The 72,089-nt window shown below is 38.9% G+C and overlaps 4 protein-coding genes across 6 annotated transcripts; 3 read left to right on the top strand and 1 right to left on the bottom strand.

Annotated features, from left to right (window-relative positions):
- The first annotated feature begins 39,251 nt into the window (after positions 1 to 39,251).
- LOC138898602 (uncharacterized) lies at positions 39,252 to 45,382 on the top strand. The gene is made up of 3 exons (XM_070184680.1): positions 39,252 to 40,237; positions 43,330 to 43,558; positions 45,017 to 45,382. Exons 1-3 carry the CDS (start codon positions 39,252 to 39,254, stop codon positions 45,380 to 45,382), a joined length of 1,581 nt encoding a protein of 526 aa, XP_070040781.1.
- Positions 45,383 to 51,032: 5,650 nt separating this feature from the next.
- LOC104102705 (probable protein phosphatase 2C 35) lies at positions 51,033 to 56,864 on the top strand. Of its 3 annotated transcripts, XR_687749.4 has the most exons (5): positions 51,033 to 52,310; positions 55,351 to 55,482; positions 55,878 to 56,065; positions 56,152 to 56,219; positions 56,345 to 56,485. XR_687749.4 is itself a non-coding variant. In XM_009610492.4 (4 exons), the coding sequence occupies exons 1-4, from the start codon at positions 51,396 to 51,398 to the stop codon at positions 56,156 to 56,158; spliced, it is 1,242 nt and encodes a 413-aa protein (XP_009608787.1). In that variant the 5' UTR covers positions 51,033 to 51,395; the 3' UTR covers positions 56,159 to 56,864. The 3 variants fall into 3 exon arrangements, 1 of the variants encoding a protein (XP_009608787.1); XR_687750.4 differs by having other exon boundaries at positions 55,882 to 56,065; positions 56,152 to 56,768; XM_009610492.4 differs by having other exon boundaries at positions 56,152 to 56,864.
- A 1,266-nt stretch (positions 56,865 to 58,130) lies between these two features.
- Positions 58,131 to 61,027, top strand: LOC104102704 (peptide methionine sulfoxide reductase B5-like). Its single transcript, XM_009610491.4, has 3 exons — positions 58,131 to 58,529; positions 60,269 to 60,425; positions 60,706 to 61,027. The coding sequence occupies exons 1-3, from the start codon at positions 58,438 to 58,440 to the stop codon at positions 60,868 to 60,870; spliced, it is 414 nt and encodes a 137-aa protein (XP_009608786.1). The 5' UTR covers positions 58,131 to 58,437; the 3' UTR covers positions 60,871 to 61,027.
- Positions 61,028 to 62,948: 1,921 nt separating this feature from the next.
- Positions 62,949 to 64,975, bottom strand: LOC104102706 (uncharacterized). Its single transcript, XM_009610494.4, has 3 exons — positions 64,784 to 64,975; positions 64,643 to 64,688; positions 62,949 to 63,298 (listed from the first exon to the last, which is right to left on the bottom strand). The coding sequence occupies exons 1-3, from the start codon at positions 64,943 to 64,945 to the stop codon at positions 63,243 to 63,245; spliced, it is 264 nt and encodes an 87-aa protein (XP_009608789.2). The 5' UTR covers positions 64,946 to 64,975; the 3' UTR covers positions 62,949 to 63,242.
- Between the last annotated feature and the right edge of the window lie 7,114 nt (positions 64,976 to 72,089).

Here is a 72,089-nt window from a genome sequence, read left to right as displayed (position 1 = left end):
AAGAGTAAATGGTGTATTGACTGTTTATGATTTTTAATGTGTGTTTCTATTGTTGGTTGGTATGCTTCATTCTTTGGGAAGAAACCATTTGTGTTTGAAGTTTCCATTTCAAATGGATTTGAAGTATATGATTTTTAAAATATCCTATATGTTGATACTTAATGGTGATCTTTGAAATTGAAAGAGGTAAAAATGTGGAATATGAAATACGGCCATTGTGCCAGGAATAAAGAATCTTGTGAATGGCCTAATGAGCTAAGGAAATATTGTCGTTGTGAATGACTGGAAATACTAATGAGAATTCATATAATGTGAACGATGTTGAGGTGAGTACAATTGTATTTATGATATTTTTGTTTGCAAATCAAATCAAAACTATTTTTAGGAGCATCATTAGCAATACCGAGGAATGGTGGGTCATAAAGCCCATACCTGAAACTACACGTACCAGTGTAGGGGTGGATTGTGATATTATTCCCCTTAATTGGGATGAAACTGGAACCTTTGTGGATTGGAAAAGTCAACCCGCATGGCATATGTGGGAAGGCGGCCTAGCTGATCGGGTGGAGATCAGACGCCATATTGCGCATATGGTGATATTACTCTTGGTAACAACTTTCTTTGCTAACAAAGACGGTGGTATATCGGTGCTAATGATCTCCCAACAAAAATTATATATGAAGTTTGTATTTTGAAAATTATTATGTTTTAACTAGATGTTTGGATATTGTTGATTGTGACTTGCTGTTTCTATGTGTTGCCTTTTCTTATATGGGCATTCTATTTTGAAAGAGGATTTTTATCTATACATACTAGTGCTATTCGACAGTACTAACGTCCCTTTTGCCTGGGGTGCTGTATCTTTAATGGATGCACGTGGTTCTTTAGCAGGCGGCATTGATCAGTGATAGCCGTACACCCTTTTCAGCTGATTTGGTGAGCCCCACTTCATTTCGGGGTCATGTATCTTTTGTTTCTCATGTACAGTGTTTTGAGGTATAGTCGGGGCCTTGTTGCCGACATTTCCATATTACTCTTCTATTGTATTTAGAGGCTCCGTAGACAGGTTGTGGGTTATGGTTGATGTTGGGAATTGAACTAGAAATGTTGATACTTGGAAATTATGTTTTTTATTAATTCTATAAACTTGTAATGTTTTGGAAATTATGAATGAAGCTACTAATGGGAATGAAAAGGAAGTTGTCAATAAAATCTTTTCAGTGATTGATTAATGGAGTACATCTCCTCTTTATTCATGGATGAGTTTGGGTAGAAGTAAGTCTAATAGGCTTGCTCGGCCGGATTCTCTCGGTTGAGCGTCGGTCGCGCTCCCTGAGTTTGGGACGTGATATCGAGAGGGTTAAAGAGCTTCATATTCAGTTAGATTTGGCCACTTCCGATAAGGCAATCTTGTCTAATGAACTCGAAATGGTCAAATCTGAGGTGGCCGTAGCTAGATCCGAAGTGGCAGTAGCCAGATCTGAGGTAACCGAGACTAATAAAAGAGCTAATGCTAAAGTGGCTTAGTTTAGGATCGATCTTGAGGTCAACCTGACCAAGGCCAAGAGCATGGTCGAACAAGCTAAATGGCAGGCTCAGAGAGAAGCTCTCGAAGGTGTCAGTGATCAGGGCTTTGATGTTGAGGTCGAAATTGAAATTGCCAAGGCGGAGGACACCAGGGCTCGAAGGCTGGCTTTCCCTGAGAAAGACTCCGATAGCTCGAGCGAATCTGAATGCGGGGATGAACCCGAGGGCGCGGCCTCCGATGAAGACCAAACCACTTAGTACATTAAGTTTCTTATTTTTCTTTTGTATTTATTCTGAGGCCGATTTGGCCTTTTGTAAAAAGAAAATTGAATATAAACATAAGGCTTTTCTTGCCTTTTTGGTTTTTGTGTCTTTCCTTTGCTTTTCTGTACTTTACAAAGGTCGAAAATGCCTTAGCATAAAATTGTGTTCGAGGGTTCGGGCAAACCTTGCCTTAATTTCCCCTCTGCCTTATAAATTTATGTTGTATTCTAATGTCCGAGGTTCAAACAATTTTGATTAAAATCGAACTAGTGTAGCCTTTAGGTCTTTACGATTGAGTGAGTGCTTGCTCGAACTCGAAGTAAGGTAACCCTTAGGTTTTTTAGTTGAGAGAGGATGATCTCTCAAACTTAAAGCAAAAAAACAGCCCTTAGGCTTTTATAGAAAGATTGTTTATGGCTTTGTCCCCTTTTCGGCTTTTATTTGCAAAACTTGTAATGCCTTAGCATAAAATAGGGATTTGTTCGAGAGTTCGAACAGTTTTGTACTCATTAGAGTTTTGAGGCTTGATATTATTGGAGCCTTTTATGATTTTGTTGGGGATAGCCTTTTTAACCGGTTTATGAAAGATTTTGAAGGCCTGTTTCGTTATGTAATTCGTACATCTCCGATCCGTGTTAATTTGAATGTAGCCTCTTTAGTTCGGGATTTGCCTCTTGGGATTATTTTCCCGTATTACTTCGAGCTTGCCCGAAGTGTCAGTCCCTGAGTGGGGTGGTCGTGGCCTATAAAAATCCCTCTTTAGTTCGGGATTAGCCTCTTGGGCTTATTTTTCCGTTTTACTTCGAGTTTGCCCAAAGTGTCAGTCCTCGAGTGGGGTGGTAGTAGCCTATAAAATCGAGGGTTTCCTAAAAGGTCTTATGATCTCGGAGTTTATATAATTCGGTATTGATTATTTTTCAGGCGGCAATCCCCGATTGTAGGGGTAATCATTCGAAACTCCGATCATGGTCGGCCCTTAAGCCTGTTTACATAATAGATCGAGAATATGAAGTAGACAAACTTTTCCAAGGTACGAGATATTGGTAAAGAAGAATACTTCTCTTTATAAATCATTATACATGCGTACATGTTTTGTGCCAGGGCTCGACTAAACTATACGGGCATGGTTCATTTGATCTTTTGGCCCTTACAAACTTTTCCTATCAAGTCCTTGCTGCCATGAAGTAACTTCCTCACATCGAATTTAATATTTCGAGGGCAATGATTTCCTCGCATCAAAGTTGATATTTCGAGGGCAATGCCCCCCAGTATTCGGGGTTGATTGTAAAAAAGCCTCGGATACTACTGAATTGTTCTAAGTTAGCACGATCAATGGCTACCTCGTTAAAAACCTTACCGGAAAACCCATTTGGGACAAAACTGGTCTAAGGAAAAAAGAGTGCAACGCATGCTTTCAGACCTAAGGGCTTCGTGTTGAAGAATCAAACGATTTTTCTAGTCTAACACCTATAAAGGTTAGTTTTGAAAAAAAATAAAAATAAGTGGAGTCGTACCTTAGCAGTAGTATCGTTTTAGGTGTGATACGTTCCAATTGCTCGGTAGTTATTTTCCGTTTATCATGCCGAGCTAGTCGGATCCTTTTCCGATGATTTTGAGAACCTGATACGGTCCTTCCCAGTTCGGACCTAGTTTCCCTTTATTCAGATTTCAGGTGTTGAGGGTGACTTTTCTCAGCACCAAGTCCCCGATGTTAAAATGTCGAAGATTGGTTCTTCGATTGTAGTACATTTTGATTCGCTGTTTTTGGGCTGCCAATCGGATGAGAGCGGTTTCACGTCTTTCGTCCAACAATTCTAAGCTCGTATTCATGGTCTCGTTATTTGACTCCGCTGCTGCATATCGAAGCCTGATGCTAGGTTCTCCGACCTCGACCGGGATCAGTGCTTCGGCGCCATAAACCAATAAGAACGGTGTTGCTCCGGTATTGGATTTCGATGTTGTGTGGTATGCCCATAGGTCCTCGGGCAGTATTTCTCTCCATTTTTCTTTGGCGTCGATCAATCATTTCTTTAAATTTTGGATGATAGTTTTGTTAGTCGATTCGTTTTGTCTGTTCCTGCTAGGATGATAAGGTGTTGATAGGATTCTTTAGATCTTGTGATCCTCAGGAAATTTAGTCACCTTGCTGCCGATGAATTGTTTTCCATTATCACATACGATCTCTGAGGGCATCCCGAATCGACAAATGATGTGGTCCCAAATGAAGTCTTTGACTTCCTTTTCTCTGACTTTCTCAAAGGCATGTGTTTCACCCCATTTAGAGAAATAATCAGTCATAAACAAAATAAACTGAACCTTACCTGGGGCCGATGGAAGAGGGCCAACAATGTCCATTCCCCATTTCATGAAGGACCATAGAGATAGGACCGAGTGGAGTAGTTCCCCGAGTTGGTGAATCATGGGAGCATGCCTTTGGCATTTGTCGTATTTTCGAATGAACTCCCTTGCATCCTTGCCAATATCGGTCCAATAATACCCTGATCTGATCACTTTGTGGACCAGCGAATCGGCACCGGAATGATTTCCACAAGTGCCCTCGTGAATTTCCCGTAGGTTGTAGTTGGTATCTCCCGGTTCCAAATATATTGCCAATGGTCAATCGAACGTCCTTCTAAACAGCATTCCGTCTTCGGATAATGTGAACCGAGCTGCCTTTGTACGCAGAGCTCTCGACTCCTTTAGATCTGATGGAAGCTTCTCGTTCTTTAAGTACTCTATGTATTTGTTTCTCCAGTCCCAGGTTAATCTTGTGGAGTTTATCTCGGCATGACCTTCTTCGATTACCGATCTCATGAGTTGTACGACAGTCCCCTAGATGAGTTCGTTGTCTTCAACCAATGAACCTAAGCTTGGAAAAGCATCGGCCTCGCTGTTTTGTTCTCGAGGTACATGTTGCAAGGTCTATTCCTTAAATCGATGTAGAGTTGACTGTAGTTTATCCAAGTACCTCTACATTCGGTCTTCTCGAACTTCAAAAGTCCCGTTAAGTTGGTTTACCACGAGGAGGGAATCACACTTAGCCTCTATGACCTCTGCTCCCAAGCTTCTAGCTTGTTCGAAACCTGCAATCATGGACTCATACTCGGCCTCGTTGATAGTCAATTTAGTAGTTCTGATAGACTATCTAACTATATTAACTATGGGTGATTTTAGTACGATGCCTTGTCCGGACCCATTCACATTCGAAGCACCATCCGTAAAGAGGGTCCAGACTCCCGAAGATGTACCTGATTTTATTAGTAGTTCCTTTTCAATCTCGGGTACGAAGGCCGGCGTGAAGTCAGCCACGAAGTCCGCTAAGATTTGAGATTTGATGGCGGTTCGGGGTAGATACTCAATATCGTATCCACGGATTTCTATGGCCCATTTGGCCAATCGACCCGAAAGCTCGGGTTTGTGTAAAATATTTCGAACAGGATAAGTCATTACAACACATATCGGATGACACTGGAAATATGATTTTATTTTCCTTGAGGCGCTTATTAAATCAAGCGCTAATTTTTCTAAGTGTGGATATCTAGTTTCGGCCTCACTTAAGGTCCGACTGACATAATAAATAGGTAATTTCGTACCTCGTACTTCTCGGACCAAGACTCCACTTACTGCTATCTCCGATACAGCTAAGTACATGTAAAATTGTTCATTCACTTTCTGGGTATGAAGCAACGACAGGCTCGATAAATACCACTTTAGTTCCTCCAAGGCCTGCTGGCATTCCGGAATCCATGCAAAGTTACTCTTCTTCTTAAGTAGTGAGAAAAATCGATGGCTCCTATCAGAGGATCTCGAAATGAATCTCCCTAGGGCGGCTATCTGTCCCGTTAGCCTCTGCACGACCTTTACATTATCCACTACCGTGATATCCTCTATAGCTTTGATTTTATCGGGTTTGATCTCGATTCCCCGATTGGACACCATGAACCAAAGAAACTTGCCAGAGCCAACCCCGAATGCACACTTTTTGGGGTTGAGCTTCATATTGTACTCCTTTAGTATATCGAAAGTTTTCTGCAAATGCTTTAAATGGTCCTCTGCTCGTAGGGACTTAACTAACATGTCATCAATATAAACTTCCACTGATTTTCCTATTTGTTCTTCGAACATTTGGTTTACTAAGGATTGATAAGTTGCACCATCATTTGTTAGACCGAATGGCATTACGTTATAACAGTAGGTACCGTACTTAGTGATAAATGAGGTCTTTTCTTGATCCTTCGGGTTCATCTGTATCTGGTTGTACCCGGAGTAGGCATCGAGAAAACTGAGAGTCCTGTGGATGGCCGTGGCATTGATCATACGATCGATATTAGGCAAAGGAAAAGAATTTTTGGGGCATGCTTTATTTAGATCTTTATAATCTATGCACCTTCTAAGTTTGTTTCCCTTTTTAAGGACTACCACCACGTTTTCTAACTATTCGAGGTATTTTACTTCTCGAATGGATCCTATTTTGAGAAGTTTGGTTACCTCGTCCTTGATGAAGGCATGTTTGACTTCGGACTGGGGCCTTTTTTGTTTGCTTTACCGGATTTAATTTCGGATCCAAGTTCAGTCTATGGGTGGTGATTCCCTGTGGGATCCCTATCATGTCAAGATGGGACCAAGCAAAACAGTCCATGTTAGCTATAAGAAATTAAATAAGCTTTTTCCTGAGCTCGGGACTTAACCCCGTGCCCAGGTATACCTTTCGTTCGGGCATATGTTTGATTAATATGATTTGTTCCAGTTCTTCGACCGTTGACTTGGTAGCATCGGAATCATCTGGGACCACAAAGGATTGAGGGATCCCATAATCATTATCTTCGTCAGTCTTCTGCTTCTCTCTTTGGGTCGAGGCCGACATTTTTGATTGCTATTTGGTATTCTATTTCTCCTTCGAATTTGATCCCTTTGTCAATGAGAGTGATGATATCAGAATCACCTCATCGACGGCAAATATTTCCTTTACGGCTGGTTGCTCTCTGTAGATTGTTTTGATTCCCTCCGGTGTTGGGAATTTTAGAACCTGGTGAAGGGTCGAGGGTACTGCTTTCATATTGTGGATCCACGGTCTCCCGAACAGGGCGTTATACCTTATGTCTCCCTCGATCACGTAGAACTTCGTTTCTTGGATGGTCCCGGCCACGTTAACTGGCATAATTACCTCACCCTTAGTAGTTTTACATGCCATGTTGAATTCGTTTAGTACCAGGGTTGCGGGCACGACCTGGTCCTATAGACCGAGATTCGAATGATGTTGTCCGAACTACCTGGATTAATTAACACATGCTTAACTTGAGTTTTATTCATAAGTACAGATATTACCAGTGCATCGTTATGGGGCTACATGATTCCTTCCGCGTCTTCGTCATTAAAGGACAAGGTTCCTTTTGGTATGTAATCCTGAGCCCGAGATCGCTTCTCCCTTATAATCGATACCTTAGTGCGTTTAAACACTGGACCTTGGGGAACATGGATCCCTCCGATAATCATGTGAATAATATATTGCAGCTCTCCTTGCTCGTTTTGTCTATTGAGCTCCCTGATTTTGAAGTGATTCTTGGCCAGATCACTTAAAAATTCTCAAATGTGTCCTTCATTGAACAACCGGGCTACCTCTTCTCTCAACTGCCTGCAATCTTCCGTTCTGTGGCCATGGGTGCCATTATACTTGCACATTTGATTGGGATTTCTCTAGGTTGAATCGGTCTGCAGAGGTCGAGGCCATTTAGTATCTTTGATGCGTCCGATAGCTGATACGATGGCGGATGCATCAATGTTGAAGTTATATTCTAATAATCGCGATGCTTCCTTAGGTCCGGTATGCTTGTCGAAACCGTTCTTGTTTATCAGCCCTCGAGACCCTTTCCCTCGATCACTTTTCCTTTCACCTCGTACGGAGTTGCGTCCTGGTTTACTACCCCTACAATCTCCATTATACGGCCGGCATCGGTCCTTGTTCGACCTCGATTCTCAGTCGATGTCTCTTTTAATAACGAACCCAGAAGGGGCTCCTAATTGGTCGTCTTCGACCCTAATCTTCGATTGATATCGATTATGTACATCGGCCCAAGTAACAACCAGGTACTCAATCAAGTTCTGCTTCAACTATTGTGAAGCGGTTGTGCTTCGTTCATTTAGTCCTTGGGTGAAAGGCTGAACGGACCAATCGTCCATGACCGGTAGTAGATACATTCGTTCCATTTGTAAATGTGATACGAACTCTCTTAGCATCTCGTTATCTTTTTGCCTTACCTTGAAAAAGGTCCGACTTTCTGGTCTCGACCTTTATGGTTCCGGCGTGTGCTTTTACAAAAGAATCTGCAAGCATGGCAAAAGAATCAATAGAGTTAGTTGGTAAATTATGATACCGTATCATTGCTCCCTGTGACAGGGTTTCCCCGAATTTCTTTAATAATACGGATTCGATCTCATCGTCTTGTAGATCGTTCCCTTTAATGGCACATGTGTATGAGGTGACATGCTCGTTAGGATCAGTCGCCCCATTGTATTTAGGGATCTCGAGCATGCGGAACTTTTTCGGGATCGGTTTGGGAGATGCGTTTGGGGGGAAAGGCTTTTGTACGAACTTTTTGGAATCCAAACCCTTCAATATTGGTGGTGCCCTGGAGATCTGATCAACCATGGAGTTATAAGTTTCTACCTTTTTGTCGTTTGCTTCAATCCTCTTTTCTCCTGACTCTATTCATTTTGTCAGTTCCTCGAGCATCTTTATTATTTTGAGGTTAGTCCCCGATTCTTGTTCATTTGACCTTACCACAGCTGGCCCCGTTCTAAGGGTGACTTCTCGGGGTGGATCGAGCTCTGGCCTGCTTGGTGCCTGGGTTTGGCTCTGCAACTGAGCTATCATTACCTGTTGAGCTTACAACATTTCAAAAATCATATGCAGGATGACCCCGTCTTCTCCAACATTTTGGGTATTTCGAACTGCATATCTAGTTCCACCATGAATGTTGTTTTCGGGGTCAGAATGTTGGTTTGCTTCGATGGCCACATGCAAATTAACGTCAATTGGATCTACGACCCGAGTTCCAATGGGTTCAACGGGTGGCCTTTCATCCCCAGGCGTCACGTTGTTTTTCTCATCTTGATGGCCAAATTCTTTGTCGATAGGTAGGGACATTAACTGAGAGTTCATCATTTTAGTCTGAAATCAAAGACACTTCCAAGAGCAAGTGTAAAATAGTGTATTTTTGCAGAGATTTGTACCAAATAACCACTATTATCCTTAGCCCCATGATGGGCGCCTAACTGTTTACCCGAAAACAGATATAGTTGAATTTATACGCAGTTCTAAGAATATGTGGTATAAATTTGTACAAATTGGGAAAGATAAATAAATGTGTATTGAAATAATTTATAAAAGAAATGAATATAAACCGAATGAACTAGTTAGCCTAAGCCTTCAAATTGTATCACCTCCAAATTGAATGAAGAACGATTGGTAGAAGAAACTATATGACTAAATACCAAAAGCCAAAAAAGGATAGTATTTGCTCTATTTTTTGTATATATCAGAATGAATGTGTGTATGAATCAATGTCCTTATTACAAATGATAACCACTCTTAATATAGTGGGGGAATCTCATTTTGAGTATAATTAAAAATACATAGTGGGGATCTCATGATAGATTAATTAATTAGTTTTTCCTTGATTTTCGTCGAGATTCTCTCCCCAAATGCGGCTATAACGACTTTTTTGTCCCTTGGCTCGATCTTGATCCCGGCCGACCTCGATCTCGGTCGATCTTGATCGGTCTTAGAGTCTTAGAGCTCGATCTTTGGTCATAAATTTTATCAAAATATATTTAAGTTTTTTGGCAAATATATGTTTGGTCATAGATTTTATCAATATTTTTGCAAATTCCCAAAACCCAAAACTCAAATTCCAAAACCAACTTTGGCCCAAAATATCATTATACATTTTTTTAAAATTGTCCCAATTTTTTATATTTTATAAAAGAGCCCACCATTTATTATTTTGTAACAATGCTGCTTCGTCTTTTCAGTCATCTCATAGTATATTATGTAGTTCATTATAAAAATGATAATTTTGTACCAAATTTATTTATGTTCAGGATTATAGTTTGCGATAATATAATGAATGTTATTGATAAAGGTACTGTTGGGTATTTGTGATAATTTTTAAAACTTGTGTGTATAAGTATGTTTCGTGTTTTTTTCAAAAAAGAAAATGAAATATGTTTTGAAAACTTATGTCCAAACAGATTATCATCTTCAAACCAAACTTCATCCAAATAAAAAAATTTAAAATAAATTTGAGAATCTATGCCAAAACCTAACTTAATCAAACAGACTTCCTTTTTTGACAAAGTGAAAGAGAGTTTCGTTTCCTAGCTAATTTATTATACTTTGCTTGATTCGTATAACTACTCTCCAAAAGTTCAACTACGCTGAAAGAAATGTGTTCTTTATTAACATAAAAATATATATTTCCTCCGGTCCACAACAAGTGACTTTTTGACCTTTTTTTGTGGTCGAAAATATCTAATTTTTTCAGGAGTGTTTATGTGAATAGATAGTAAATATTAATATGATCAATGTTATTGTTAATTAATGTTAAAAAGTAAATTTTTTAATATGTATGAAAACAGTCAAAATATCACTTATTGTGGATCGAATGGAGTATGTTTTATAAACATAGTTTTAGCATGTCTTGTTTTCTATAAACTAATATTATGTGCTTATTTGTTGTCAAAAAATTAAAGATAAAAGATTTTGGTGCCTTTATTGTTTTAACAGAACAAAGATCATGCGTACTTCTAGTCCATCTATATATTATCCAACCCTACACAATTAAAAACCTATAATCTGTCAAAAGTTTTGTAGATTTACTTCAACCTTAAACAACAAAGCCTTACACCCTCCTTTGTCCAATTGCATTAGTATGGCAAAATGACTCGTGTAATCTATCTCACGTGAATATCGCATATTAGACTTTCAATTCGGATTCGGTGGTAAGATGGATAAGATTGCTTCATCTTTTATTAAAAAATTTGGATTTAAACTTTAAATAAATTCTGATAAAAGGACTTTTTATTATTTAATACGCTTTACACGAGACGAATCTAATGACAAAACTACTTCAATAACTTAAGGGGCCGGGCGGTGATAATAATATTTGCCATGAAACACTTGGACCTGCTAGTTGGTTTTGCTTGTCTATTTCAAGCCTATACTAAGAATTAATGGAACAAGACAAGCAGAAGAGAACAAAAGAATGTCGGGCCAGAGCATTAATTGTTTTAACACGTTATTAATGATTAAGTATTAATTGTATTAAGAGCTGAACTTACCTGTTTTGAATGATATGTGCTTGTTTTTACTTCTTCTTTTTTTCGTGTTGAGGAAAATATTGAGATTTTATTTTTTTATTTATCCAAAATAATTTTTTTACTGTTTACCCGAAAAACGGATAGAGTTGAATTTATACATAGTTCTAAGGATACGTGGTATATCTTGGTACAAATCGGAAAAGTAAGTAGAAAAGTATCGAATATTGACTGTATAAAGGAATGAAATAAAACCAAATTGAGCAGAGAATGATTTATAAACAAGCAAGATGGATTAGTGTCTAAGCTCAAAAAGGGATAGTCTCAACTATATATCAATATAATAATCTTTAGAATGTGAGTGTATCAATATTTTCTCCTCTCCATCTGTCGTGCCCTTACAGAAATAATAGCCACTTTTTATATAGTGGAAGAACCTAATTTGTATATTATTAAAAATACATAGTGAAAATCCCATGATATATTAGTTAACTAGCTTTTCCTTAATTCCCGTCGAGATTCTTTCCCTCAGTGCGGCTACAACGGCTATTTGTCTTATAGCTCGATCTTGGTTGGTCTTGGTACTGATCGAGCTCCAGACCTCGAGCTCGATATCGACTTGAACTCTATATTGACTCGAGTTCGGTATTTGACTCGGTCTCAGTATTGATCGGTCACTGGCTCTTGAGCTCGATAACACTACTTCACATCATAACTCGATATCGACTCGAGCTCGATATTGATCGGTCCCCAAATCTTGAGCTCGATAACCTGGCTTCGGATATCATCTCGATATTATGAAGACGACCCTCGGTCCATCATGTTCCAATCTGGACTAATTATACGAAGGGCAAGACTGTTTTGACCATATACAGATAGTCCCCTCGTTTCTCGGGAAGAATTTGGCGAGAAACGACATAATTTTCCAACAATATGGCTAGATATACATTGACGTTTGCATCGAGCCCGACCATGACATATGTGATAAATGTCCCGGCGGTTCAGTTACCGAGACATTAAATGCGTGTCAGATGATGATCGACCATTGCTAATGTTGAACTGTCATCGCCAAATCTATAAATAGCTCCTCTCTTCACCATTCTTTACTTTTAGATCTCCAATCTCCAAATCTTCTAAGTTCTTTTTATGCGTCTTCTGCGTTCTTCATTTGCAAATATGTGATTTTCACTGCAAATTTCTTTTTAGAACACCAAATTTTGTCATCTCCCTCTATTTTTAACTTCAAATCCAAATGGCAAAAACGTAAAAAATTGTTCCTCAAAAAGAAGATATTTCTTCATCGCGGCCTGCCGGCGACAAAACACCGGTAGAGCCATGACCTGAGGAGTGTGTTCCCGGGAGGGGGGGGGGAGATGTTCTCACTTCTGATTTTAAGATCGACAAAGCCTCGTCGAATCCTGGTCTATGTGAGCCAGTCTCGAGGTATATGTGCTCGATAACTGAGGGATACCTTAAATAGGTAAGGAAAGATTGCAACTAGGAGAACAAAGAAGTGGTGATCCCGGCTCCGAAGAAGATATTACCACCCATGTGAAAAGGGTTTTAAAGTGTTTATACTTACCCTTTCACATTGTTCCCCCTCGACCCCGTTGTCATTGATTTTTGCAGCCAGTACCAAATAACCTTAGGCCATATCCATCCTTCTTTTTGGCGAATTGTTATTCTGATTCGCTTCTTCGTAAACAAAGTCGAGTGGATGCCTTTCACCCTTGACCACCTCATCAGGTTGTACAACCCCAGCCTCTATCGAGGCAGGTTAATAAAACTCCAACGCCGAGCTACCAAAGTACTTTTCTCGAGTATAGATGAGGATACGGACCGAGGTTGGATAAGCCGGTTCGTTCGAGTGAGGACTTCTGACCTAATTCCGACCGAGAAGATACCATTTTTCGAGGAATGAAATATGAAGCGTAAGTACAATCCTACTGTTAGCTCTTGTTTAATATTTTGTTCCTTTGTTTCTTTCTCATCGATATCCTCTTCCGTGATATAGCAGTTGCTTGGATGCCCGGTGCAATACCTAACCTTAAGGGCTAGGTTCGGGACCTGGCCTCAACTTCTACGTATGCCGAGCGCTCGTGGCGCAATTTATTAAAGGGCCGATGGGAGGCCAAAACTCATGGTAAGCCCCTTTTCCATGTCTTTGACGATTTTATTTGAAGCATTTCTTACTTAATTTCCTTTCATACATGCCTTGGCAAAGATGCTGTCATGAGGCCCTTATCTAGTGAGGGGGAGATTTTGATCCCGACACCAAAACCGGCGAAGGACATAAAAAGGAAAACAACCTCAACCTCAGAGGATCCCGAACCTAAGAATAGGACAGCTCGTAAGCCGAGGAAGAACATCATCCTCCTGACCAAATTGTCATCGGCCGAAATCAGCTTCGAGGCATGAAGGAAAAAGAGGCCCAATTGGCTTCCGAACTTGCAAAGGCCAAGTCTGAAGCTGAAAAGGCAAAGGCAGAGATGATCATGGCTGTCTACCGGGCCGATGCTGAAGCCGCTCAAGTACAAGCGAGAAAGGCAGCTGAGACTGCTCAAACTCGGGCATATTGGATTGCTGAACTTGTCAAATGCCAATCTTGGAGGGAAACCCTCAAGGAGATCCATGCTCGGGGTCTCAATCTTGCCGAAGAGATAAAAAAGGCTAGAGAGCATGAAACCGAAGCTGCAACGTTGACCTCCGATGACGACGATGATAATGAGAGCAAAAGTAGGTCCGAGAGCGGGGAGGACCTCGATGGAGGAGAAACTGTCCCCGGAGAAAATCAGGAACCTTAGGATTTTTCATTTTTGATCTTTTGTGTAGGGTCCTGATCGGACCATGTAAATATCTTCATATATATATATATAAAGATCTTTTCCTTTTTTGACTTGCCTTTATTTTATTCTGTGCCTTGTGAAAATTTTGTTTCATTCATGCCTTATGAAAATTTTGTTCATAAGTTCGAGGCTTAATAATCAAGTGAACGTCTGCTCGAACTCGAAGTAATGTAGCCCTTAGGCTTTATGGTCGAGTGAGTGTTTACTCAAACCCAAAGTAATGTAGCCCTTGGGCTTCGTAGTTGAGTGAGAATGATTTCTCGAACTCGAATTAATGGCAACCCTTGGGCTCAATAGATAATCCCCGAGTGAGAATTGTTGCTCGAACTCGAGTTAGGGTAGCCCTTAGGCTTTATAGTCGAGTGAGGATTTGCTCAAACTCGAAATAAGAATAGCTCTTAGGCTTAGTGTTCGAGTGAGGACTTGCTCGAACTCGAAATAAAAATATCCCTTAGGCTTAGTGGTCGAGTGAGGACTTGCTCGAACTCGAAATAAGGTAGCCCTTAGGCTTTATGGTCGAGTGAGTGTTTGCTCAAACTCGCATTAATGTAGCCCTTAGGCTTTATGGTCGAGTGAGTGTTTACTCGAACTCGACGTAATATAGACTTTGGGCTTCGTAGTCGAGTGAGAATGATTTCTCGAACTCGAAATAAGAATAGCCCTTAGGCTTAGTGATCGATTGAGGACTTGCTCTAACTCGAAATAAGGTAGCCATTGGGCTTCGTAGTCGAGTGAGAATGATTTCTCAAACTCAAAATAAGAATAACCCTTAGGCTTAGTGGTCGAGTGAGAATGATTTCTCGAACTCGAAATAAGAATAGCCCTTAGTCTTAGTGGTCGAGTGAGGACTTGATCGAACTCGAAATAAGAATAGCCCTTAGGCTAAGTGGTCGAGTGGGAACTTGCTCGAACTCGAAATAAGGTAGCCCTTGGGCTTTGAGGTGCTCGATCTCGTTGATTTTTTGATTGGCAGTCCCCGATTTATGGGGTAATGGTCGGCCCTTAAGCCTATTTGCATAATAGATCACGAAATAGAGGAATTTTTCTGGGATATAAGATATCGGTAAAGAAGAAATTCTTCTTTATAAGTCATTATACATGTGTTCATGTTTTGTGCCAGGGCTCGGGTCAACTAAATGGGCATGACTCGTTTGACCATTTGGCCCTTATAATTTTTCCTATCTAGACCATGTTGCCATGAAGTAACGAAGTAACTTTCTTGTACCGAACTTGATAATCATCGTTGATATATTCGAGGGTAATGCCCCCCAGTATACGAGGTTGATTGTAAGGAGGCCTTAGATACTGTTGAATTGTTCCAAGTTAGCATGATCAATGGTTGTCTCATTAAAAACCTTGCCGAAAAAATCATTTGGGACAAAACCGGTTTAAGGGAAAAAGAGTGCAACGCGTGCTTTCAGGCCTAAAGGCCCCGAATCGAAAAATCCATCCATGTTTCTGGTCGGTCACCTGCAAGGGTTAATTTCGAAATATAAATGAACATGGGAGGGTCGTACCTTAGCAGTAGTACCATTTTATGTGTGATACGTTCTAATTGCTCGGAAGTTGTTTGTCGTATATCATGCCAAGCTTGTAGGATCCTTTTCCGACGATTTCAAGAAACTGATACGGTCCTTCCCAGTTCGGATCCAGTTTCCCTTCATTCGGATTTCAGGTGTTGAGGGTGACTTTCCTTTGCACCATGTCCCCGATTTTAAAATATCGAAGATTGATTCTTCAATTATAGTACCTTTCGATCCGTTATTTTTGGGTGGCCAATCGGACGAGAGCGGCTTCTTGTTTTTCATCCAATAATTCTAGGCTCGTGTTCATGGTCTCATTATTTAACTCATTTGTCACATATTAAAACCTAATGCTAGGTTCTCTTACCTCAACTGGGATAAGAGCTTCGGTGCCATAAACCAACGAGAATGGTGTTGCTCCGGTACTAGATTTCGATGTTGTTGGTCGATTCAGCCTGTCTGTTCCCGCTGGGATGATAAGGTGTTGATAGAATCCTTTTGATTTTGTGATCTTCGAGAAATTTAGTTATTTTGCTGCCGATGAATTATTTTCCATTATCACATACAATCTCGGGTGGCATCCCGAATCGACATATGATGTGGTCCCAAATGAAGCCTATCACTTCTTTTTTTATGACTTTGTCGAAAGCATGTGATTTAACCCATTTAGAGAAATAATCAGTCATAAACAAAATAAACTGAGCTTTACCTGGGGCCGATGGGAGTGGGCAGAAAATGTCCATTCCCCATTTCATGAAAGTCCATGGAGATAGGACCGAGTGGAGAAGTTCCCCAGGTTGATGAATCATGGGCGCATGACTTTGGCACTTGTCTCATTTTCGAACAAACTCCCTCGCATCTTTATCCATATTGACCCAATAATATCCTGCTCTGATTATTTTTTGGACGAACGAATCGGCACCAGAATGATTCCCACAAGTGCCCCCGTGAATCTCACGTAGGATGTAGTCGGTATCTCCCAGTCCCAAACATATTGCCAGTGGTCCATCGAACGTCCTCCTAAATAGCGGTCCGTCTTTGGACAAGGTGAAATGTGCTGCTTTTATGCGCAGAGCTCTCGATTCTTTTGGATCTGATGGAAGCTTCCCATTTTTGAAGTACTCTATATATCTGTTTCTCTAATCCTAGGTTAAACTTGTGGAGTTTATCTCGGCGTGTCCTTCTTCAATCACTGACCTTATGAGTTGTACGACAGTCCCCGAGTTGAGTTCGTCATCTTTGACCGATGAACCTAAGTTTGCAAGAGCATCGGCCTCGCTGTTCTGTTCTCGGGGTACATGTTGCAAAGTCCATTCCTTAAATCGATGTAGAGTCACCTCTAGTTTATCCAAGTACCTCTGCATTCGATCTTCTCGTACTTCGAAAGTCCCATTAGCTTGGTTTACCACTAGAAGGGAATCACACTTGGCCTCTACGACCTTAGCTCCCAAGCTTCTAGCTAGTTCGAGACCTGCAATCATGGCCTCATACTCGGCCACATTGTTAGTCAATTTTGCACTTCTGATGGACTGTCTAACTATATTACCTGTGAGCGATTTTAGTACGATGCGTAGTCCGGACCCCTTTGCGTTCGAGGCACCGTCCGTAAAGAGGGTCTAGACTCCCGAGGAGGTACCCGATTTTATCAATAGCTCTTTCTCAATCTCGGGTATGAGGGCCGGCGTAAAGTCGGCCATGAAATCCACCAAGATTTGAGAATTAATAGCGGTTAGGGGTCGGTACTCAATATCATACCCGCCGATTTCTATGGCCCATTTAGCCAATCGACCTAAAAGCTCGGGTTTGTGCAAAATACTCCAAAGAGAATAAGTTGTTACAACATGTATTGGATGAAATTGAAAATATGGTTTTAGTTTCCTAGAAGAGCTTATTAAAGCAAGCGCTAATTTTTCTAAGTGTGGATACCTAGTTTCGGCCTCGCCCAAGGTCCAACTGACATAATAAATAGGGAATTGCGTACCTTATTCTTCTCGGACCAGGACTCCGCTTAATGCTATATCCGAGATAGTTAAGTACAAGTAAAGTTGTTCGTCCACTTTCGGGGTATGAAGAAGCGGAGGGCTCGATAAATATCGCTTCAGCTCCTCCAAAGCCTGCTGGCATTCCGGAGTCCATGCAAAGCTACTTTTTGTTTCCTGAAGTAGTGAGAAATATCGGTGGCTCCTATCTGAGGATCTCAAAATAAATCGTCCTAGGACGGTTATCCGTCCCGTTAGCCTCTGCACGACCTTTACATTATCAACTACTGTGACTTCCTCGATAGCTTTGATTTTTTCAGGGTTGATCTCGATTCCTCGATTGGATACCATGAAATCAAGAAACTTGCCCGAGCCAACCTCGAATGCACATTTTTCGGGGTTGAGTTTCATATTGTACTCTCTTAGAATGTCGAATATTTCCTGCAAATGCTTTAAATGGTCCTCTGCTCGCATGGACTTAACTAACATGTCATCAATATAAACTTCTATTGATTTTCCTTTTTTCCCCGAACATTCGGTTTATTAGGCGTTGATAAGTTGCACCAATATTTTTTAGACTGAATGGCATCACATTATAACAGTAGGTACCGTACTTAGCGATAAACGAGGTCTTTTCCTGATCCTCAGGGTTCATCTGTATTTGGTTGTACCCGGAATAGGGATAGAGAAAACTGAGAGTCTCGTGGCCGACTGTGACATCGATCATACGATCGATATTAGGCAAAGGAAAAGAATCCTTAGGGCATGCTTTATTCACGTCTTTATAATCTATGCACATTTTAAATTTGTTCCCCCTTTTTAGGGACTACCACCATATTTGCTAGCCATTCGGGGTATTTTACATCCTGAATGGATCCTACTTTAAGAAGTTTGGTTACCTCGTCTTTGATGAAGGCATGTTTGACCTCAGACTGGGGCCTTCTTTTTTGTTTTACTGGATGGGATTTTGGGTCCAAGCTTAGCCCATGAGTGGTGATTCCCGGTGGGATCCCTGTCATGTCAATATGGGACCAAGCGAAACAGTTAATGTTAGCTATAAGAAATTGAATAAGCTTTTTCCTAAGCTCGGGATCTAACCCGTGCCCAGGTATACCTTTCATTCGGGAAGATGTTCGATTAGCGTGATTTTCTCCAGTTTTTCGATCGTTGATTGGGTAGCGTTGGAATAATCGGGGATCACAAAGGATTGAGAAACCCCATACTCATCATCTTTGCCAGGCTTCTGATTCCCTAGTTGGGTCGAGGCTGATATTTGTGATTGCTATTTGGTATTCTGTTCTCCCTTCGAATCCGATCCTTTGGTCGATATTAGTGAAGATATCATAATTACTTCATCAACGGCAAATATTTCTTTTGCGGCTGGTTTCTCTCCGTAGATCGTTTTGACTCCCTCCGATGTTGGGAATTTTAGAACTTGGTGGAGGGTCGAGGGTACAACTCTCATATTGTGGATCCACGGTCTCCCAAAAAGAGTGTTATACCTCATGTCGCCTTCGATCACGTGGAACTTTGTTTCTTGGATGGTCCCACCCACGTTTATTGGCAGAATTATCTCGCCCTTAGTAGTTTCACATGCCATATTGAATCCGTTTAGAACTAGGGTTGCTAGTATGACCTGGTCCTGTAGACCGAGCTGCTCTACGACCTTCGATCTAATAATGTTGGTCGAACTACCTGGATCAATTAACACACACTTAACTTGAGTTTTATTCATAAGTACAGATATTACTAGTGCATCGTTATGGGGTTGCATGATTCCTTCTGTTTCTTCATCACTAAAGGACAAGGTTCCTTTAGGTGTGTAATCCTAAGATCGAGATCGTTTCTCTCTTACAATCGACAACTTAGTGCATTTAAGCTCCGGCCCCTGGGGGATATCGATCCCACCGATTATCATGTGAATGATATGTTGTGGCTCTTCTTGTTTGTTTTGTCTTCTGAAATCCCTATTTTTGAAATGGTTTTTGGCCCGGTCGCTTAAATATTCTCGAAGGTGCCCTTTATTGAATAAGCAGGCTACCTTCTCTCTCAATTGTCTGCAATCTTCCGTCCTATGGCAATGAATACCATGATATTCACACATTTGATTGGGATTCCTCTGGGTTGGATCGATCTGCAGAGGTCGAGGCCACTTAGTATCTTTGATATGTCCGATAGCCGACACGATGGCAGATGCATCGATGTTGAAGTTATACTCTGATAACCATGGTTCTTCCTTAGGTCCGATATGCCTATCGAACCCATTCTTGTTCATTAGCCCTCGAGACCTTTGGCCTCGATCACTTCTTTTATCATCTTGTATGGGGTTATGTCTTGGTTTATTACCCTTATGATCTCTACTATACGACCGATATCAGTCCCTGATCGGCCTTTGTTCTCGGTTGATGTCCCTTTTAATAACGGGCCCAGAACCCAACTGGTCGTCTTCAACTATGATCTTCGATTGATACCGATTGTGTACATCGGCCCAGGTAACATCTGGATACTCGATCAGATTCTACTTCAACCATCGTGAAACCATCGAGCTTCGTTCATTTAGACCTTGAGTGAAAGCTTGAATAGCCCAATCATCTGTGACCGGCGGTAGATCCATTCTTTCCATTTGGAAATGAGATACGAATTCCCTTAGTATCTCGTTATATTTTTGTCTTACCTTGAAAAGGTCAGACTTCCTGGTTTTGACTTTTATAGCCCCAGCATGTGCTTTTACGAAAGAATCTGCAAGCATAGCAAAAGAATAGAGTTGGCCGTAAATTATGATACCATAACATTGCTCCATTTGACAGGGTTTCACCGAAGTTTTTCAGTAATACAGATTCGATCTCGTCGTCTTCTAGATCGTTCCCTTTAATGGCACATGTGTAAGAGGTGGCATGTTCGTTGGGGTCGGTTGTTCCATTATATTTAGGAATTTCGGGCATGCGAAACTTCTTTGGGATCGGTTTTGGAGCTGCACTCGAGGGGAAGGGCTTTTGTACGAATTTTTTGGAATCCAAGCCTTTCAATATCGGTGGTGCCCCTGGGATCTGATCAACCCTGGAGTTATATGTTTCCACCTTTTTATCATTTTCTTTAATCTTTCTTTCTCCCGACTCTATTCATTTTGTCAGTTCCTCGAACATCTTAACAATTTCGGGATTAGTCCCCGATTCTTGCTCATTCAACCTTACTACAGTTGGACCCGTTTTGTGGGTGACTTCTTGGGGTGGACTGGGCTCGAGTCTGGTCGGTGCCTGGGTTTGGCTCTACAATTAGGCTATTGCTACTTGTTGAGCTTGCAACATTTTAAAAATCATACGCAAGTTTATTGCATTTTCTTCAGCGTTTTGGATATTTCGAGCTGCAAATCGAGTTCCACCATGAATGCTATTTTCAGGGTCGGAACGTTGGTTTGTCTCGATGGCCGCATGTGAATTAACGTCTATTGGCTCTTCAACCCGAGTTCCAATGGAATCGACGAGTGGCCTTGCACTCCCAGGGGTTAAGTTGTTATTCTCATCTTGAAGGCCAGCTTCGTTGTCGATAGATAGGGCCATTAATTGAGAATTCATCATTTTCAACCTGAAATTCAAAGACACTTCCAAGAGCAAGCGTAAAATAGTGTGTTTCATAGAGATTCGTACCAAATAACCACTATTATCCTTAGCCCCACGGTGGGCGCCAAACTGTTTACCCGAAAAATGGATAGAGTTGAATTTATACGTAGTTCTAAGGATACGTGGTATAGCTTGGTACAAATCAGAAAAGTAAGTAGAAAAGTATCGAATATTGACTATATAAAGGAATGAAATACAAACCAAATTGAGCAGAGTTTCGAATATTGACTGTATAAAGGAATTAAATACAAACCAAATTGAGTAGAGAATGATTTATAAACAAGCAAGATGGATTAGTGTCTAAGCTCAAAAAGGGATAATCTCAACTATATATCAATATAATAATCTTTAGAATGTGAGTGTATCAATGTTTTCTCCTCTCTATCTGTCGTGCCCTTACTGAAATAATAGCCACTCTTTATATAGTGGAAGAAGCTACTTTGTATATTATTAAAAATACATAGTAGAAATCCCATGATAGATTAGTTAACTAGCTTTTCCTTGATTTCCGCCGAGATTCTCTCCCTCGGTGCGGCTACAATGACTCTTTGTCTCATAGCTCGATCTTGGTTGGGCTCGGTACTAATCGAGCTCCGGACCTCGAGCTCGAATCGACTCGAACTCTGTATTGACTCGAGTTCAGTATTTGACTCGGGCTCGGTATTGATCGGTCTCTGGCTCTTGAGCTCGATAACATTACTTCACATCATAGCTCGATATCGACTCGAGCTCGATATTGACTTGGGCTCGGTATTGATCGGTCTCCGAAACTTGAGCTCGATAACCTGGCTTCAGATATCATCTCGATATTATGAAGACGACCCTCGGTTCATCATATTCCAATCTTGACTAATTATACGAAGGGAAAGACTGTTTTGACCGTATACATCTACCTCATAATGGTACTGTTGGGGTATTTGTGATAGTTTTTTGAACTTGTGGGTATAAGTCATGTTTCATATTTTTCCCAACCAAACTTCACCCAAAACAGATGTCCAAACACATTTTCATCTTCAAACCAAATTTCACCCAAATCAAATTTTTCAAAATAAATTTGGGAATTTATGATCAAACTCAAGCACAGAATTAGTCGTGAAATTCTAGTCAACTAGGGTTGCCACCATACGACTGACCTTCGCCCCATCGCCATAAGAGATGGAATGTCGATTAGTAGGGGGTTTTTTTGTCTACTATTTTTCTTTTTCATGAATTGGAAAAAAAAAATTCTTAAATACCAAGTTGAGATGGAAAAAGTAATTAAGTTTCTTTGCTTTACTCAATTAAATCATTTTGAAGAGTCATTTATTTTCTTTTAACTTTTTTCAGAAAACTGCTTTTTTAACCCATTAAAATTTGTCATAATTAGGAATATCACTTGTATTATGCGAACATATTTTTATATCCATAGAGGAATATAGAAGTAAGATGTTCTACTATCATAATCTTATCATTCATATGTAACATTACTTGAGAGAAATTGTTGGCCTAACCTCCGAAAAACATGATTTAATTAAAAGACTTTCAAATTTATTTTCCTTTTATTTTTTACCCTAGAAATTGCTAACACCCGGTTAGGGACTTAAGACAGGGTCGGAAGTCAATTTAATATTTTTAAAACTTATGGGTAACCTGATCAAGTATAAAAAACTTAACGTAACTGTCACGACCCAGAAATTCCACTCTTGGGACCGTGATTGCACTTAACATTTCACTTGTTAGGCAAACCAAAGTTAGAATAGTTTAAGCCATTTTTAACAAATCATAAAACAAATGCCAATTAAACTAAAACATTGTGATAGAACTAGAGTAAAGTGCGAAAAGTAATAACAACTGAAATATTTAAATACAACTCTAGATCTGGTGTCACAAGTACACAAACTACTAGAATAATACAGATAAAGGTCTGAAATGAAAGTACAGCTGTCTGAAAAAAAACACACAGCTAAGGTATAGTAGAAGGAGACTTCAGGGCTGCGAATGCCGAACAACTATACCTCAAGTCTCCATCTAATAGTCAACCCGAGCAATCTACTGACCGTCGTTGGGACCGACTCCAAAATCTGCATAAGAAGTGCAGACTGTAGTATGAGTACAACCGACCCCATGTACTCTGTAAGTATCGAGCCTAACCTCGACGAAGTAGTGACGAGGCTAAGGCAAGTCACTTATAATAACATGTACGCAGTATAAAATAATGCCAGGAAAGGAAAATACGGAAACGAAATAAGGTAGTTAACTCATGAAAATAACTCAATCCTCAAAGAAAGCCAGTAAATACCAGAAATACCAATCCTTGGAGTCTCGTACGAAAGTACTGAAGCCAATACAATACAATAAGGAAAAGAAACACATAAACTATTACGGTGTGCAAGCCGATCCCACCGTACAACACGATCCTTCCTTATTCCACCTGTTGCGGCGTGCAATCCGATCCATAAATAAATCAATAATTGCAATCAATTTAACAACTCGAATCACAAGAATCTCTAAGATTAACGAATATGAAAGCTACAAATAAAGAAGGACTCTCATACCAAATCATGAAAGTCTACGATTAATGCTGAGCAACAAGGCAAGTCATATATATGACAGTTAAAGGGGTACAAGTAAGACAATTAAGGCAAGTATCAATTAAGCGTGGGAGCATGGAAAGAATTAACATTTATAATGCTAGAATAATAAATGACAAGTAGCAAGTTAAGGCATAGGAAGCAATCAAGGCATGTAACAATCAAAACATGGAATGCTATAATTAATGAAATACGGGTAGACATGGAAACAAGTAATTGACGACGTATAGACACTCGTCACCTCGCATATACGTCGTTACTCATGAAAATTCACATAGCACATAGCTCAAGGGTTCATATTCCCTCAAATCAAAGTTAGACCCAATACTTACCTCACTCCGCAATCAACTCAAAGTTCAACCGCGGCTTTGCCTTTCGAACAAGCCTCCAAACCAACCAAATCTAGCAATTTATCAACCAAACGATTCAAAATAAGCCTTAGAAACTACCCACGAATGAAAGAGGTTCAATTTAGATCATTATTGAAAAATTCAACAAACGTCAACCCCAGGCCCGCTTGGTCAAACCTGAGATTTTGACCAAAACCCAATCATGCATTCACCCCCGAGCCCTATTATGTAATTAGTTTCGAAATCCGACCTCAAATCGAGGTCTAAATCTCAAATTTACAAAAATCTCTAATTCTACCCAAATCCCTAATTTATACCATGAAAATCCTAGATTTGATGTTGAAATCTTATTAAATATAATGGGTAATTGAAAAGAAGTAGATTAAAGTCATTTACCAATGGATTTAGGAAGAAAATGTCTAGGAAAAATCACCTCTAGGGTGTTTAGGGTTGAGAGTTTGAAAGAAATGAACTAATTCCTGTTTTTCCCCTATTTTACCCAGCTGCAGTTATGTGATACATAGTTCGCAATTGCGATACATAGTTCGCAATTGCGATGATCACAAAAGAGATCAACCCCTCGCAAATGCAAAGTAGTCCCCGAGCCTGTTGTCATCTTAAATGCGACAATTGTTTAGCAAATGCGAACTAAAGCAGTTTGCAAATGCGAACTATAGAGTACAAATGTGAAGAAGCATCAAGTAGATAGTGGTCGCAATTGCGACCAAAACCTTCGCAATTACGAATATGCTGAGTCCGCAAATGCGAACTCTCCCCAACCCAGCCCAGGCTCGCAAATATGATAGATTGTTCACAAATGAGAGGCTCGCATTTGCGAGCCAGACCTCGCAATTGCGAGATCTGCAGATAACACCAGAAACAAAAATGCATCAGCTATTCTTCTAAGTTCAAAACCACTCTGTAGCTTATCCGAAACTTACCCGAGCCCCTCGGGCTCCAACCCAAACATGCACATAAGTTTAATAACATCAAACGAACTTGCTCGTACGATCAAAATACCAAAATAACACCTAGAACTACGAATCAGATACCAAAACGAATGAAATTTTTAATAAAATTTAAGAACGTGCAATTTCTAAACCGGACATCCGGATCACGTCAAATCAACTCCGTTTTGCATCAAATTTTGCAAACAAGTCATAAATACTGTAATAACATTATACCAAGTTCCGGAACCAAAATTCGGATCCGGTAGCTACAAAGTCAAACTATGGTCAAACTTGAAATTTCTTTAAACCTTTAAACTTCTAGTTTTCAACAAATTATGATAAATCAAGCTAGGGACTTCTGCATTCGATTCCGGGCATACGCCCAAGTCCAAAATCACGATACAGATCCATCGGGACCGTCAAAAATACTGACCCGGGTCCGTTTGCTCAAAACATTGACCGAAGTCAACTCAAATGAGTTTTAAGGCACGATTTCACATTTTCATCAATTTTTCACATAAAAACCTTCCCAAAAAAAAATACGAACTGTACACAAAAATCGAGGAAGGCTAAAAAGAGCTTATAGAGGTTTCGAAATACATAAATGAAGGTTAAAACTATAAATGACAGATCGGGTCATCACATTCTCCACCTCTAAAACAAACGTTTGTCCTCGAACGGACATAGAAAAGTACCTGGACTGGTGAAAAGGTATGGATATCTACTCCACATGTCCGACTCGGACTCCCACGTGGAGGCCTCAATCGGCTAACGTCTCCACTACACTCGAAATGAAAGATAACTCTTAGACCTCAACTTCCGGACCTGTGGTGCTAGAATAGCCACGAATCCCCCTCATAAGTCAAATTCTTGTCCAATTGGACTGAGCTAAAATCTAACACATGGGACGGATCACCGTGATACATCCAAAGCATGGACTCATGGAACACCGGATAGACTGCTGATAAACTAGTTGGCAATGCGAGCTTCTAGGCCACCTTACCCACTCTCTCAAGAATCTCAAGGGTCCGATGTACCTAGGGCTCAACTTGCCCTTCTTTCTGAACCTCATTACACCCTTCATGGGTAAAACCCAGAGCAATACCCTCTCTCCAACCATGAATGCAACATCACAAACTTTACAGTCGGTATAACTCTTTTGTCTAGATTGAGCGATGCGAAGTCGATCCTGAATAATCTTGACCTTATCCAAGACATGATGTACCAAATATGTACCCAACAACCGAGCCTCCCCCGGTTCAAACCATCCAACTGGCGAAGGACACCGCCTCCTGTATAATGCTTTATAAGGAGCCATTTGAATGCTCGACCAGTAATTGTTGTTGTAGGCAAACTTCACAAGCGAAAAGAATTGATCCAAAGAACCCCGAAATCCATAACACAAGCGCGAAGCATATCCTCCAATATCTGAATAGTGCGCTCGGACTGTCCGTCCGTTTGGGGATGAAATGATGTGCTCAACTCAACCTGCGTGCCCAACTCATATCGTACGACCCTCCAGAAGCATGAGGCGAACTGCGTATCTCGATTAGAAATGATAGACACTGGCACACCGTGAAGATGGACGATCTCACAGATGTAGATCTCAGCTAAGCGCTCTGAAGAATATGTAACTGCCACTTGAATGAAATGTGCCGACTTGATCAACCTGTCCACAATGACCCATACCGTATGGAACTTCTTCTGAGTTTGTGGGAGTCTAACAACAAAATTCATAGTGATACGCTCCGACTTCCACTCTGGAATCTCTAACTTCTGAAGCAAACCACCGGGTATCTGATGCTCGTACTTTACTTGTTGACAATTTAGACACCGAGCTACATATGCAACGATATCCTTCTTCATCCTCCCCTACCAATAATGATGTCACAAGTCCTGATACATCTTGGCGACACCCGGATGAATAGAATACCGGGAACTGTGGGCCTCCTTAAAAATAAACTCACAAAGCCCATCCATATTGGGCACACAAATATGACCTTGCATCCCCAAAACCCCATCATCTCCAACAGTAACCTGCTTGGCACCACCGTGACGCACCGTGTCTTTAAGTACAAGAAAATGGGGATCATCATATTGATGCTCTTTAATGCGCTCAGACAAGGAAGATCGAGTGACTGTGCAAGCTAGCACACGACTAGGCTCTGAAACATCTAACCTCACAAACTGATTGGCCAAAGCTTGAACATCTGCTGCAAGAAGTCTCTCACTAACTGGAATATACGCAAGGCTACCTATACTCATTGCATTTCTAATCAAGGCATCTGCCACCATATTGGCCTTCCCGGGATGACACAAAATGGTGATATCATAGTTTTTCAACAGCTCCAACCATCTCATATGCCTCAAGTTTAGATCCTTTTGTTTGAACAAATACTGTAGACTCCAATGATCCATGAATACCTCACACACCATGCCGTAAAGATAGTGCCTCCAAATTCACAGGAATGTATAATTGCCATATCGAGTCCGAAAAGTCATCTTAGGGACATCGGATGCCCTAATATTCAACTGATGGTAGCCAGACCTCAAATCAATCTTCGAAAACACTTTGGCACCTTGAAGATGATCAAATAAGTCATCAATTCTCAGCAACGGATACTTGTTCTTGATAGTGACTTTGTTCAGCTGTTGATAGTCTATACACATCCTCATTGATCCATCTTTCTTTTTCACGAACAACACGGGCGCACCCCAAGGCGAGACTTTATGTCAAATGAAGCCCTTATCAAGCAAGTCTTGCAATTGCTTCTTCAACTCCGGCGGGGCCAAACGGTGTGGAGGAATAGAAATGGGCTGAGTGCAAGAGGCCAAATCAATGTAGAAGTAAATATCAGTGCCGGGTGGCATTCCCGGCTAGTCTACAGAAAATCCCTATAGAAACTCACGAACAACTAGCACTGAATCTATGGAATGAACCTCCGCAGTAGAATCATGGACATAGGCCAAATAATCTAGACATCTTTTCTCGACTATGCGTCGAGCTTTCACATAAGAAATAACTCTGGTGGTAGAGTGGCCAGGAGTCCCTCTCCACTCTTGACGAAGCAACCCCGGCATGGCTAAGGTCACCGTCTTGGTGTGACAGTCCAATATAGCATGATAAGGTGACAGCCAATCCATACCCAAGATAATATCAAAATCTACCATATCAAGAAGTAAAAGATCTACGCTAGTCCCAAGACTCCCAAAAGTAATCACCCAAGAGAGATAGACGCAATCTATAACAATAGAATATCCCACAGGCGTGGACACATACACATGAGTACTCAAAGAATCACGAGGCACAACCAGACATGAATCAAAATAGAATGACACGTAGGAATAAATAGATCCCGGATCAAATAGAACTGAAGCATCTCTATGGAAAACTCGGTATCAGAAAACTCGGCCTCAGGCCTAGCTGGGAAAGCATAACATCGGGGTTGGTCCCCACCACTCTGAACTACATCTCTGGGATGACCTCTAGTTGGCTGGCCTCTACCTCTAACGGCCTAACCTCCACCTCTAATAGCCTGACCCCTGCCTCTAGCTATCTGAGTAGGAGGTGGAGCAACCGGTGTCGAAACCATGGCACGAGAACTCTGTTGTGGCATGCCACCTAATAATCTTAGACATGACGTCCTGATGTGCCCGATAGCACCACACTCAAAACACCCATCCTGTTGCTCTGGATGCTGAAGCTGAAGCTGACCCGAACAGGCCGGATAACCACGGTGATAGCTCTGAATCGGAGGCGCACTTATAGGGCTGATGGTGCACTATAGGCTGGTTGCCCAAAGTAAGGCACATAAGGAGCATGACTCCCTGAAGCACTGTGAGATGCCTGAAGTGCTGAATGAAATGGCCTGAGATGATTGCCCATACCATAAGTACCTCTACCTCCAAATGAGGCACCACTGAAACTACCACAATGACGAGGCCTCTTATATGACACTGGCCCTCTCTCTTGAGCACGAACCAACTCGATTCGTCTAGCAATATCTACGGCCATCTAGAAGGAAATATCATGCCATGTCTCCTTGGCCATCTGAAGCCTGATAGTGTAAGTGAGCCCATAAATAAATCTTCTCACTCTCTCCTTCTCAGTAGGAAGCAAGATAGTGGCATGGTGAGCTAAGCCCACAAATTGAGTCTCGTATTGGGTGACAGTCATACCACCCTACTGAAGTCACTCAAACTACATGAGGTACTCCTCTCTCAAGGTGACAAGGATGAACTTCTCTAGAAATAGTTGTGAGAACTGATCCTAGGTAAGTTCAGGCGACCCAACAGTTCTATTCAACATATAATCTGTCCACTATCTCCGGGCAGAACCAGTCATCTGAAATGCTGCAAAATTGACTCTCAACTATACCCATGTTATGCAACACCTTGTGGCAATGGTCCAAAATATCATGTGGGTCTTCAGAAGATGCACCACTGAAATGGACAGGAAAGAGCTTGGTGAACTTGTCCAACCTCAACATAGCCTCATAAGACAAAGAGGGCCTATCACCGGCCTGTGCCACAACAACCGGCTAAACTACCCCAACTGGTGGGGCTGCTAGAGTCTGATACTAGGGAGCCACCTGCTATGGAGTGTGAGTAGCGAGAGTATGTGCTCCTCCCCCAGCCCGAGAGACGGCTGGTGCTACCGGGAATGTGCTGGTCTAGGCCACACTCTCTATAAGGCCCACCAAACAGACTACATCGACCTGAAGCACTGGAGTGGCTATGAATCCCTCTAGAACCTGAGATGGTCCAACGGGTACAGTCTAAGATGGACCCTCCTCCTCAAAATCCACCTGAGGCTCCACTATGGGTGTTGATGCTCGAGCTCTAGGTTGAGCTCTGCCTCTGCCTCGACCTCACCCTCTGGCGCGACCTCGGCCTCGACCTCTGCCCCTAGTTGTAGCTGCCACAGGGGGCTCCGATTCTTGTCCGATGATAGATGCAGTGCGTGTTCTCGCCATCTGCGAGAGAACAAGAATAAAAGTGTTTAACCATCAATGATAGAATAAAATCGCACGACGGAATAAGAAAGAAGTGACATTTTACCTAAACTTCATAACCTCTGGAAAATAAATACACACATTTTCATACAGATCCTCCAGACTCTACTAAGCTTGCTCATGACTCGTGAGACCTAGATAATCTGGTGCTCTGATACCAACTTGTCACGACCCGAAAATCCCACCCTTGGGACCGTGATGGTGCCTAACATTTCACTTGCTAGGAAAGCCAACGTTAGAATAGTTTTAAGCCATTTTTAACAAATCAAATTAACAAATGCCAAATAAACAGAAATATTGTGATAAACTAGAGTAAAGTGCGAAAAGTCATAACAACCGAAATATCTAAAACAACCCCGGATCTGGTGTTACAAGTATACAAGCTACTAGAATAATACAGATAAAGGTATAAATGAAAGTAAAGTTGTCTAAAAGAAAATACACAGCTAAGATAAAGTGGAAGGGGACTTCAGGGTTGCTCGGCATTTGCAGTTATACCTCAAGTATCCGTCTAATAGTCAACCCGAGCAATCTACTGACCGCCACTGGGACCAACTCCAAACTCTACACAAAACGTGCAGAGTGTACTATGAGTACAATCGATCCCATGTACTCTGTAAGTGCCGAGCCTAACCTCGACGAAGTAATGACGAGGCTAAGGCGGGCCACTTACTATAACCTTTATACAGCGTAAAATAATGTCAGGAAAGGAAAATACGAAAACGAAATAAGGCAGTTAACTCATGAAAATAACTCAATCCTCAAAGAAAACCAGCAAATACCAGAAATACCAATCCTTACAGTCTCGTACTAAAGTATCGAAGTCAACACAATACAATAAGGAATATAAACACATAAACTGTTACGGCGCGCAACCCGATCCCACCGTACAACATGATCCTCCCTTATTCCACCATGTAAATATCAATAATAATAAGTAAATATATGTTGCGGCGCGCAATATCGATCCGACAATATAATCATAGTCAATTTCATAATCCTCCCTTATTTCACCATATCAATCCACACTTATTTCACCTGTTGCGGCGCGCAATCCGATCCCACCGTATCAATATAGTCCTCCGTTATTCCACATGTTGCGGCGTTCAAACCGATCCATAAATAAATCAATAAGTATAATCAATTTAACAATTCGAATCACAAGAATCTCTACGATTAACGAATATGAAACCTACAAATCAAGAAGGACTCTCATACCAAATCATGAAAGACTAAGATTAATACTGAGCAACAAGGCAAGTCATATGTATGACATTTAAAGAGGTACAAGTAAGACAATTAAGGCAAGTATCACTTAATCATGGGAGCATGGAAGGAATTAATATTTATAATGTGAGAATAATAAATGACAAGTAGCAAGTTAAGGCATAGGAAGCAATTAAGGCATCTAACAATCAAGACATGGAATGCTATAATTAATGAAATATGGGTAGACATGGAAACAAGTAATTGACGGCATATGGACACTCGTCACCTCGTATATATGTTGCTACTCATGAAACTTCACATAACACATAGTTCAAGGGTTCCTATTCCCTCAAATCAAGGTTAGACTCAACACTTACCTCACTCCGCAATTAACTCAAAGTTCAACCACGGCCTTGCTTTTCGAACAAGCCTCCAAACAAACAAAATCTAGAAATGTATCAACCAAACTATTCAAAATAAGCCTTAAAAACTACCCACGAATGAAAGAGGTTTAATTTGGATCATTATTGAAAATGTCAACAAAAGTCAACCTCGGATTCGCTTGGTCAAAATCCGAGATTCGAACCAAAACCAAATCACCCATTCACCATTGAGCCTGATTATGTAATTAGTTTCGAAATCCGACCTCAATAGGAAGACTAAATCCCAAATTTACAAAAAATGCCGAATTCTACCCAAATCCCTAATTTCTACCATGAAAATCCTAGATTTGATGTTGAAATCTTGTGAAATATAATGGGTAATTGAAAGAAGTAGATTAAAGTCACTTACTAATAAATTTAGGAAGAAAATCTCTTGGAAAATCGCCTCTAGGGTGTATAGGGTTGAGAGGTTGAATGAAATGAGCTAATTCCCGTTTTCCCCCTCTTTTACCTAATTCTGGTTATCGCAATTGCGATACATAGTTCGTAATTGCGATAATCACAAAAGCGATCAAGCCCTCGCAAATGCAAAAAAGTCCCTGGGCCTATTGTTATTGCAAATGCGACAATTTTATCGCAAATGCGAACTAAAGCAGTCTTCAAATGCGAAGAAGCATTAAGTAGATAGTGGTCGCAATTGTGACCAAAACCTTCGCAATTGCGCATATGCTGAGTCTGCAAATGCAAAGTATTTCTCGCAAATATGAACTCTCCCCAACCCAGACCAGGATCGCAAATGCGACACATTGTTCGTAAAAGCGAGGCTCGCATTTGCGAGCCAGACCTCGCAATTACGAGATATGCACACAACACCAGAACAGAAATGTACTAGCTATTCTTCTAAGTTCAAAACTACTCAGTAGCCTATCCGAAACTTACCCGAGCCCCTCGAGCTCTAAACCAAATATGCACACAAGTGTAATAACATCATACGAACTCGCTCACGCAATCAAATCACCAAAATAATACCAAAAACTACGAATTAGACACCAAAACGGATAAAATTTTCAATAAAATTTAAGAACGTACAATTTCTCAACCGGACGTTCGGGTCACATCAAATCAACTCTGTTTTGCACCAAAATTTGCAAAAAAGTCATAAAATACTGTAATGAACTTATACCAAGTTTTGGAACCAAAATCCGGACTCGGTAGCAATAAAATCAAACTACGGTCAAATTTGGATTTTTTTAAATCTTTAAACTTCTAGTTTTTAACAAATTATGATAAATCAAGCTAGGGACTTCCGAATTCGATTTCGTGCATATGCCCAAGTCCCAAATCATGATACGGACCCACCGGGACTGTCAAAACACCGATCTAGGTCCATTTTCTCAAAATATTGATCGAAGTTAATTTAAATGAGTTTTAAGGTATGATTTCATATTTTCATCAAATTTTCACATAAAAACCTTCTGGATAAAGATACGGACTAGGCAAGCAAATCGAGGATTCCTAAACAGAGCTAATCGTGGTTTCAGAACCTAGAAATAAAGGTTACAACTATAAATGACCTATTGGGTCATCATAATAACCACATCCATCGATATTATCTCTCCGCCATCCACCACGTCGATTTTAGTGTTTCAGACGATAATTTGGGCAAAAAGCATGCCACAATTGATTCTCTCATGTATATATAGACCCTTATTACCGTGAAGTTATTTTGATTTAGATAATTTGAAAGTAATTCTAAATTCCACTCTAAGATATTGATTTTTTGTACGGAGAAAAAATACCAAGAAAAATACGGGTTGCCAATAAGCCTTATAATCCAAAAAGATCCAACCAACATATTGTTAGGGATATAGTAGATATGTCGTAGGTGCAATCTCATATTTGATAATTTGAACATATATTTGTGAACGTTATTTGATATAAAAATATATGGCATATGATATTCTTTTAACATAGTTATTATTAATTATTTTATAAACTTGATAAGGTCCTGGATTAAATTTTGTGTAATAACCTGACCGGTCGTTTTGAGCTCTAGCCTATTGTTAGGCGGTTTGCGTCCCTGAGCAGCTTCATTTCATGTATTATGACTTTCACGTCTAGTTAGTTTTGACTTTCAAGAAGTTTGGAGTCGATTTGGAAGAATAATTCTCTATTCTGAAGCTTTTAATTTTGAAGAGTTGACCAAGGTTTGAAATGAGTAAACAACCTCGGAATCGGGATTTGAAGGTTCCTATATATTCACAAGGTGATTTCAGACTTAGACGTATGTTCGGGTTGAGTATCGGATGGTCCGGGAGCGATTCAACGCTTATTATCGGATTTGTTTGCATTTTGAAGGTTTTTTAAATTTGCTAAGTTTGGTTTGGAGTGGACTTTGGTATTATCAAACTCTAGATAGTGTTCCGGGACCTTAGATAGGTTCATTTTATTGATTGGAACTTGTGCGTGAAGTTTGGTCAGGGTGGTTTGTGCTTCGTGTTCGCAATAGAGGAGTCGCATTCACGAAGGCTTGGGGGCAGAGGTACATCACGTTCGTGACAAGGGCATCGCGTTCGGTACAAGGGCATCGCATTCGCAGAGGAGGGTTTGGGTCTGGAGAATGGCCTTCGCGTTCGCGATGGTCAGGCCTGGTTATGCGTCATGTTCACGGGCCTAATCTCGCGATCATGAAAAGGGATTTTGAGTTAGAGCTAAGTTGTGCTCCGTAAAGGTGAGGCACATGCCACGTTTGCTAATAAGGATGCCTAGGCAATGTATAAGAATGAAAAATCGGGGTTTGGCTCATTTCATCTCATTTCGTCATTTGGAGCCGATTTTGGGGCGATTTTGAAGATTTATTTTCGTCATCTATCATGAGGTAAGTGATTCCTACTCATTGTGAGTTAAATACATTGATTATATATGGATTTTAACATGAAAATTGGTAGAAATTGGGGGATTTTGGAAGAAACCCTAGAAATAGTATTTTTGAATTTTGACCATAAAATTAGATATGAAATTGAGAATAAAATGTATATTTGAGTTCGTGGTGCAATGGATAATGTTTATCTTCGAGCATTTTTGAAATTCGGGCACGTGGGCCTGAGGGTTGACTTTGTTAACTTTTCGTGTGGAGTTGGAAATTGTTGCAAGTAGTTAAGCTACGAGTCTTTGGATATATTTTTATTGGTTTGCACGTTGTTTGACTAGTTTCGGATCGTTTGGTATTAGTTTGAGGAGTTAGAGAGGCGTTGGAGTCGGTTATCGGATTTTGGAGTGAGGTAAGTCTCTTGTCTAATCTTTTGAGGGGAAAATTAGCCTATATGTATTATATTTGTTATGTGCTACATGTTGTGGGAGCTACGCATGTATGAGGTGACGAGTGTCTATGCATATGCTAGATTTCCTTATTAGGTCCGGGTAGACTTAGACTCACGCCATGCTTTAATTGTAATATTTGAGTTATTCTTGTTTGTTTAAATATTTTAATTTTCATTTTTGCCTAACTTGCGTAAAGTATCGGACGTGCCATTTTAGATATGTGGCGGGATACTTGATTAGTAGTAGAAATTGTACTTCCTTTTACGGATTTCTCCCACGTTGTACGAAATTAGCCAAAAAATTTCTTAAATTTCATAACTCACATATATATTCGTGAGTGGGGCCAATGACCCGTCAAGTTTTACTATTCCTATGGATCGGTCTGAATGCCTAAACATTACTATTATAGATCGAGTCATACGACCTCGACAGTATTATGAGATGCATCTATGGTTCGGGTCTATCGAACCTCGGCAGTGTACGCGATTATTATAGGATCGGGTCGTATGCCACGACAAAAATCATACCACTACTTCTTTGGGTTTAGGCTAGATACTTATTTTGCCTAACTTGCGTAAAGTATCGGACGTGCCATTTTAGATATGTGGCGGGATACTTGATTAGTAGTAGAAATTGTACTTCCTTTTACGGATTTCTCCCACATTGTACGAAATTAGCCAAAAAATTTCTTAAATTTCATAACTCACATATATATATATTCGTGAGTGGGACCAATGACCCGTCAAGTTTTACTATTCCTATGGATCGGTCTGAATGCCTAAACATTACTATTATAGATCGAGTCATACGACCTCGACAGTATTATGAGATGCATCTATGGTTCGGGTCTATCGAACCTCGGCAGTGTACGCGATTATTATAGGATCGGGTCGTATGCCACGACAAAAAATTGTGCCACTACTTCTTTGGGTTTAGGCTAGATACTTATTTTGCCTAACTTGCGTAAAGTATCAGACGTGCCATTTTAGATATGTGGCGGGATACTTGATTAGTAGTAGAAATTGTACTTCCTTTTATGGATTTCTCCCACATTGTACGAAATTAGCAAAAAAATTTCTTAAATTTCATAACTCACATATATATATATATTCGTGAGTGGGACCAATGACCCGTCAAGTTTTACTATTCCTATGGATCGGTCTGAATGCCTAAACATTACTATTATAGATCGAGTCATACGACCTCGACAGTATTATGAGATGCATCTATGTTTCGGGTCTATCGAACCTCGGCAGTATACGCGATTATTAAAGGATCGGGTCGTATGCCACGACAAAAAATTGTGCCACTACTTCTTTAGGTTTAGGCTAGATACTTATTGGCCACTAGGTACGCGTTGATTTACGTACTCATACTACACTTTTGCAATAATTGTGCAGGTACTAAGATAGGTTCATTTGGTGGTCATTTTGGCGCATAGGCGCAAATGCTGATGGAACTTTATGGTGAGATGCATTCCATGTTACGATCCACAAGACACAGAGTCTCCATCATATTAATTTATTTTATCATGTCTATTATATATTCTAGATAGATATTGTATTAGTATTGTACTCCCTAGTAGATGCTCATACACTTGTGACACCGAATTTTGGAGGGTTTCTACTGGATGTTCATAGTTGTACTTATTAATATTATCACCACATTTTATGTATTATTCATACTCGAAATATTGGTAAAGAAATATGTATGCTTCCATGGGTTATGGATTATAATTCTAATTATTTAATGAAATTTCTAATTTTAAAGGCTAAAAGGGATAATTAAGTTAGAGATACGCTCGTTGGCTTGCCTAACAATATTGTTGGGCACCATCACAACCTATTATGGAATTTGGGTCGTGACAGTTTGGTATCAGAGTTCTAAGTTCACTTAGGTCTCATAAGTCATGAGTGTAACGATCTGACTGATCGTTTTGTATATTTGAGCCTTGTTTCCCCCTTTTAAACTTTCAGTATGTGTATTTATGATTTTATGACTTGTCGGGATGGTAATTTTTGTTTTGGGAAAGTTTTAGAATGATTTGGATCCTTTGGATCTTGATTTAGAAGCTTAAGTTGGAAATATTGACTGAGGTTTTTCTTTTGTGAAAACGACCCCGGAACGGTGTTTTGATGACTTCGATAGGTTTGTATCATGATTTTGGACTTGGGCGCATGCCCATAATTGAATTCGGAGGTCCCTAGGTTGATTTGACTTATTTTTCCTAAAGTTTGCAATTTGAGGTTTAGGAATTTCCTTAAGTTTGACCATAGGTTGATTTTGTGGCTATCGGGGTCGGAAGGTTGTTCGTGTTTGCGAAGGGTGGCCGGCCTAGCCTCCACGATCACGAGGACCTGGTCGCGTTTGCGAAGAGGAATTCTGGGGCGATGACAGGTTTTCCTTCACAATCGCGAGAAGCTTTCCGCAATCGCACAGAAGAGTCAACTAGACAGAAACATTTTAAAACTCGGGACTTAGGCACATTTTTCCCATTTCTACTTTTCTTGGCCGAATTTGGAGGTTCTTGGAAGGGGATTTTCATCTAGCATTTTAATGGAAAACCTAGGATTAGTAAAACTGGGATTTGACCACGAAATTGATCATGGAATTGGGTATAAATTATATATTTGAGTTCGTGAGATCATGGATAATATTTATCTACGAAAATTTCTAGAATTCAGGCACGTGAGCCCGGGGGTGACTTTTATGAACTTTTCAAATTGGGTTGGGAAATTACTATAATAGATGAATTATGAACTTTTGAATATGTATTGATTAGTTTGTACGACTTTTGACTAGTTTCGAGTTGTTTGGCGTTATTTTGAGGCTACTAATGTTGTTTGAGGACCGAATAGAGGAATTGGAAGCAAGGTAAGTCTCTTGCCAAATCTTGTAAGAGTGAATTATCCCGTAGGTGCTTTAATTATTATGTGCTACTTGTTGTGGGTGCTACGTACGCACGAGGTGATGAGAGTCCGTACGTAGCTAAAATCATGCTTATGTCCGGGTAGACTTAGGACTTTATAATGCAATGTTTGTATTACTTAAACTCAACTTGTTAGTTTAATTACCTAAATTTATAATTGAAATTTTATTAGAGATTTTGTATGGCCGAGCTTCATTACCTTGAGTTTTTGGCGGAATACTTGATTGTTGGCAAAAATCTTGCTTTCTTTGTGTGCCTATCCTTGTGTTGTAATTGTCTGACTCGTAGTTCGGAGAGTTTCTCTATTCCTATGGATCGACTCGTACACCTCGGCGATACCATGAAATAACATTTTAGATCGAGTAGAGCGACCTTGTCAGTATATTTGAGATGCATCTATGGTTCGCGCCGGTCAACCCTAGATAGTATACATGATTATTGGGTTGGGCTGTATGACCTTAGTATAATTCGTGTATAATGTCGCTAGGAGTCAAAATATACATGAGATTTCTTTCTCGACTTGAGATTTAATACATTCTTGATGGTTCTTATCTGTTTGAGATAGCACATGATATTTGGTAATTTCATATTGTCATTATGTTGAAGGGTCATGCTATTTATAGTCTTTTGTATTCCATTATTATTGTTATGTTTCATGACTATTTTTAATTCATGTATTTTATTTAATAGACCACTAGTAAGTGTTGATGTAAATCATCGCCACTGCTTCTTTGAGGTTAGATTAGATACTTACTGGGTACGTGTTGATTTACGTACCTATGCTATAGTTTTGCACAATTACTGGAGCAGGTACATCTGGTGGCCATTCGGGCTTGTATACGCACTATCCGGAGACTTAGTGGGGAACTTCTCCCCATGCTCTGATCTACAACACCTAGAGTCTCCTTCTTGTTGCATTTACTATTTCTGTCTATTTCATTTCAAGACAGTAGTTATAGTGGTTTATATATTTTACTAGACTGCTCATGCACTTGTGACACCGAGTTTTGAAAATTTCTAGTAGATGTTTATGATTTTGCCTAATATTGTCACCATTTCATTTTTTATGATTTATTTATGTTTTTTTATCTAAATGGTCTTCTACGCTTAATTTCCTTTATTTAATAAAACCAATGATATCAAAAGTATAAAAATGGATAACTAAGTTGATGGTTTACCGTTGGCTTGCCTAACGGTGAAGTTGTGCGCCGCCACGGCCTAAGATGGGAATTGGGTCGTGACATCTTGGTATCAAAGAACTAAATTCACATAGGTCTCGCGAGTCATGAGCAGGCCTAGTACAGTCTTGCGAATCGGTACGGAGACATCCGTATTTATCTTCAAGAGGCTATAGGGTGTTAGTAAACTTCTCTTTCTTCATCTCCTATCGTGCAGTTGATGTTTTGCTAAATATCGTTTTCTTATTCACTCATATATGGTAAAAATGCACACGATGACTGTACCCGACGACAGAGGGGTTGCTCCCCTGATTGTTAGAGGAAGAAGTATAGGTCGAGGGAGGGCCACAACTCCTGCTAGAGGACGGCGATGTCCTAGAGTTGCTCCTATAGTACCACCAGTAGATCCGGTGGAGGAACCTGTTATTGAGGAGCAGGATGAGGCGCCTGTAGCTGAGTTGACCCCGACGTATTTTATGACCGCACCGGGATTTCAGGAGGTCATGAGCCGTATACTGCGGTTCACGGATTCTATAACTCAGGCTGAGCTATTTCCGGCAGATCAAGCCGCATCTCACGTGGGAGGGGGAGCACAAACCCCTATTGCTCATGCTCCAGAGCATACTGCTGCAGTTTATCAGACCCCAGGTGCACTATCTGCTGGTCGGGCTCAGCCCGTTGTAGTAGTTAGACTAGAGACTAGACCAGTCGCGACCGTCGAGGAGCAGAAGCGGTTGGAAAGATGGACTAGGATTCGTCCTCCTGTCTTTGGCGGTGAGTGGTCAGTGGACCCACGTGATTTCATTGATCTTTTCAGGAAGAGGCTACATAATATGAGAGTAGTGGATTCCAACGGGGTGGACTTTAACACATTTCAGTTAGAGGGAAAGGCCTATAAATGGTGGCAGTCTTATCTCTATAGCAGGCCAGAAGGTTCACCTCCCCTGACTTGGGACCAATTCACATGTCTCTTTTTGGATAGATATATTCCACCCTCACATAGGGAAGAGTTATGGGGTCTGTTCGAGCGGCTCCAGCAGGGTCAGTTGTCTATGACCGACTATGAGGTGAGATTCTCTGAGTTATCTCGTCATGCAATTATGATACTCCCCACAGATACAGAGAGAGTGCAAAGATTTATTACGGTCTTGCACAGTGGTATCCAAGTTTCTATGGCCCGAGAGGCTGAGATGGGGACTCCTTACGATCAAGTTATGGAGATAGCTCGGAGGATTGAGCGTATCCGTAACCAGGACCGAGAGTATACATCAAGGGATAAGCGTCCTCGATATTCTTGTGGATACAGTGGCGCCCCGTGTGGGAGCAAAATATGTCACGTCCTGACCTCGTGGAGCGCGACTGGCGCTCAACCGAGATAACCCGGTCGAGCAAGCATGTATAATACCTTATACCCGAACTCGCTCATGAATAAAGGAAGGATCCATTTCATTAATTAGATAACAGGAAGGATCATGTGAACAACACTGATTCCTTATCATTAGTTACATCATTTATAAAGTTCAAAATACATATGCGTTCATAGTTTAAAGTGGAACGTGTGATACAAATACAACATTACTAGCTTGACTTCCCCAACACTAACATACCACCCACACTATGTCTACGAAGCCTCTACTAGATACAAAATAGTACGATGATAGTGCCGGTAATAAGGCCCCGGCTATACCTCCAAATATAATACACAAGGAACAAAAGATATACGACCTCGATATGAAGTGGGGCTCACCAAGTCAGCTGGAAAGAGGGTGTATCGCTATCAATGATCAAATCTATCTGTTGTGGAACCACCTGCATCAATTAAAGATACAGCGCCCCCGGCAAAATGGACGTTACTACATATGGAATAGTACTAGTATGAATGCCTAACACCCTCTTAATAGAACGAATGATAACACAAGGAAGGACAATCATAAAATTAATGGAAGCCTCAAATAATACCAAAACATCAAGTTAGGAGCAAGACAAGTTTTCAGGTAAATTTCCATATTTTAGGTTGGGAGATCTTAGCACTGGTATACTGTCGTGATTTTAACACGGAATCTGATCACGGCCCGATCGGCTAGGAAGAATCACCCAAGGACATCAACCACTATCAGAATCATTACCTCAATCTCAATCATTATTTAAATCATAATCTTAAGCACAATCACCACCATGTGTGTGACATGGCGTTCGATCATGACCCGACCGGCTAAGTCATCTCACCACAATTCCGTGTGGATCGACATTACCCTTTTCTAGCAATAATCTCATCCCAATAAAGGGGTACAATCACAATTCACTCCTACACCGGCACGTGTAGTTTCTGGGTTAGGTTATTTCAACCTACTCTTCCTCGGTGACTAACGATACTCCTAGGGTATTTATTTATTTAAAGGATTGACAACTCATTTCATTATCTTTTATATATCATTCATTTCATTGGAACCAATGGCCATAACACAATGTCACTCTTGGCACGTTGGTCGTATTTCATGTTCATCTCTTTTACTTTCAAACATCATCATAGATCATCAACAACAAAGCATTTCTATTCAAGACTTTAAGTCCACATGTGAGCAAATAATAATATTAAGCACATTGATATTTCTTACATAATTTGGCATAATAACTTTCATTTAAATCACGACTTGAAATTATAACATTTAGATATACAACCCAAGCTTCGAGCACATTTTTCAAATAAAACATAACATAACAAGAACATTTGGAATACATATTGAACATATATCTTTTGACACAAGGCCTATTCGGAATAATCAATTTATAATGAACAACTCGGGACTTACAAGGACAATGTGGGGTTCAATTCTAAGAGAGAAGTTTAGCTAACATACCTCGCCTCAAGCTTTTTAAATTACTACAATGTTCCGGAATTCTTAGCCACGTCGATCTATTTATAAATATAGCAAAATTAAACATAAATTAGGAAGGATTTTATGGTTCCACCTCATTTGTGCATTTTATCAAACACTAGGTGTGCATTAAGGTTTCAAGGTCCTCCTATGGTGGATCCCTTCATCCCACTATCCAAAGTTTACCCAAATGAGCTCAATAATCTTCACACTACCCTTGATGGTACATGCATGCATAATGAACAACTCACACACCCAAGAATTGCTTTTCTCATTACCTATTTCCAATTAAATCCCGGAATTGAGGGCTAGGGAGTTGAATCTTACCTCTAGGATAAAGACCTAGTGAGTTTTTCTTGTGAATTCTTCAACTTTGAGCAAGCGTTGATGATTAATAACCTTAGGAACTTCCCCTCTTACTCTAGACCACTCCACTCTCTATAAATATCAGTTAGGACCAGCCAAAATAACCCACAAGTTGTTTTTATGAAAATGGGATCGGGTGAAATTTTCCAAACTTAAACTCTACGAAGCCAGGTCTGCAGTCGCAGACCGGACCACAAAACAGGTATACGGCCCGCAAAGAGGCCCGCAGAAAAAGGTCCCAAAACTAGGTTGTTCGGGTTGGGTCTATGGCAGGTTTGTGGTCCGTAGACCAGTTTTGCGGTCGCATAATGGACCACAGAACCTCCTTTCGAAGTTTCTCATGTTGGCTTCTACGACGAATGTGCGGCCCACGAAATGATTATACAGACGCATAATTGACCGCAAAAATATCATCCCAAATTTGCCCAGTTCTCAGCTTTACCCTGCGGCAGATCTGCGATTCGCAGATCAGTTCTGCGACCGCAGAATGGACAGCAGAAATGCCCTACTCTGCAAAAAAAATTCTTCAACTCCCTAACACGTTGTTCAACCCAAAAAGTTTGTATCGTAGAACCATCAACACATAAGTCTATCTTGGCATCACGAAACCCTGGGTATCAGGTGAAATTTTACAGGGCCTTACAAAAGGTCAATTCATGAGGGGTTAGTCTAGTAGGCTCATGTATTTAGCACTACCGCCTGCTCGGAGTACTCCAGGGCGACCCTACTTCAGTGCCATTCCAGTTAGCACCTACCATTCACTAGTTATTCAAGATTCCTCCAGTGGGTATTCAGGTCACCAGGGTCAGACCTAGGGTGAGTAATCTTCTGCATCGAGAGGTTGTTACGAGTGCGGGGAGCTTAGTCATATAAGGAGGTTTTGCCCCAAGCTTTGTAGCAAGGCAGTACATGAGAGCCATCAGCCCATGATCACTGCACCAGCTGCCGCACCACCCGTCCAACTGGCCATAAGCGAAGGACAAGTGGGTAGGGATCTCCCTAGAGGTGGACACCAGCCATGTGGCGCTTCAGTTAGATTTTATGCATTCCCAGCCAGACCACATGCAGTAGCCTCTAACGTCGTAATCACATGTATTATTTCTGTTTGTAGGAAGGGTGCTTCAGTACTATTTGATCTGGGGTATACTTATTCATATGTATATTCTCTATTTGTTCCTTATCTGGATGTATCCGATAAGTCCTTGGGTGTTCCTGTATATTTGCCCATGCTAGTAGGAGAATCTGTTATTGTGGATCGAGTTTACCGATACTGTGTAGTAACTTTTTGTGGTTATGAGACCAGAGCGGATCTTCTGTTGCTTGATATGACTGACTTTGAGGTCATTTTGGGCATAACCTGTTGTCTCTGTACCATGCCATTCTTGATTGCCACACCAATACTGTTACCTTGGTGATTCCACAGTTGCCTAGATTGGAGTAGAGTGGCTCGTCTCTCAGTATATCTAGTCGGGTCGGGTCTTTTTTGAAGGCTCGACATATGGTCGAGAAGGGTTATTTTGCCTATCTGGATTTTGTTCGAGATACAACTGTGGAGACTCCCATAATAGATTTGGTGCCCGTGTTGTGGGAGTTTTCCGATGTATTTCTTGCTGATCCACAGGCATGCCACCAGATCGTGATATCGATTTTGGCATTAATTTGGCACCGGGCACCCAACCTATCTATAGTTTGCCTAATCACATGGCTCCAATTGAGTTGAGGGAGTTAAAGGAGCATCTTTAGGAGTTCCTCGAGAAGGGGTTCATCAGGATGAGTGTGTCACCCTAGGGAGCACCGATATTATTTAGGAAGAATAAGGATGAGGTTATGCAGATGCGCGCTAATTACCGCAAGCTGAACAAATTCACTATCAAGAATAAGTACATATTGCCGCGCATTAATGATTTGTTTGATCAGCTACAGGGTGATAGAGTGTTCTCGAAGATCGACTTGAGTTCAGGGTATCATCAGATGAAGATTTGTGCTTCGAATATTCCGAAGACGGCTTTTCGAACTAGATATTGTCAATATGAGTTTCTTATAATGTCCTTCGGCTTGACTAATGCCCCGTCGATGTTTATGGATTGGATGAATCGGGTGTTCAGACCATATCTTGACTCATTTATCATTGTCCTCATTGATAACATACTGATCTACTCGTGTAGTATGAAGGAGCACGAGCAGCATTTGAGGATAGTGCTTCAGACCTTGCGGGAACAAAAGATACATGCTAAGTTCTCCAAGTGCGAGTCATGTTAGATTATGTGGCTTTCTTGGGGCATGTTGTATCAGGCGAGAGTATTAAGGTGGATCCCAAGAAGGTAGAGGCAGTTCAGAGTTGGCCTCGTCCCGCCATAATGACTGAGATCGGGAGTTTCTTGGGGCTAGCAGGTTATTATCGTCAGTTTAATGAGGAATTCTTGTCTTTTGCAGCTCCTTTGACTAGATTGACCCAGAAGGGTGCTCAGTTTATATGGTCCAATGATTGCGAGATGAGCTTTTAGAAGCTCAAGTCCGCATTGACTACAACACTTATGTTGGTTTTGCCCTCCAGTTTCGGGATGTACATTGTGTATTACGACACTTCACGTGTTGGTTTAGGTTGTGTATCGATGCAGGAGGGGCGAGTTATTATATATGATTCACGTCAGCTGAAGTCCCATGAGAAGAATTACCTTGTGTATGATCTAGAGTTGGATGCAATAGTTCATGCTCTCAAGATCTAGAGGCATTATCATTTTTGGGTGTCGTGCGAGGTCTACACCGATCACCGAAGTTTGCAACATTTGTTTAAGCAGAGGGATCTTAATCTGAGGAGACGCAGGTGGCTTGAGTTACTGAAGGATTATGATATTATTATCCTCTATCATCCGGGTAAGACAAATGTGGTTGTGGATGCCTTGAGGAGAAGTATGGGTAGTTTGGCATTTATTTCAGCAGGAGAGAGGCCATTGGTTTTGGACATTCAGTCCTTAGCTAACCAACTTGTGAGTTTGGATATTTCAGAGCCCAGTCAAGTTCTTGCATGTGTTGTGGCTCAGTTTTCTTTATTCGAGCAGATCAAGGCTCGTCTGTACGACAATCCGCACTTGCTAGTTCTTAGAGAAACGGTGTTACGGGATGATGCCAAGGAGGTTACTATCAGCGATGATGGTGTTCTATGACTCTAGGGTCGCTTATGTGTTCCTAATGTTGATGGCATGTGGGAAACAATTCTAGAGAAGGCACACAGTTCGCGTTATTCTATTTATCCAGGTGCCACAAAGATGTATCGTGAGCTGAGGTAGCATTACTGGTGGCGGTGGATGAAGAAGGACATAGTTGAGTATGTGGCGAGGTGTTTGAATTGCAGTAGGTTAAGTACAAGCACTAGAGGTCGGGTGGCTTACTTCAGCAGATGTGTTGTACTTGAGTGGAAGTGAGAGCGCATCATTATGGACTTCGTAGTTGGTTTGCCGCGGATGTTGAGGAAGTTTGACGTTGTTTGGGTCATTGTCGACAGACTGACCAAGTCTTCATACTTTATTCCGGTGATGACTACATACACTTCAGAGAGGCTGGCCCAGATTTATATTAAGGAGATCCTCTGGTTGCATGGTGTGCCTATCTCCATCATTTCAGATAGAGGCACTCAATTAACTTCATATTATGGAGAGTTATACAGAGTGAGTTGGGTACCCGGGTAGAGCTCAGCACGGCCTATCATTCATAGACCGACGGGCAGTCGGAGCGTACAATTTAGATTTTGGAGTCTATGCTCAGAGTATATGTGATTGACTTCAAATCGATTCATACCTTTGGCCGAGTTTGCTTGTAACAACAGTTATCGGTCCAGCATCGAGATGGCTCCATTTGAGGCCTTGTATGGTCGGCGATGTCATTTCCTCATCGGTTGGTTTAAGCCCAGCGAGGCTCAGTTATATGGAACTGATTTGGTAAAGGATGCCTTGGATAAGGTAAAGTTGATACGGGAGTGACTTCACACAACTTAGTCCAGGAAGAAGAGTTACATGAATCATAAAGTACGTGATTTATCATTTATGGTGGGCGAGAAGGTTCTCATGAAAGTCTCGCCGATGAAGGGTATCATGAGGTTTGAGAAAAGGGGCAAGCCGAGTTCAAGTTTCATCGATCCATTTTGAGGTGTTGGGGAGAGTTGGAGAGGTTGCATATAGGCTTGCCTTGCCTCCCAGTCTATCAGAAGTTCATCCAGTTTTCCACGTGTCTATGCTCCGGAGGTACCATGCTGACATGTCCAATGTGTTAGATTACAACACACTTCAGCTAGATGAGAGCTTATGTTATGAGGAGGATCCAGTTGCTATTGTTGACAGGCATGTCTGCAAGTTGAGGTCTTAGAAGATTTCAGTGGTAAAGGTCTAGTGGAGAGGTCAACCAGCTGATGAGGCGACTTGGGGGACCGAGGAGGACATGCAGAGCAGATGTTCACACTTATTCGGCACTCTAGGTATGATTCTAGACCCTTTTGAGGACGAACGTTTGTTTAAGAGGTGGAGAATGTAACGACGTGATCGGTTGTTTTGTTTTCTAGATCCCCGTTTTCCTATTTAAGACTTCCCATATGTGCCTTTACTGTTATATGACTTGCGGGGATGATTGGTTTGATTTTGGAAGGGTTCGGGTTGAATTCGAAATACTTAGTTCTATAATAGTGGCCTAAGATGACCAAGTTTAACTTGAGTCAATACTTTGAGTAAACGGCCTAGGAACCAGAATTTGAAGGTTCCAATAGGTTCGTATGATAATTTTTGACTTGGGCGTATATTAGGATCGAGTTTCGGGTGATCCGGAAGCGTTTCGTTGCTTATTATGAAAAGTTGGAGTCTTGAAGGTTTTAAAGTGTCCTAAGTTTGGTTTGAAGTATACTTGGGTGTTATCAATGTCCGTTTGGGGTTATCAGCCTTGGAATAAGCTCATATTGTGATTTTTGACTTGTGCTTAAAATTTGGCATTATTCCGAGTTGTCTAAGTATGATTTGTCGCGCTTAGAGATAGTTAGAAGAAGTTTGAAATTCAAAGGTTGATTAATTTGGTTTTGAGATGCAATTCTTGGTTTCGGTGTTGTTTTGCGTGTTCTGCGACTTCGAGTAGGTCCGGATTATGTTTATGAACTTTTTGGTGCATTTGGACGGGGTACCGGGTGGGTCGGGTATGTTTTTGACCACCCAAAGCTAAGTCAAACTGGCAGGTTGTTCTAGTGTTGGTTTCTTTCTTCGCGAATGCGGAGGAGTTCTCGCATCCGCGATGAAGGATTTGGGGCTGAGGCGTTTTGTGTTTCGCGTTCACGAAGGTTGGGTGGCGTTGGCGAAGGCTTAGGGACCAGTGGCCTTTGCGTTCGTGAAAGCATGCCCGCGTTCGCGTAGAATGAGCTGGGAGTGAGGGTCAGCAGTTCGTTGGCCTTCGCGTTCGCGAAGTATTGGACGAGCTAGCCTTCGCGGTCGTGAGGACCTGGTCGCGTTCGTGAAGAGGAATTCTGGGGGGATGGCAGGTTTTCCTTCGCGATCGCGACGAAGAGTCAATTGGACAGAAATGTTTTAAAACTCGGGACTTAGGCTCATTTTTCCCATTTCTCACTCTTCTTGGCCAAATTTAAAGCTTCTTAGAAGGGGATTTTCAAATAGCATTTTAAGTTAATACATAGATTATGAGTAGATATTAACAGAGAAATTATAAAAATTATGGGATTTTGTTGGAAAATCTAGGGTTTAGTAAAAATGGGATTTGACCATCAAATTGATCATGGAATTGGGTATAAATTATATTTGAGTTCATACGGTCATGTGCAACATTTATCTACGAAAATTTTCTGAATCCGAGCACGTGGGCCTGGGGGTGACTTTTATGAACTTTCTAAATTGGGTTGGAAATTTGCTCTAATAGATGAATTATGAACTTTTGAGTATATATTGATTAATTTATACGACTTTTGACTAGTTTCGGGTTACTCGGCGTTGTTTTGAGGCTACTAGTGTAGTTTGAGGGCAGAGTAAAGGACTTGGAAGCAAGGTAAGTCTCTTGACTAATCTTGTAAGAGGGAATTATCCTTGTAGGTGCTTTAATTATTATGTGCTACTTGTTGTGGGTGGTACGTACGCACGGGGTAATGAGAGTCCGTCCGTAGCTAAAATTATATTTATGTCCAGATAGAATTAGGACTTTATCGTGCAATATTTGTATTGCTTGAACTCAACTTGTTAGTTTAATTACTTAAATTTATAATTAAAATTTTATTAGGTATTTTGTTAGGCCGAGCTTCATTACCTTGAGTGTTTGGTGGAATACTTGATTTTTGAAAAATAAATTATACTTTCTTTGTGTGCCCATCCTTGTGTTGTAATTGTTTGACCCGTAGTTTAGAGAGTTTCTCTATTCCCGTGGATCGCGCCATATACCTCAGCGGTACTATGAAATAGGATTTTGGATCGGGTCGAACGACTTCTGCAGTATATTTAAGATACATATATGGTTCGCGTCGGTCGACCCTCGACAGTGTATACGATTATTAGGGATCGGGCCATACGACCTCGGCGTAATTCGTGCATAATGTCGTTAGGAGTCAAAATATATATGAGATTTATTTTTTGACTTGAGATTTGATATTTGCTTGATGGTTCTTATACGTTTGAGATGTCACATGATATTTGAAGATTTCATACCATCATTATGTTGAAAGATCATGTTATTTACGGTCTTTTATATTCCATTATTACTGTTATACTTCATGACTATTTTTAATTCATGTTTATTTATTAGATCACTAGTAAGTGTCGATGTCGACCCCTCGTCACTACTTCTTCGAGGTTAGACAAGATACTTATTGAGTACGCATTGATTTATGTACTCATGATATATTTCTGCACTAATTGTGCAGGTACTGGGGCAGGTACATTTGGTGGCTATTCGGATGCGCATACGCACTATCCGGAGATTTAGTGGTGAGATGTTCCCTATGCTCTGATCTGCAGCACTCGGAGTTTCCTTCTTGTTGCATTTACTATTTCTCTCTATTTCATTTCAAACAGTAGTTATAGTTGTTTATATATTCTACTAGATGGCTCGTGCACTTGTGACACCGAATTTTGGAAATTTCTAGTAGATATTTATGATTTTGCCTAATATTATCACCATTTTATTTTTTATGATTTATTTATGTTTTATATCGCCATGATTTTCTACGCTTAATTTCCTTTATTTATTAAAACCCATTATATCAAAAGTATAAAAATAGATAAATAAGTTGATGGTTCACTATTGGCTTGTCTAACGGCGACATTGAGCGCCATCGCAGTCTAAGGTGGGAATTGGGTCGTGACACTACAAAATCCAATAGCTACTATCGTTGTACCCGAATACCAAATCTAATTATTTGCCCCCTCAATCTATTCACTAGAATAAAGACTGCATACTAATATATAGTCTCCCATCAGTTTATTATGAACATGTGGTATATTTACATATTGACAAGACTAAAATATATTTCAAACTAATTGGTATCGCTTATACATATCTTGTTCTTTTATTATGCTCAATTTTTTTTTAATAGGCCAACATAAATTTCAAGAAATTGTAGGTCTTTTTGAAACAACTTCTATGGGATGCACCTTAAATTAGTATTCTAATATTTCACTTTAAATTTTAATACTAGGAGTATAATTTATTTGAGTTTATGTAATACAGTCCTTCATGATTTTTATTTTTTTTTGCATTATCGGGTCACTAGAAAGATATCTACAGGTAATCCTCATTGAAATTTAAAATTTGTAACTTTAAATAAAATAGGTTACGTGATATAATACTAGTAAAGATAACCTGATGGTGTAGTCATTTCTATATAGATGTTGTATATAACTTAAACGTAGTAATAAATACTTATATTTAAACAAGTATCTCTAATATTAAAATTTAGGAGTTTAAGTTACATACACGGATAATATAAATAATCTATACATTATTAAATCACTTTATGTATTGTAGTAGATAACTATCTTATTCTTAAGATTACAAATATCACGTTATATGGATATATCCATAAAATCTTCAAATGACTTGATAACGCAACTCAAAACTTGATGTCGATAAATATTACCTCTATTTCAATTTATATGACATAGTCTGATTCAATATAGAGTTTAATTTATTTTCGTTAACTTATAATTTTAAAAGCTTTATGAAATCAATAAAATTTGTATGCCTATAAAAGCTTATAATAGTAAAATTGATAAAATATAAAGTTTAAAATTATATTATTTTTAAATATAAAAATCTATATTCTATTTGAAATAAATTAGTAAAAAAATATATCAATTAAATAGAAACGGAGGTGAATACTAAAATAGTATATATGTCCAAGGGAGACCTTAAATAAAATTGAAAAAAGATAGACTAAAAAGTAGTGCCAGTGTTCCGTGACATTGTATTTTCCTTTGTCTCAATGTGGTGTCGTATCCTCTGCAAAGACACATTTCTCTGTTTGCATGTCATTTCTTGAAAATTGAAAGGAAAGAGACATAATGGGCTCCTCTCCTCCTCTTTCTCTGCCTCTGCACAACCCCCCACCCCCTATACCCACATAAGCCAAATACTAGGCCACCATTTCCTATCCCTTTTAAAATCAACCATTTTATTCATCTACATTTGATTATCATTTTCCCAAGAACTGTTTGGAAAAAAGGTGCAATTTTTCTTCTTGAAAGGCCCCACAAACCCAAACAACACACGTTGTCTTTCTATCTCAATGTTCTTTTAATAAAAAGTACCAATCGTGTGATCAGGGCTAAAAGTTTCCCTAATCCTTTGCTTGTGTTAGGGTCTTTATTTTGATCATTTCTTGTTCATTGGGTTTTGGGTTTGTTCCATTCTTGTCTAATTTTCTTCAACAAAGTATCCTTTTTTAAATCATTTTTCCTGACACCCAATTCTATTCCCAGACATAAATCCTTGTTTGTCTGCTTTGGTATTAGGGTTTGTTTTTTTTCTTGTTTGTCCCTATATTTCTCACGGGTTTGAATAAGAACCCCATTTTGGGCAAAACAATGCAGTTAATGGGTATGCAAATTTGACCCTCTTAGCCCAGAATTGTCTTGCTGTCTCGTTCAGGACTTTTTGCAAACAGTTGGTCTGCAACTCTGCTTGGTTCTTGAATTTTTGTGTTGAGATATGGGTTGTGTCCATGGGAAGTGTTGTTGTAGGTACCCAGGATCCTCAGATGGTGATAATAGGGAAGATTTGGGTACATATGCTCAAGCTCAAACACATATTCTTGCTGGCAGGTCAGTAGATAGTGCTCAAGTCCCTTCACATAACTTTAAGTTAGAGTACTCTGTGCTTACGCAACGTGGGTTTTACCCTGAATCCCCTGAGAAAGAGAATCAGGATAGTTATTGTATCAGAACACAACTTCAGGGTAATCCAAATGTTCATTTCTTTGGTGTGTTTGATGGGCATGGACAGTTTGGTACTCAGTGTTCATTGTTTGTTAGGGATAGGCTTGTCGAGATTTTATCGGACGATCCTACATTGTTAGATGACCCTGTTAAGGCTTACAATTCTGCATTTTCAAGAACAAATGAAGAACTTCATAGTAATAGTGATATTGATGATTCCATGAGTGGGACAACTGCTATAACTGCTCTTCTTGTTGGAGACATGCTTTATGTGGCAAATGTAGGTGATTCAAGAGCAGTGTTGTCTGTTAAGGAAGGGAATAGGGTTGTTGCCAAAGATTTGTCTTCTGATCAGACACCATTTAGAAAAGATGAATGTGAGAGAGTGAAAAGCTGTGGGGCAAGAGTTCTTAGTGTTGATCAAGTGGAAGGTCTAAAGGATCCAGATATTCAGTCGTGGGGGGACGAGGAAACGGAAGGGGGTGATCCGCCAAGGTTGTGGGTTCAAAATGGGATGTATCCGGGGACTGCGTTTACGCGAAGTGTTGGAGATAGTACTGCTGAAAGTATTGGTGTAGTTGCTGTCCCAGAGGTGTCAACGGTACAGCTCACAAGTAGTCATCCTTTCTTTGTGGTTGCAAGTGATGGTGTCTTTGAGTTCCTCTCCAGCCAAACTGTGGTTGACATGGTAAGGTTTACTTTATTTGATGCTAAAATCTACTGGAACTTATTTATTGTTTGTTTTAGTTCATCTTTATTGTTAGCAACCTGTCACTGGTGGTGTGGCTCTCTGCAGTATTAATATCGGCATTTCTGTATGACATGCTATGTTTTATCAAGATTGTAGACATCATTTATGATAAATCTGAGGAAGTATTTTTATTTATTTCTATATATGTGTGACTGTCAGCATATCTGTATGTATCTACCACGTGAAGTTCAATCTTGATGATATTTCCCCTAGTGGACGCTATACTACATTAAGCTGAGATTCTTCTTACTTCTTTGCATTTGAGAGCTCCCAAATAAGATGCTTGACAAAAAATTGCATTAAGTCTGGACAATGGATTCAATGGAAATGATTTGTAATAAAAGAAAAGGAAGGGGAAATGTTAAAGAGATCGACTTTATACTTTCAGGTAGCCATTAAAAATCATGATGGAAGGATAGCACATTATTTTCTGAACTTTTGTCTTAGGTAAATCATTTCAGTGGTAGCTTGGAGCTTCTTGGAGACTTGGACATAAAGCAGTGAACATCCCTTAATTTTGCTAGCTAACCTTTTGCAGTCTCTGCCTTTTAAAGTCCGACATATCCTACCGATCAGCTGTAGGACGGAACAGTATCTAAGAATTGTCTCTACTTGCACGAGGTAGGGGTAAGGTCCGCATATACACACTACCCTCCCCAAACCTCACTTGTGGGGATATACTGGGTTATTTTGGCACATTTCCTTGTTTGGAATAACTATTAGCCAAGCAGTTGAGCTTGTGTCATAGCCTATTTCATGCTCTCGACTCTGACGATATTTAAAGAAAATTCAAAGTAAGGGTTCCTGTTGGAATTTTAAGTTGCATATTTTCTTGAATAGTTAAGGGCGAGCCTGGGGCAATGTTAGAGTTGCTCCTTTGGTTACCATTCGGTCACAGGTTTGTGTTAAAGCAGCTTCTTTGTGAAAATGTGAGGGTAAGGCTGCATACCGCATAGGCATTTTGTGTACAGAATAAGCCCATTACAATTTCTTGAGTAGTTAGTAACTCCATGTAGTTTAGCTGAAGATAAGTTAGTATCTAATGAGAAAAGATAGAAACTATTAGATTGCACCTCAGTCTTAATCTAGTCAGGGAGTTAGTTATATGAATCACCTATATCCACCCAGCTCAATCTAGACCTGTTTTATTCAAATAGTCAATAATACTGTGAAGCTAGAGATTGCTTACATATTGCAAATTATAATCCTGGCCAAAAAAAAAAACGATCTCAATTAAATTTGGTCTCAACTAGTTGGTATGTGCTACATGCATCATTTACTTCCATTTTGTTCTATTCTTCACTAACTTTCCTTGGATTTCGAGAGGTTATAGATTTTTTTAAAGCAATTTTCCCTTGTGATTTTAAGTCCACCTTCAATCATCATTGTGTTGCACCTATAGAGCGGTGCATTTGGAGGTCTATGTAGCATGGCTAAACAATACTAGGCGAACTTCTCTTATTTTATACTCTATGTCTGGTGCTTGTACCTCCTGTCAAAATTTTGATTTCTAATCTTGTGGTACATCTGGTTAATATCTGCATTTCTAAAAAACATCTTTTGAATATGTTGGGACGTAGAGGCCCAACACTCACTCCATTATAATATTGATGGTCTCATATGTAGAATTTACCTTTGACTTTGATAGATATATTTTGATGACATAGCACTCCCTTATGTGCCACATTTTCATCTATCATACAATTCTCCTCTAAGAACTTGAAGCCCAGATATATGAATTGTCTATCTAATCCAGCAAAGAAACAGTAGATAAATTAAATCAGATGAATTGTTTTGCATTTACATCACAGTTTTTGTTTAATCTCATTTCAATGCTGAGCCTATTATCTATTTAGAAGCAGGAGGAAGTTCTTGAAAACCTTGCTTTTCATTTCCTCCCACTTCTTTCCACCTTTTTGATCTTCTCCTATTGATATGCTTTGTGTCTTGTTGATGGAGGACCAACTCTACGCATCCTTTTTATAGTTATGTGGTTTTTTAGCCTTGTTAAAGGCTCGCTTGAGGTGTGTTCTGAAACTAGGAGCACATCAAACCAGGTGTTTTGCTTCGCTTCATGTGATACTCTGATGCAAGGACCAAGCTGATATGGTGTGCACCACATATCAGACTCTGCTTCTAAAGAGCTATATCAGAAAACATTTTTAATGAATATGTTAATAATTAAAGATAGGAAACAAGAAATTTAGTACGATAAAACTAGCTAAATTTCTTGACTTGAAAAATCAAGCTAAAGATAAAATTAGAAACTTAAAATTGCATATGTACATTGAATTGTAGAATATAAGATGGTTTCTGGACTTAGATTGACGTGATTCACTTCATATATTTCAATTTAAAACAAATTTTCTTTCCATATATTTTTTTGTCCTTGTAGGTATTTTTTTTCTTTCACTATGTGTGTGTATATAAGTATTTTTTTTCTTTTCATTTGTGCCTTTGCTAAATGCATTAATTGTGCTTTGCGCTTACAGCCACTGCTACCTTGATGCACCCTCTTATTGCTAGTTTTGTGTTTTTGCTTCGGTTGTCAGATCGGTTTGCTTGTTATTGTCCCTCCCCTCTCCCCTTCCTGAGTCGAGGGTCTACCGGAAACAACCTCTCTGCCTTTTTAAAGGCAGGGGTAAGGTCGGCGTACACTCTACCCTCCCCAGACCCCACTTGTGGGACTACACTGGGTATGTTGTTGTACTCTTCACTTTGACAACACTGGTAGCACTTCGTATACAGGTGATTAGTGCTAGTTATGCCAACAAATCACTGGAAGTCTGGAACAATGCTGAAAAGGCAGTTTTGTATTAACGCCGGATCATGTGTTTTCTGACCATTAATTTAAATCATTGTGAGCTATCTTCAAATAAATGAGCAGATACCTTTTACCTGATCTCATCCACCATTTGTCAAGTCATTGTTAACATTTTCTGCCTAGTTTTCTATTTAACTCTTATTTCTTGTGCAGGTAAATAGATGTGCAGATCCTAGGGATGCATGTTCAGCCATTGCTGGAGAATCTTACAAGCTGTGGCTAGACCATGAAAACCGGACAGATGATATAACAATCATCATTGTACACATTAAAGCCTTAACCAATGTATGAACCATTTGATTCTTATTTGTCAATTTTGTTGTTTCTTTTCTAGTTCTCTGGATAGGAATTTGCATATTTCTACTTTGCTTTCATTGTGTAAATCAGTATATTCCTAGTGTTAGTAGGAAGTATTAGGAACTTGATAGATGGACTCTAGGAGCATCCGTAGCTAATATTAAAGGACTTAGTTCTTTCTTCTCTCATAGTGTCCTTTTCCGCAGCGGGAAGGAGGGATTATGTATTTGATCTACCAGCTTCTTTAAGAAAGAATCAAATTAATGAAGTAGTTCCCAAATTCATGCTTGCAATTTCTTGCCTTTGGTATTTCCATGATTCAAGATTACTTCCATGTTTCTGTTTACTCTTGGATTAGCTAATATATTTTGAAGTTGGGATAGTCAGGTGGTGGTGTCACAGCCAAATGGAATGGAGGGAAAACAACAAACACGCAGAAAGAAACATCGGAGATATATTTCTCTCCGTGTGCTTCGGAAGGTTATCGGTCTGTAATGAGTGAATTCTCTGATGTTAGCTGTTGTCATCCTGTTTCATCACTAGACCACAAAGTAGTAGTTTCATCTAGCTTGTGAGTTTCACTCTTTCCCTATTTTGCTCTGTTCTTTATCTGCATATTGTTCTTCAAGTGATCACTTGCTTGTACTTCTCTTGCAGGGGTTGAACAAAGAAAAGACTTCCAAGGGTTTCCACGCATTCCCCCCATTGTAGATGTGCCTTAAATGGTAACATCCCTCGTTTTCATAGTCCTCGATGGTTAGGTAAATACACATAAGAAGCAATGCATAAGTGGATGCACAAACTGATAGTGTATGCTATACCCTTCTATACATTTGACTGAATATGACAGGTAGATGGACTGTGCATTCATTTATTAGTTGAATCAGTGTCCCTTCCCTTGTAAACAATTCCCTCTGGCTTCATTTGGTTGCTACTCAGTTTCCATTCCTGTGCATGGAACATCGATCAAAGATTACCTAGGTGGTTTATAGACTTCTTTACCCCGGGGCGTTGCTTCTGTCAAGCTCCAAGTGTTAATACGGATGCTTGTGTACATGGGTTTGTGTCAACAAAAAGAGCAAACTATGTACTGTGTTCATCTAAACTTGTCAGTTTTAGAATGGCACGTAATTTCTACTTGGGTGCGGAAGAACTTATTGTTGTATGAAGTATCAAAGTATGTTAGACTTGGTATTAATTGGTGAAATTTGTATAGAGGAGGATCTTTGTGTTTGAATCAATTATGGTCATGTCTTCATAAGCAATTCCTTAGAGCTCTTGTATGCACTTTGCTAGTTGCTACCTTGATAATGTGATCCTTTACGTTGCTGTTCAAGGAAATAAATAAAGAAAATGATTCCCTTGCCAAATATTGTTGTAAGACAAGAATTATCTTTTTGTGACGTCTATTAAATCCTTTCTGATAGTGCATCTTTAAACTACTCCTTAAGGCCATATACAACTCCTTGAACTTGGTAGATTTTTTCCTCACCTTTTCTTGGTGTGATATGCTGAAAATTTAACGTTGTTGACAATGTACCTATTAAACATTAGGTCAACCACATTGGTCATCCTACCCAATTCTTATGGCCAAATAAGAGGAAATTAGAAAATAATTTCTTCCTTGTGAAACAAATCGTTGCGAAAGATCAAGCTTCTAGGCGGCAATAAAAGTACTATTTTAGAAATCTAATGTGTTTGTCCAAGATAGAGAAGTGTTTTTGAGCACCTGCAAAACAAAAAAAAATTGGGAAGAAGTTACAAATTCTAACTTTTTTTAAGAAGTAGAAAATTAATTTTTTCAAGACAAAAATATCCTTATCGAAAATTTATATTTTTCAAATTATTCTTCATTAATTTAACTTTTTTTTTTTTTTTTTGTTTCTACCATTTATTTCTTCATTCTTCTTATTTTTTGTATCATTTTTGTTTCTTCTCCTTTTATTCTTTGAAATAGTCTCTTTGCTATAAATAAATTTCTTCTTTTATATAAGATTCATGAAGTAGATTTTAAATTTATACTGAACGATGTATATTGATATGTTTGAATTATTATGTAAATAATAAGTAATATCATATACCCAATATTATTTCTTTGGAAAATTATATTTTATGCCAATTGAAATTTTAATATATATTTTACTTTATGTTTTATAAGTTCAATTGAGATAAAAATATGTTTATTGTGATCTCTTATACAAATAATACTAATTGTAATTGAATATTTACTATCACTTTTTCCCTCAAAATTATTTTTTTGGAAAGATTGGCTAAACACAACTTACTTATTAAATATTGCAAAAAGTACCTCTAAAATGAATTGGCCAAACACAAATTACTACTTTCCAAAAGTATTTTTTCGAAAAATATTTTGAATAAATTATATTTCAAAATAATCAGTTTGACCAAACATGCTGTAATCAGTATGCATTAAAATCTACAGGCTGTTAATCTACGAATGTACAAATTCGCTCTCGGTCAGGACTCAAGTCGAGGTAGTTTGGGCACATTCAATTGGTTGCCATCCAATCAAAGTCATAAAGTACGAGATTTAATAAGTAATTAAGGACCGTATGCAAATTACGCAAAGTAAACATAGTAATAATTAAACACAAGAGTTCATCGCAAACCTAGTTAAGATCCCTATATTCCATCTGTCATATTACCAAACCGGCTCTAATATTAAAGCGCTAACATGGAAAAAAGTTGGAAAATCTCAGTTAATTATTAGCCAATCATATTGTATCCCTTTAATCATGTAAAAATGAAAGATCCCAATAGATCTCAGCAAATCAAATCGCAATATTCCTTCAGTCTATAATTCCGTCCACATTCATTGTTTCAAGAAATCATATAAAGCCATCCCATATGTAATCTGTCTTAATCGCATAACTCTGTTCCCATATAATTGTGTTGAGTTAACAAGAACATAGTTTTGTGTCAATGGCAGTGAGCAAAGTTGAGAAATCAGAGGAGGAATGGCGAGCCATTCTATCTCCTGAGCAGTTTCGTATCCTCCGTGGGAAAGGAACTGAGTATGTTCCTTTTTTTCCATATCTTTCTTCCTTCAACTTTTCTTTCTTTCTTTTTTTTCCTTTATCTGGGTTTTTGAGACTGTAATTAGATTGATAATTGATCTAGCATATATGTTTATGTGTTGTATGTATTTATAATATATTTTTAATGTTGGTGTTTGCGTCAATTTTCCCTCGACTTTTGCATTTGATACCTGCTACCTCTCACCGTTACAACTAGGTAACTATGTAACCAAGCTTATGTTGCAAAATGTGTAAAAATATGTATATATATTAAATGGTGCAATTACTAAAAAAAGTTAAATGGTACACTTCCTACCTTTAAATATATTTTTTTAAAATTTTTGCCGTCGTTTCCGACAAGGTTACACCAGGGCACCTACTATACCTCCTATCGGCACAGGTACTGAATTACTCTGTCCACCAAGGCTTGGATAATTGTGAGTAAATATTGAAATTCTCTCTTATTTATGACTAAATATTGTTCATGAATTTTGACTTCTAGATATGGCAAATAGGCAGTAACGTTGATTCAGCATTCAACTGCTTATATACTATATATATATCATTTGGTTGATTTCTTAGAGTATTTGATTGAATATTGCTTTGGTATAGGTACTGAATTACTCTGTCCACCATGGCTTGGATAGTTGGGAGCAAATATTGAAATTCTCTCTTATTTATGACTAAATATTGTTCATGAATTTTGCCTTCTAGATATGGCAAATAGGCAGTAACATTGATTCAACATTCAACGTCTTATATACTATATATATCATTTGGTTGATTTCTTAGAGTATTTGATTGAATATTGATTTGGTACAGGTACTGAATTACTCTGTTCACCAAGGTTTGGATAGTTGGGAGCAAATATTGAAATTCTCTCTTATTTATGACTAAATATTGTTCATGAATTTTGACTTCTAGATATGGCAAATAGGCAGTAACGTTGATTCAACATTCAACTGCTTATATACTATATATATCATTTGGTTGATTTCTTAGAGTATTTGATTGAATATTGATTTGGTATATTATATATCATTAGTGATACTAATATTGTCTCCTTTTTGTCATTTTGTCTTTTTATTTTTTTTGAGCCGGGGGTCTTTCGAAAACAGTCTCTCTACTCCTTCGGGGTAGGGGTAAGGTCTGCGTACACACTACCCTCCCCAGACCCCATTAGTGGGATTTTACTGGGTTGTTGTTGTTGTATATTATATAGGCACAGGTACTGAATTACTCTGTCCACCATGGCTTGGATAGTTGGGAGCAAATATTGAAATAGTCTCTTATTTATGACTAAATATTGTTCATGAATTTTGACTTCTAGATATGGCAAATAGGCAGTAACGTTGATTCAACATTCAACTGCTTATATACTATATATATCATTTGGTTGATTTCTTAGAGTATTTGATTGAATATTGATTTGGTATATTATATAGTTAGATGATTTGAAGCTGTTCAATTGGAATATTGGATGGTTTGATTATATAGTTAATAGTATTTCTATTGGAAATTGAGGAAAACATGATTGTGCACAAATGTAAGGCTTGTTTTAAAGTAAAAAAAAAAAAGCTCAAACACCTATTGTTTCAATCCTCAATGCAACATTGCTGTAGTATTATGTGCAGATGTATAGTTGCTTTACCTAGTAAACTCTTTGTCTCTCTTACACTTGAAAGTTTTTGGCATAATTCTATATGCAACATTGCTGAGAAATTATTATTTCACAGGTTGAAGGGCACTGGAGAATATAACAAGTTTTTTGGTGAAGGGATCTACAATTGTGCTGGTTGTGGTACTCCACTCTATAAATCCACAACCAAATTTGACTCTGGCTGTGGCTGGCCTGCTTTCTTTGAGGGTCTTCTGGGAGCAATAAATCGCTCCGTAAGTAGCTGCCTTTTTCTCCTTGCATATTTTGATTTGTTTGATCAAACATTTGATATATTTATTCAGTCAAGGACTATAGAAGTGAACCATGTTTTAAATCAAATGGAATGTGAAGCATCTTTAAACTCACTTAACTTTTGAGCTTTCAAGTAGTGGAAGTACAAACAGAAAGAGTTCTTTGATCTATTTTGCAGTATTTGTTTCGTTTTTCTTCTTCTCTTGATCCGCCTATCCGTTTCATGGCTGTAATCTGAAATCCAACTCTGTATACTTGCAGCCGGATCCGGATGGAAGGAGGACCGAGATCACTTGTGCAGCATGTGGTGGACACCTTGGTCATGTTTTCAAAGGTGAAGGTTTCAAGACACCAACAGATGAACGCCACTGCGTCAATAGTGTTTCTGTCAAGTTTATCTCTGAGAATACCTCTGCTTCGCTCTGAAACTCTTTTCTTTTGTAATGGGACAAGTTAAATGCGTTCTGTTTTAGTACCATTGCTTGTAATAATAACTTTAGATTATTTTGGCTTTTAATGTTTCTTGAGAATGCTTTTCCACCCTCCCAACTAGTTCTATGATCAAAGTATTATCTTCTCTTTGTATGAAGTTTTAAGGTTTTAGACTAAAAGCATTTGAAAGTGGAAGTGCACTTGAATTTGCCCCTAGGGTAAGGGAAGAGCAGAAAAGAATCCACTTATGTGAGGGTTCCTACCTCAGACAAAAGATGAGGATTTCAACAGTGCTCTAATGATCGAACGAATACAAAAAAATTCATACAGTCGATCTCAAATAATTTGTATTTAAGGTGCAGTTGATTGATGGAAAAGCATGGTAAATGGAAGCTGCACCAAAGTAATGAATTAAAACTAGTAAAAACTGTATGCTGCTGATAGTTAAAATGCTGCATTTAGTTGCAGAAACGGACTTTGGAAAGACAATAAGTTATACACTAATGTTTTCTTCCTTTTAGATAAAAGTACCAGTTTCTGCTAGTAAATATTTAGCCTGAAATCCCATCCTCATTCTTCTCTCACCTTAAGACTGTTAAATGCTTTCAGACGGATGGTCATTAGGGTGTAAATGAGCCATGAATCTTTTTGGCACCTTAAGCAGCAAATATACAACTTATGGGCTGAATCAAATCTGTGCACCTATTTATCTTGTAATAATAGTAATTACCCACTTTTTACCCCTGCTATTATAGTTTAACCGCGATTTAAAAAGTTATTAGATTTTAGTCATTTCATTTAAATGCGGGTATGTTTTGGACAAAAGTACTCGCAACACACCGACAACACCAACAAGCGCTACTGGATTCAAATATTCTACAAGTAAAACTCCAGCATAATATATTGGAATCCGAAAAACCATCTATAGGTAAAATCCAAAATATACAGTATTGGACTTTAGAGCTTTTAAAGGTAAAATTCTAGCATACTGTACTAGAATTCAAACATAGGTTCAAAACCCAGCAATGATTTTGAACTCCATGACACAATCATGGGATTCTAATTTCTACCGGTCGAAACTTCAGAATATTATCCTTGAGTTCAAAAGAGGTTCCATTGGAGAAAATATTCCGTTTCATAGGTTCAACAATGATTACTTGGTTTTGTTCAAACCTTCATAGATTCAAACCCTAATAACGGTTACTGGGGTTTAACTTTTAGAGGTTCAAACCCCAGTAACAATTACTGGGATTTGAATTCTTCCATATTATTTCCGATACCTTGTTTTGAACTCCAGGAGTCGTTCCCAGATTTTACACAGGCAAAGCGTCAAAATTCATAAATCATTCGTGGGGTTTCGAACTCCAGAATCGATTGATGGAGTTGTATTTCATATTTTAGTCGAGGACAAAAATACCAATTAGTTGGACTGATAACTACGTTGCCAATGCATGTGAAAATGCGGCCAAACTCTAATAGCAGGGCCTAAAAGTGGCTACGCCAACAAATTTCTTCGTATTTATCTCTATTCAAATTTGGACTTGAAATTTGAATAGAACTGAAAAAATAAAAAGATTCATATACCATTTTCATTGTTACTTTTTCGGCTGTTAAAATTAGAACTGTCTTAAAACTATTTCAAGGTTGACTTGTAGTTAGATTCATTCATGTAATGGTCATCCAATTGCTTATTGAGAAAGTAAAGAAGGAAGCCACTTGGATAGTGAGAGCACAAGGGAAAAAGACCAAGGATGAAGTCAATGGTTGCTTTTATCCAAAAAGCATCAAAATTACTTTTGTGATAGTACCAATTTTATAAAGTCATCCTTTTAGAAAATTGTTTCAACATGCTACCAATAAACTTAATATTTACTAATAAAAGTATAAATAAAGTTACATAATTATATTGGTTCTTTCGTATCAGCAACTTTCTCTACTAATCTGTTCATATATTTTTAACTCCTGTGCTTAGAATAGATTTGTGTATGCACCTTTCTTTACTCGCTCCCCGACAAATTCTTAGATTCTCCATTTTCCATTCAGAAAAAGTTAGCAAACTGGCACCATTTCCAGAAACCAAACTAATAGTGTAATAAACATATGATACAAAAAGATAATAAACATAACTTTACAGTTTAAAGTCATACTCATGTTTATTAATTCCATCATATAATAGACACATTTTCAGCTATTCCAAGAATGGACATGTCTTATACTTTAAAGTCATACTCATCTCAATGTTTATCAATAGTAAACAAGAATTAGTCATCACTGTGGATTTTTGTTAGCCCCCAAATCACAGAAAAAGAACTGTAAGCCTCCAACGTCAGAAAACTGCCTCAGCAACGAAAACCAAAATGCTTCCTCTAACTCCTCTTGTCCTTCTGTATTCTTTCATTACATGCCTTTAGAGCCTGAACTTCTGTAAGCAGTTTTTCAAATAATTAGAAAGCAATAAACAATTGAGCACCAAATGTATGTATTTTTTAAATTTCCCGGGCCGTGTTAATGAAACTAATATTACAAACAAGAGAATCTCAGTACACATGTATATACAAAACACATCTGAACACGAAAGTGTGCAGTTCTGCCCCTTCTGTCATACTGAATCATAGGCCGGATGAAAACATGCACATGTGATTCTGACTTAGAGATCCCGCTATACTATGTTTCAATCCGCTGCTTATACGATTTGTCAATATTCCATTTCACTTGGATATTGTACTAATAGTTATGTTGCATGGACTCTCCAAAGATGCTGCCGCGCCTGTGTCGCGCCTGTGTCGGATCCGACAGGCACCCATCAACATTTTTGAAGAGTCCAAACAACATAGACTAACAGGTATTAGGAAGGGAGTTTAATTGCATCCCTTTCGTTTAAAGATTATACTGCGTAAAGAGGGTAAGAATAACATCCAAGGGTGTGATCTAGTAGTCAATAAAGTATGTTAAGAACCATGAGGTCCTACGTTCAAACTAGGTGATTTCTTTCAATTAGTCGAACATTTGATGGATAGAGTTACGTGGTACCTATGCTGGTGAGAGGCAGTAGGTGCAAGCTGATACAGACACAGTTTTCAGAAAAAAAAGGAAAAATAATTTTTTTTGTATATCTATACATTATTGAATCTCCTTGACAAGTGGTAAAAGTTGCATTCTAGCATTTTTTGAATTTCCTTCCTGGTTCCGCCACTGTGTACTAATATACATAGGTTCCATACAACCACTAATACTACTATTGCACGACAAGAGGGGTTTACCCACATGGTCAGCATCCCACCTACAACTCCAAGGTCGTGGGTTCTAATCACCAAAGGAACAATAGCTCCAAAAAAGGGATCAAAAGGGAATCAAAGGGGAGAGGAATCAAAAATAAAAAAATAATACTACTGCACATGCTATAATAATCCTAAGTATTCATGTCACTCCATATAAGGCACATAGGTTCTATAATTTGAATAAAAATTATCATGACCCTTGTTTCTCGTTTTGATCATGTTCTTTATAATAATCTAATCGAAACTAATCTCAGTTGATCCCCTAAAGCAGAAGCTATATATAACAACGAAGAGAGCAAATGCAATTATGCAAACCACTAAAAGATTCCTAAATTTTGAATTCCAATTTAAATAATGCACCTTTTTTCTCTTTCTAAATACTAAACTCGTATTCATCAACCAAAAATTTAAAGAAAATACCCATTTGACACTAATGGGAAAGAACTAAATTTCAAGCAAAATAGAGAGGGAAAAAAAATAGAAGATACCTTTTTGACAAGACTTCCAGTTCCGATCAGTATTAATCAGACAATCCTGCAAATATAAACCCTTTGATCAGTTCCATTTCAGGGTTTAGGGTTTAAGAATTTAATATAATTATTTCCAAAAAGCTTAAAAGCTTAAAGAACCTGTAAAGATAAGTAGAGAGAAGAGCATTGGTTGAGCTGCTTCACGGTTTCATCATCTTCGTCGGCATCGTCCTGGTGAACCGGCGGTGGCAACGGCGGCGAAGAGGGTGGCGCGTTGGGAGATTGTTGACGGCCCATATATGTTGGTTGTGTCTTGGTCATCAATGGTTAGCTACTTTATTTTGGACAATTATTTCGTGGGTCCTTGCCCATATAAGAGCCCAATGGGACTTATTGCAAATTTTAAGAAATGTACATATTTTTGTCGCTTTAAAAATAATAATAATCGATAAAATAATTTTTTTTGTATATAATATGTATATTTTATATATTTTTTAATAGCGAATATAATAATTTCAGTCAATCGGCCAGTATTTTGCCCAATTTTCAAAAAAAATCTTCCTTTTATTTAAAATTTATAATATATTTCTTTCCAAATTACACTAGCTAAATACTCTTTGATTGCAAAATAAGAAAATAAAAGAATATTTTGACCTATTCATCTGGTGTTGTCAGAAGGGTTTATTTTCTTGAGTTATAAACTCCATATTATTCATTTCTTCTATGCAATTAGGGTTTGTTTTGGAATTTTGACATCAAATTATATCTAATTTGATCATATTTTATAATTTGATTTTAAGTTCATCTCAATTTACTTCAAGGCAAGTTTGTATTTAACATTAACTAGTATTAGTACTCGCGCGATGGGCGAACATAAATTATGTCAAATTTTAATTTGGGTTATTTGAATTATGTGCAAATAACTTTAAAATATAAATCTTCCAGATTAAAATTTTATATAATCAATAAATATTAATTAAGAAATAGCACATAAAACTATTCTCAAATCTCGTAGTAGACAATCTATTTTTTTTTATTTGTAATAATTTAACCCCTTGATTTTAGTACTTGCATTTTATTTCGTTGTTATTGACTTTTTAGCATTTGCCACTCCCCTTAAGAAAATACGAACTCCTAAAGAGAAAAAAATGTATTCACTAAATTATCTTTAATTAATTATTACCTTGATACATTGTGATACGTAAATAAGGACAAATTTTAAAAAAAAAATTAATTCCTTCTTGATTATATAAAATGATACTTATTTTGGACCAAAATAAAAATGCCAAAAGGTCACTTATTATGGATCGGAGGGAGTACTAAACATGTCATGTTGTGATCTGTCTTGTTCCAGCATATTAGATCATATTATTTTAATAAAATTCTTACTATCTTTGTTTTTCATCTCAAAATGAAATAAATCTTATTCTTCTATATTTTTTTAAATTTTTGTTCTTTGCTTATATTTATTGTATTATTCATTACTTAATATTGTTGTATTGTCATGTGATCTTTTATTAGCTTACCAATTAATTTAATATTTCGCTTATTACCCTCTTAATAATCATCGATAAATATATATTTTTTATTCTTAAAATTTAATATTTTACGTTTTTATCCTCTTACTCGGAACTCATTTATCATTTACATCTATCAATAATATATTTAAGTATTATTTGATTTATTTTTTAAAATTAATTCAAAGTATAAGTATCCTTACACTATCTCTATTTTTCTCTTTATCCATTCTCTTACCTACTATGAAATTTTAATTAGTTCTTTTACGTTAACGTTTTACCTATAATTACAATAATAAGATATTTTATTTTAAATTTTAACCTTGAGTTAGACTAAAATTTTAATATATGACCTTTCTTATCATAATAGTTAAAAAAGTTTTCCATCTCAAAGTTAAATAAGTTTTATCCTTCTTTTTTCTGTATGATAAAAAATTTTATTTTTTATTTTTTCTCTATTTGTTCCTTATTTTTGCTATTATATTATTTATTTTTTTGATAATTAACTGATCTTTATATTAATCACCAGTAAACTGTACAAATCCATAGCTTGCTCACACAACTCGCTATCTTTGACAACCTCCAAAGAAAAAGAAAACTCAACCTACATATGCATGTATACAACATAATCAGAAAATAAAATTTTGTACTAATCTATGTACATCAGCAGCAGCTCTAATGGTGCAATTGTAGGCTATCTCTCGTAAATGGTAGTCCAATCCTTACTATTCTTTTCAAAAATCCCCATATTCCTTTCTATCCAAATGGCATGTGAGACTTCTGCATAGACCATCCGAAAGATTTTTGCTCTCTGAGTTCTCCCTTTGACATTCTGTAGGATCCATTGTAGGTGTTGATCCTAGGTTGTTGTCACTCTATAGTCCTGTTTCATCCAGCATCCAATTTTGTTCCATATGTTCTAAGTGAAGGCACACCTAACAAACAAATGTTCTCTGCTTTCCTCGTGTCCATCACATAGTATGCAATGTAAATCCACATTCATTCCCCAGTTTCGTAGCCTGCCTGTAGTGAGGAGCTTCCCTTGCTGTAGCATCCATATAGTGAACTGAACTTTAGGCCTAGCAGTGTTCTGAAACATTAAACATTTTCAAGCAACTCGAGGTCTATCACCCAGGAGTTGTAGATATGTGCACCTGATGATGCTCTTTCTTCCATTAAGTCCTTGTATTTAACTCAAAGCGCTTCTAGCATTAAGTATTTGTCGAATCATCCAACATGCTTGCTGAGGCATTGTCATTTGTATAAGTTGTTGGCCTTTGATGTAGTAGGTATGAATCCATTTGATTCAGAGTCTGTCTTGTTTATTTGCAAGGTCCCAACACACTTTTGCAATGGCAGCTTTGTTCCACAATTGGAGGTTGACTAAGTTCAAGCCTCCTATAGACTTAGGAGTATATAGTTTCTCTCATGCAACCAATGACTTCTTAGTGTAACGACCTGGCCGGTCGTTTCGAGTATTACAACCACGTCTTCCCATTTACAGTTCAAATTGTGCTTTTCGGTTGTTATTTGACTTGCCGGGGTAATTGGTTCGGATCCGGTGATATTTTGAAATGATTTGTAACACTTAGTTCCAAGGTTTAGAACTTAACTTGAAAAGGGTGACCGGATGTTGACTTATGTATAACAATCTTGGAAAACTTTTTGCTAAGGAAATTAAGGTTTTGCGAGTGAGTAAAGGAAAATTTTAGGCAGAAAAATATATTTCTGCGGCCCACTATGCGACTGCAGAATCACTCTGCGGACCGCATAATGGCTGCAGAGTGAAGCAGGCTAGGCCAAGTTTGTAGAGCAAGGTTACGGCGCATTATGCGACCGCAGAACAGTTCTGCGGTGCATTATGCTATCGTAGAACATGTCTGCGGGCCGCATAATGATCGCAGACTGAGTCAGTGTTGCGCATGAGGGCCTTTTTACGACCCATTATGCGGGCCGCAGGAGCATTATGTTGTCGCATATGCGACAGCAGAGTGTGTTTCGGGGCTTCATTTTTCTGGTTTTATAAACCCGACCCCATTCTTATAAAACACTATTAGGGGTTGTTTTGAAGGGTTTCATATGATATTTTAGAGAGAGGTGAGAGGATCTTAGAGAGAGAAAGTGAAGACCTGGCCATTTGTCTATCAATTCTTGTTCAAGGTTTGAAGATTTTACAAGTATCTTGCTAGGGCTTCAAAGAGGTAAGAATTTCTAACACTAGTCTTCAATTTCGAGTTTGGATAATGATGGGTGATTGGGAGTATGATTCTTGGGTGAAAGAGTATTATTTATACATAAACGTACCAATAAGGTTTGTGGAAAGATTGTTGAGTTCAAATGGGTAAATACTGGGTTGAAAATGGTAGAAATCTTCAAAGATTTTAATTGAAGATTTGAGGGTCGAGTTGATGTCGGAATTTGGTAAAATTTGTATGGTTGGACTCGTGGTTGGATGGGCATTCATAGTTTATAATTTTTATCGGGTTCCGAGGCATGGGCTCCACGAGCAATTTTTGAGTGTAATTTCGGATTTTATTAGAAAAATTTATATTGTCATATATAATTAATTCCTATAATTCGTATTGACTGAATCGAATTAATTGTGACAAGATTCGAGGTGTTCGGAGGTTGATTCGCGAGGCAAAGTCTTGTTGGAATAAAGAATTTCTCGGATCGAGGTAAGTAACAGTTCTAAATTTGGTCCTAAGGGTATGAAACCCCGAATTATGTGTTATGTGATCGGTTTTGAGGTGACACACATGCTAGGTGACAGGCGTGTGGGCGTGCACCATAGGAATTATGACTTGGTCAAATTCCATAGAACTGTGTAGTTGAATAATATGTTGTTATCTGTACATCCTCCATGTAATAGAGAAATTAAACCACAAATCATGTTTAGATTATGTGTTGGCACTCTAGGAACCCACAGAGGTCGTGCACATGTTGAACTATCTGCTAAATTATTGTTTTGTACTCAGTCACAGTTTACTTATTTATTTTATCAGTCTCTATTGTTCATTATTGATGCATCATATCATTGTTGTTTGGGTTGATTTTCATGATTTTTGAGAGCCCGAGAGACTGGAGAGATTTATGACTGAGTGAGGTTGAGGGCCTGATTGTGAGATATTATACTATAGCACGTGAGTTATCCGTACAACACGTGAGTTGTCCGTGCAGATCCATATATTATACTATAGCACGTGAGTTGTCCGTACAGCATGTGAGTTGTCCGTGCAGATCCAGATATTATACTATAGCACGTGAGTTGTCTGTGCAGCACGCGAGTTGTCCGTGCGGATCCAGATATTGATACTATTGCACGTGAGTTGTTCGTGCAGCACGTGAGTTGTCCGTGCGGATTATAGCGCTTGGGCTGAAGGAGCCCCTCCGGAGTCTGTACACACCCCTAGTGAGCGCAGGTACCTACTGAGTGCGAGTGCTGAGCTAGTGAAAGGGCTGAGTGACTGTGGCCCTAAGAGGATGCATTTGATTTCATTATTGTTGCACTTCAGCTATCATATATCACTATGTAAAAAATTTCTGACAGATTATCTTATGTTTCAATTGAACATGACATGAAATTACTGTTTTGGCCTTAAATATTGAACTTGAAAGCATGTCTACCTTGTTATATTGGAAATTACTGTAAGTCTGTAATTGGACTCAGCTGTGAAGCTAGTCACTACTTTCAGTTCTTTATTCAGTATTGTTACTTGCTAAGTCGGTTATACTTATACTGCACCCTGCACTTCATGTGCAGATCCAGGTGTTCCCGGATACAGTGGGTGTTGATTTTCTTCGTACAGTTGATTATCCGGAGATTTTGAGGTAGTTGTCGGTGTTTCGCAGGCCTTGTCTCTCCTTCTTTATCTTCTCAATTACTGTATTTGGTCTCAGACTATTATAGACCGTATTTTCCAGACTTGTGATGTATAGATGCTCATATACTCTGTGACATCCCCGATAGTTGGAAATTCCGCAATATGTTTTGAGTTTTCTATCCCGGTTATGAGAACTTTTACTATTAAAATTGCTTTAAATTCATCCTTATTAAAAGTGTTGGAAATAATTGTGAGAAATTGGCTTGCCCAGTATCATGTTAGGCGCCATCACGACAGGTTAGAATTTTGGGTCGTGACACTTAGTGATATTACTATCAGCAGGCCACACATAGCTTCGCCAATAACCATCAATGAGCTTCAGAAACTTAATGGGAAGGGAAAGCATTTGAGCCCATTAAGCTTGTATGCTAGAACACTTTGTACCAATTGCACTCTCCCTGCATATGACAGTTTCTTAGATGTCCAGGAAGACACTCTTGCCACTATTTTCTAAATGAGGGGTTGCCATTGCATTAGTGAAATCTTCTTGGTTGAAATTGGTATGGCAAGGTATTTGAAAGGCAATTCTCCTTGACCATACCCCAAGTGTTGCAGGATCCTTGACCTCTCAGATTGAGAAACTCCACCAAAGTAGACAGAACTTTTGCCTAAATTAGCTTGTAGGCCTGAGGTTTGAAAGAACTGACTGAAATATCTATGCAAGTCAACAATTGATGACGGATCACCTCTGGAAAACAACACCAAATCATCAGCAAAACTCAAATGAGTAATGCCTCTTAGCGCACTTAGGATAATATTTGAAAGTTTTGTCTTCTTTCAGTCCATTTAGGCTCCTGCTAAGATATTCCATGACAATTACAAACAAAAATGGGGAGATTGGATATCCTTGTCTAAGTCCCTTAGTAGTATCAAAAGGAATGGTAGTCTCTCTATTCACCAGGATTGTGTAATTGACAGTTTTGACACACTTAAGTATCCAACCTGTGAACTTTGTAGGGAAGCCCATAGTGTCTATTACCTGCTCTAGAAAGATCCATTCTACTGAATCATAAGCCTTCTGCAAATCAATCTTGATCATACATCCATCAAAGATATGCTTCCTTTTGTATGCCTTGACTAGCTCATAAGCTAGAATAATATTATCATCTATCCTTCTGTCAGGTATGAATCCAGCTTGATTCTCATTGATCACTGTTGTAATGATTTTCTGTAATCTTATTGCTCGAACTTTGGAAATGAGTTTATACAGTAATGTGCAACAAGCTATAGGCCTAAAGTCTTTTACTGTAGTAGGCTTATCAACCTTAGGAACTAAGGTTATGGTAGTACAGTTGACAAATTTGTACATCCTATCATTAGTAAAGAAATATTTCACAACTTCACAAACCTCATCCTTGATGATGCACCATGCTTTTTTTGAAGAAACAAGCATTATGTCTATCTACTCCTAGGGCCTTGTCATCACCTATAGCATGTAGTCCCTCAGTAATTTCCTGATATGTAACCTCTGCACATAGTTGAAGCCTTTGTTGATGTGTAAGGGTAGGCCCTTGCTTCATAACTTCCCTATTGATGGAAGGAAGGGATTGTGCAGCAGTACCCATCGGGGACTTATAGAATTTGATGATCTACTGCCTTATCTCCTCAGGATTTTTAATATTTGTTCATCAAGAGAAGTCAGCTCCCTAAGTTGCTTTTTCTGAGTTCTTTCTTTGACTACCACAGAGAAATACTTGGTGTTTGAGTCACCAAGTTTAATCCACCTGGCCTTGGACTTCTGCTTCATTACACTCTCCTCAATGAGAGACCATTTTCTAGTTTAGTCCGCACAGATTTCTCCTGGTCCAATAAGGAATCAGAGTATTGAGAAGTCATTTGTTCCTGTATATTTTGCAGCTCATTTATGGCTTGTTCAACCTTCAAAGTAATAGACTTAAACTCTTCATTTTTCAGTGTCTTGAGCCTAGGCTTTAGATCTTTCAGTTTCATCCATATACTCTTCATTTTCCAATCTCTTTGTGGCAAACTCCATACATCATGTACTAAATGTGAAAAATTGGCATGATCTGCCCATATATTGAGAAACCTAAATAGTATCTTGCC

The sequence above is a fragment of the Nicotiana tomentosiformis genome, chromosome 9 (assembly GCF_000390325.3).
Source record: "Nicotiana tomentosiformis chromosome 9, ASM39032v3, whole genome shotgun sequence".
In the NCBI taxonomy this organism is placed as follows: Eukaryota; Viridiplantae; Streptophyta; class Magnoliopsida; order Solanales; family Solanaceae; genus Nicotiana; species Nicotiana tomentosiformis.
Note: the sequence above shows the minus strand (reverse complement) of the source record. Positions and strands in the feature narration are given on the sequence as shown.

Coding starts and splice junctions, on each gene's coding strand:
- LOC138898602 (XM_070184680.1), top strand. CDS start 39,252: ATGACTGTACCCGACGACAGAGGGGTTGCTCCCCTGATTGTTAGAGGA. Junction 40,238..43,329: donor ATCCGTAACCAGGACCGAGA/GTATACATCAAG, acceptor TTCTGTTTGTAG/GAAGGGTGCTTCAGTACTAT. Junction 43,559..45,016: donor TTGATATGACTGACTTTGAG/GTCATTTTGGGC, acceptor TTGTTTAAGCAG/AGGGATCTTAATCTGAGGAG.
- LOC104102705 (XM_009610492.4), top strand. CDS start 51,396: ATGGGTTGTGTCCATGGGAAGTGTTGTTGTAGGTACCCAGGATCCTCA. Junction 52,311..55,350: donor GCCAAACTGTGGTTGACATG/GTAAGGTTTACT, acceptor TTTCTTGTGCAG/GTAAATAGATGTGCAGATCC. Junction 55,483..55,877: donor ACATTAAAGCCTTAACCAAT/GTATGAACCATT, acceptor AAGTTGGGATAG/TCAGGTGGTGGTGTCACAGC.
- LOC104102704 (XM_009610491.4), top strand. CDS start 58,438: ATGGCAGTGAGCAAAGTTGAGAAATCAGAGGAGGAATGGCGAGCCATT. Junction 58,530..60,268: donor CTCCGTGGGAAAGGAACTGA/GTATGTTCCTTT, acceptor ATTATTTCACAG/GTTGAAGGGCACTGGAGAAT. Junction 60,426..60,705: donor TGGGAGCAATAAATCGCTCC/GTAAGTAGCTGC, acceptor GTATACTTGCAG/CCGGATCCGGATGGAAGGAG.
- LOC104102706 (XM_009610494.4), bottom strand. CDS start 64,945: ATGACCAAGACACAACCAACATATATGGGCCGTCAACAATCTCCCAAC. Junction 64,689..64,783: donor CTCTCTACTTATCTTTACAG/GTTCTTTAAGCT, acceptor TTATATTTGCAG/GATTGTCTGATTAATACTGA. Junction 63,299..64,642: donor CTGGAAGTCTTGTCAAAAAG/GTATCTTCTATT, acceptor AACTGCTTACAG/AAGTTCAGGCTCTAAAGGCA.